The following is a 72,089-nucleotide window of genomic DNA, read 5'->3' as shown; positions in this document are numbered from 1 at the left end:
GCTTTGACCTACTGAGAAGCGAAATAGCAGCAGCATTTAACCAAAGAAACCATGCACACAATAATGCAGGTAGCGGGCTAAGCATGTGGCAGAGCAGTGAAAGGTATGGACGGACAGCAGCTCGCAAGTTCAACCATGTGTAGAATGGGGAGGGAGATGGAGCGTTAAGGGCATGCAGGCTGACGCATGCACATAAAGTCAATGGGAAAGACAAGGAACTTGTAATGGGGATGAGACTGATAACAAATGAACAAATCGGCAAGCGAGCTGAGGGTCACTAAACCTTGGATGATTCTTGATGTACAACTAAACCTTCTGGAGGTTTCTATCTCCAGTACTAAAAACTCCATATGAGGAGCTCTCTCTCAAGAATGTCTCCAGCACTAAAAACTCCATATGAGGAGCTCTCTCTCAAGAATGTGTCCCGCTCGGAATGCAAGCACAAATGCTCCATGTATATCATTCCCTTTTTTTTTTTTTGCAAAACTCACAATTGTGAGTGGATAGTATTAAGATCATCAGCAATATACAACAATCTCGTGCTTCGAGGGTCCCAGGATTGCACGTTATCTGCTTGGCTTAAAAGCCACTACCAATCCTAGGCTTTCCTTATTACAAGATGTTATGTATTGTTCTAAACCAATCCTGTGAGGCTTGTTTGCCTCCGATCATGTGAATCGTCACTCTGCTCTCTTGTATGATTTCACAAAAGCTTGCCGCAGCCATATCCCCCTCAAACATGCGGCAGTTCCTTGCCTGCCAAATATGGTGCAAGAAGTAATACCTGATTATTTGAGTGCAGACCAGAAGAGCAGGACTTCCCAACCTATTACTACCAAAAAAAAGATCATTCTTGAAGAACTTAATTTGCCATGTCCTTTGAATCCACTTGCATAATTTTCCATCCATGCCTTGGCATCCCATGAAAAGGTGGGCTAGGTCTTCACTAGCTATTCTACACCCTGAGCAACGATCGGACCCGATGCCTCTTTCTTGTACCTTTACTCCCGTCGGCAGAGCACCCCACATCACTTTCCACAAAAATATCTTCATATACTGAGGCCACCTTGGCTTCCAGATGCTCTCCATGACTTCCTCCCAGCGCTTTTCCGTCCATTACCTCTTCCATAATTTTTTGAGGGGGCTACACCATTTAACCTCGTGCATTAATGCATGGTTAATGCCTTTAGAGTGTGGTTTCCAAAAGAGGCTACTCCCGGGTCATCTCCAAGCGTCCCATTCAAAGTTGGATGCACAAATTGGCATCACCATCTTATCAAGCTCTTTCATCACTCTGTGGACTAGTAAGATCTCAAAGCCATTCAGTTGAAATTGGATGGCTATAGAGTTAGCAGTTTTCTTGCACTTCATATTGCCATCCCAGAATTGCTCTAGTTGAGTGAGCCCCTTATTATTCACATTCCTAGCCATTTCTATCCAATAGGGGCTTTGTGGCGGCCCCAATATGTTAGAGAGCCAAGGGGACCATTGCAAAATGGAGTTCTTAAAGTATCTGGTTGCTTCCCCCCATCCCAATCCCTTATCTATGTATATCATTCATATCACCCTATTGTGGTCATGTAATCTTTTGCAATAACATTAATAGTATACTTTTTTGGACATGTATTGATAAGTAAACAACTCGGTTGTTTTGCAGTGCACATAGGCTCTTTTGTATCATGGTGGGCAATGACCATTTTAAAACTTTGAAAATGCTTTGTAGAGAGAGTGTTTTAAATTTTTTGACTATTGATCCAAAACTAACTTGACATGCAATGAAAACATTGAGGATGGATAGTCATGTTTGTTTGCTATTTGAATGTTCCAAACTACATGTGCTTAGCTCTTGATTGCAGATTTAACATTGTGAACTTCATTGAATACCATCCAAGGTTTAGTCGCCCCTCTTTCCACATCTCTATTATGGTAAGTGCTTGCCAAATTTTACGCAATTAATATTTACCGACTTTTAGGTTAACATTTGAAGCATTTAATTTTTCTTCAAGGCAAGCCTTAAATCTAGCCACGATCGTCCAAATGATTTAGCCAAATAAAAATAAGATTTTCATTTGAAGCATTCTAAAATTTATCTTATGACCAATCTATCAATTTTGAGCAGGCCTCGTGATTTTATCACTTGTTTTATTCCATTAATTTCAGAATTACAACATATAGTACAGATTTTCAACATGTTAATAAGAAATTCTAAAAAATCCTCTCAAGATTAGGATTTGAACTCTCTTAGTACTTGTATCTTTCAAGAATCACTAGGGTCATACTGAAAGGAAATGAAAGGAAAAGAGTGGAGAGGGGCAATTGTCACGTGGGTAGGGAGGCATGCGTTTGCAAGGCAGTCTTACAAAGTAGAGGAGGCCAGCCCACCAGAGCAAGTGCGTGTGCAATGCTAGAGAGCCAGAGGCCAAGAAAGAGCAATGATGTGCATCAACGCGAGAAGAGAGAGAGGGAGAGATAGATCATGCCTGCTATGCTAACTTGCAAATTGGGCTTCTCATGACATAGTTGCGGGGCTGAGACTCGCCAAGCTGCCGATGAGAGACGTGCAGCTCTCGACAAACGCTAGCTAACAGACAACCTCATTGTGTTCCAGCTTGGTCGAGGGCAGAGAGATTCAATGGCAATGGTGCGGTGGTGCCAAGTGAGGGTGCGGCTGTGATGCAGAGGGCGTCTGCATGCACAAAGTTTGTGACGTCCTCTGCCCTAGCTGCATAACTGATGGACAAGCCAACAGCTCCCTGGACGCAACACGAAGATCCCGAGCCAACAAGAAACTTCTGTCGATCCAAGCCGAGTAGAGTGTGGTTTGTTGCAGGGGATTGTCATCGTGCGAGTAGCATAGACTGTGGTTCGTTGCAGGAGATTGTCATCGCGAGCAGCGAGCCCTTTCTTGCTTGTCATCGCGACCTGCAGGCCAAGGGGGGAGACGAGGTCTGGACGTGAGAACGAGAGCCAAGCTCTAAGGCAGACTTTTGCCTATCTGAGTGAAGAGAATCTGCGCGTTTAATTAATGAAAACTAGTGAAATGGACCCAAGCATGCATGTTGGAAGTTTCTAATAGCATAAAAGCACTTGTTGATGGTCCACATGCATTTGTGAAAGTTCCAGATGCTCTAAAATTGTTTCATAACAATATAGGGTAAAGGAGCCAGTTTAGAGACACTCAAGAAAAAAGTGTAATTTTGGGTGGGATTTTGCAAATTTGGTCAGATTTGAATTTTGAAATTTGCATGAGATTCCTCATGCAAAGGCGGATTAGGTAATACCAAGTTTGATATTTTTTTGATTTAATTTGGGCAGTCAATTTGAGAAAGTTTAAATTTTGAGGTCTTTTAGGGGTTAGAAACACCCAAGGCCCAGTAATGGTACATTTTTCAGCAAATCACAAGTTGACACATAAGCAAGAATCCTAGCATATTCCAAATTTTTGTCTCTAAATTGGGGCGTGCATGACTTTTAAAAGACACATGTGTTACAACTGGCTCCTTTACCCTAGATGGGGTCCTCTCTCTAGATATACTGATAGTTGTTTGTGATTGAAAACCTTTAATATTTACGTAAAGATCTTTTTAAACGTTGATAATAAAAAAATTATTGAGAAGAAGAAGTTTTTTAATTGGGTTTCTTTAAAATGTTGAAAAAATTTACATAGAGTTTTTAAAATGACCCCATGTTTGCACGTGATATACCTTACTTTCTCTAAGTGGCCGTCTTAGGCGTCTACCAGCTCTCTCCCATGTTGCTCGTCTCTCTTGTCCGTGATAAAACGCACATACATGTGCTCACGCTGACACACTTACACACACACACACACTCCTCCCCTGGTCCGTGATCACACAGAAGCACACACATATACACTCACCCACATACACACACACACACATCGAAATATTAAATTTATAATAATAATAATAATTATTATTATTTAAAAACTTAAAATAAAAGATATATATATATATCAAGAAAAAAAGAAAAAAGCTTGGTAAGCTTTAAGAAGCCCTCCCCCTCTCTTGTTCTTCGCCCCCTTATCCTGCACCCCCATCGCTCAAGAAAGACCTCGTACCCCCTCCACGGGCTTGCTCGTGTCCGCAAATGAGGTACTCTCTCTCTCTCTCTCTCTCTCTCTCTCTCTCTCTCTCTCTCTCTCTCTCGTTCCATGCACACGAAGCAAGCTCATTCACATACATACACCCACACACTCACACATTCACACATAGGCATAAAACAAGAAGGACACACATACCAACAAAGGCCTAGGTAAGTAAGTGTAAGCATCAACACATGCGTGTGCATAACAACGAGCAGTACAAGGTCGAGAGCATCACTCAAGAAGGCAAGCGTGCACTCTTACACGAGCTTGCCGAACCAAAAACACAAAGGACGGTCGGAAGGAAGCTAAATATTTGCACCCGTGTGAACCCACCCAAAAATTGTCGAGTTGACACAAAAATTCATAGGCTTGCGCGACACACCAGTAGCACACTTGCAAATCATCACTAGCTGAAAATCATAAATTAGGAGTTGTTCAGGCATAGTGTTGAGATTTTTGCCAAGACGGGATTGGGTTTTGATTCTCTCCTAGTACAACAAACCTAGCCCATCTCATACCCCGATCCTGCACCCCCTCGCTCGAGAAAGAACCACGTACCCCCTCCGCGGGCTCACTCGTGTGTGCACACCAGGTACTCTCTCTCTCTCTCTCTCTCTCTCTCTCTCTCTCTCTCTCTCTCTCTCTCTCTCTCTCTCTCTCTCTCTCTCTCTCTCTCTCTCTCTCTCTCTCTCTCTCTCGTTTTCATGCACATGAAGCAAGCACATTCACGTACGTACACCCACGCACTCACACATTCACACACTGGCATAAAACAACAAGAAGGACGCACACACCAACAACGACCTAGGTGAGTGTAAGTGTAAGCATCAACACATGCACCTGCACAATGACAAGCAGCACAAGGTCAGGACCATCACTCAAGAAGGCAAGCGTGCACTCTCACACGGGCTTGTGAAACCAAAAAAGCAAAGGACGGTCGAAAGGAAGCTAAATATTTGCACGCGCATGAACCCACCCAAAAAGTGTTGGATTGACACAAAAATTCATAGGCCTGCCCGGCACACTAGTAGCACACTTGCAAATCATCACTTTGCTGAAAACCATAAACTAGGAGTTGTTCACGTGCAGTGCCAAGATTTTTTACTAAAACCACTCGTGACCGCATGAACCCGCGACAAAAGTGTATCAGAATTGAATCAAATTTGAAACGAAAGGTTAGCACATTGCCCCCCGCATGCTAAGCCAAGATTGGTCAATTCTCAACACTTGTCACGTTCACCGTGCAAAGGTATCTTTTTAATCTTGTGGCTTAAATAGCCAGTCTACCCTTGCCGGAATTAGCCAAGACGGGATTACGTTTTGATTCTCACCTACTACAAAAAACCTAGCCCATCTCATACCCTACCACCCAAAGTTAGATTGCGTTCACATGCAAAAAGAGTTCTCTGACACAAGGCCCCTGAAGGAAAGCCAAAGTGACTAGAACGATCCCAAACTTTGTGAGCCCTTTGAACTAACTTAGTACTACACATCCATATCAGTGGTCCCCAATTCTGAGTATATTAGGCCATGTTCACGTCTAGAAAGCTCTTTTAGACACAAAGCCTCCGAGGGATAGCCCAACAAGACTAGAATGAGTACTAACTAAGGAGCCTTGTTGTCTTATCTGGTTCTACAGCTTGATAATAAATTTTGTGGGATTGAGTCAAGTATTGATGCATTCATGTGCAACATAAGATTTTTGGCTATAAGCTCGGAATGCCCAATCAAACGGACTCAGTTTTTGAACCTATATTCCTACAAATTGTTATCACACAGTACTCCATATGCACTTTTTCGGGTGTATGAGAGAAGCGGCCGGGCGTGCCATACCCGACTCCGAAAACAAAACATACGAGGAACAAGGAACAAGATTTGACGGATTTTGAAACTTTAAGATTGTGTTCACATGTAGAATATACTTTTCAATCACAAGGCTTAAACATCTGACATAATGAGGCCAAAATATTGATCAAGATCAAATGCATTATTGATTTTTGATTAGTACAATATCTCCAACTATCCTTGTGTCCAATTGTGCACAGTTAACTCGTGCTCACACACTCAACATATTTTGAGTTGAAACACGCACTTTTCGTGTGAATAGAGTCCTGCATAGTACGGATTTTACCCAATTGAAAGCTTGTAATGTCTGTGCCAATGCTTAGAGCCATGAGGACCCCTTACATGACACTCACAAATTGTGTACCCCTTGGTTTTGAGGATCTAGCACCTATGCTCTAACAAAACTACTATGCAGATAAATGGGGTAGTCAAGGCCATGAGGGCCAAAATTGCCCACCAAATTGGGTCTTTTGACCCACCACTTCCTCTCATTCTTAGCATGCCCCTAGCCATGTGTCATCGATGTGGCATAGATCATTTGTTTTTGCATTGTCCGATCATGAACCTTGTTGTGCCCATAACCAGCTGTAATCGATGTTCTATAGATCACCTATTCACTCAATATCCAAAGAAATCCTCTAAAGTCCAATTCACTATGCCTGTAAACATGCTAAGCTGGCTAGGAACCAGTGAAAAAGCCAAGATTTTCAAATCTCATTCCAAGTAATACTAGGTTACAAAGCAGAAGCTAAACCTATAATTGAGGTTAAGGAGACTAATGATGATGAGAGTACCAAGACGACGCCCCAAGAAAAAGAAATCCAAAAAGAGAAAAAAGAAAGTTATTGGCACCAAGGATGATCTTGTGACCATCCAAGACGTGAATAATGATTCGGAGAATTTTGGACGACTTTTCGGGTCTCAATGCACTAAATCACCACCCAATGTTCTAGGCAAGAAAGTGAGAAAAGGCCTACCTGAGAATGCGAGCAAACAAGTTGCCAAAGAGCCCCCCAAAGTGATAAATGAGCAACTTCCAACAAGGTGGTTGGAGCACAAATTGCTAATAAACCCCCCAAGGCTATCAACATACAAACCCACAAGGATTGCCTTCAAAAGAAGTCCAACCCAAACAAACCTGGTGTTTACCTAATGATGTGATCGATAATCTTAATGAAGTCATGCATGCAACAGAGTTGCCAAAGGAGCCTACCCATAAGCCGAGCCAGACTTCTCGAAAACACTTGCAGATTCCTAGTGTAAACTCAGAGAGATCCCAAGAAGAGCATGATGCACAAATTGAAAAATAGTGCAAGGACATGCTTGTTGAAAACACTAGACCTATGCACAAGTCTATGTTAGAATCAGGGGAACTTGAGCTTGATAGTATGAAAGAAAATATGCTAATGGATCATACATTTGAAAATGATAGGCAAGATCCATGGGATATGCTGATTCCCCCGCAAACACCTTGTACAAGCCCAACTAAATGCCTCGAAGCTCCTAAACTTTTTAGGCATGTCCACTAGCACCACTATGCTAATTAGGCTTAAAGGTGACCCAGAATTGGCAGAAACCTTACGATCATTCTTGAACGATGAGCTAGAAGTTAATTCGCATAACTTGCAAGAGGCTCGGATGATTGAAAATTGGCCACATATGATAGAGCAAACCCCTGAGGTTGTACCTAACACTGAGACCCTAAACTAGGAAGATCCTAAGTACTTATTTAAACTTTGCGTAAACACCCGCAGTGATTATTTTGAAGGAGATGATTCCAATACGGTGATACCAATTGGTTTCAAAGGCAATACCATCATGGCTATCCTTGATGGTGGTGCTGGGGTAAGCATTGTAACAAAATGCTTTTGGGGAAAAAATGGGACGACCAACTGTGTGGAGGTTGCAACCTCATAGTCAAACTAGCCAATGGAAGTTTAGTAAAGGCTTTGGGTCTACTTAAAAACTTCAAGATTGAAGTTTGCGATCATTATATGTACCATACATTTACAGTAATGGACTTTAATGACAAACCATGCTCCTACGAGATGATCCTAGGCCAAACATTCATGCATGAATATAACATGATCCATGATTGGTCCCAAAATCATGTGTATCTTACACTAGAAGATGAAGGTGTACATGTAGATATAAAAACAAGGAAGGTCCATCCTATGGCACGCAGATTATTTCGAGAGAATTCAAATACAACAGTCATCTCTAATTCGGAACCCAACACATCTATCAATTCCTGCAAGGATCTACAAAAAGATTAATGATCTTCTGGATTACACAAGTTACCATGAACATATACTTGATGTGGACTAGATTCATCTATTGGCTACTATGGATGTATGGGGAAAACGAGGAATAACTTGTGTTAAAGCAGATGGAACATCGTTACCACCGTATGCTCCATTAAATATGCTTTCGATTGTTGGCATTAGGAACACATGTGAAATTCAAGAGAATCTAACATAAATTCCTTTTCATACACACACTTAGAAAATGAGGGCAACCTCCCAAAAAATTTGTGGACACAAAACAAAAACAAAAGACAGGCGATGGGAAGATCCACAATGTATTCACGTGTGAAACTCATGAAATTATGGATCCTTTGCCATTGTGTATACAAATGGAACTATAGGGTAAATATGGAACAAGAATTAGACATTAGTGTTAGCATTAGGTATTAGACATTAGTATTTAGGCATTATGCATTAGCATTTAGGCATTAGAGTTTAGCAAATATTTTTTGCATCTAATTCCTTTCCCTTTAGAGTCTAAAGGGAAGGTACTCAGATGCGAATAATGCTTGTGAAGCCATAAATGCTTTAATGTTAGGCATTAGGCATTAGGCATTATGCATTAGCATTAGCATTTAGGGATTAGGCATTAAGCATTAGCATTTTAGGCATTAGGCATTGTATCCATGTTTCAATAATGATCTTTCAAGAGTCTGTCTTCTTGGTTATCATGTTTATTCATGTTTCTTTGTATCTTACTCTAATCCCTCTCTTCGTAGATGTAATGGATTGCGTAGCCATAGACACCTTGAGAGTGGGAGAACGATTATGCTTTTTAGATGTTGAGATGTTTTTATGATATTAAGAAAACGCGTATAGGAGTGGGTTGAAGGGACCTGGGTAGCTCCATCTTGTTATTACCCCCCTCCCATGTGGAGAGGGTGCCTTAGGCTTTAGTAATAAGCGAGTGTTATGAGAACTAGGGCCCTTCCAAGTGGAATGGGACATTGTCCACCCTTGCACGCTTGTTGACATCATCTAAATATCTCCTTTCACTTTTAAATATTGTATATGTTTGTTCATACATAATGCTTACTAGTACGGCCGGCCGCCTTCGGCGGCTTCCCTCTCTCCCTCTTTATCGCGTGCAACTGGGCTTTTTTCGTTTTGGACTTTAGCTTTCAGGTCGTAGATTGCGACACGTGTAAAGGGGAACCTTTCCGCCATATTATGTTAGTAGATGTTATGCCATTTAATTTTTGGTTTTGTATATTTCAAGTACTTAGTGTTTTAACGTTAGACATTAGGCATGCTTGAAGGACTTAATTATGGGTTGATTTTGCATGTTTTGTTTAGGAATGGCTGGTAGTAGAGATCCATGGGATATTCCCACACCCACACAGGGAGCTCCCACTCATTGATGAGGAGTATGCTAGATATCTAGCATACTCTCAGCGCTTTCATGCCTATGGGTCCGCTACTATGGGCCCTTCAAATCTTACATCACCTCTTCCATCAAACCCACCATCTCACTTGCCATCACCCCAGCACGCACTCATGGTTACACCACCACGTCCGCATAGAGCACTTTCGTCTCTTAACATACAAATTTCCCGTCGCTCGAAGAGATCTAGAGGAGGGGGTGATGGGGGTTGTTGTGGGGGGGAAGCTACTGATGCTTCATCCCCGCAACAAGCTCGACCGTCTCTCTTTTGATCACCGGGTTACCGGAGGTCAGAGACTTCTATGCCTCGGTAAGGTGAATCACGTCGCCTTATACAAGACTCAACACAAACCCCCTCAGGGTGTTCATACATATGTAATGCACTTGGGAATATTATAGAGAATGAAGAGGGTAAAGAGGTCGTGCAAAAACTGCATGAATACCTCTACACAGTATTTCAGAGGGATGTCCTCTACAAATGGGATTGAATATCAGTTGAGAGAAAGAACTATCTCATTGAACTCCTACGTAGTAAGTATCCCCAGCCACCACACTTGCAATTCAATGCGAGTTGAATGTTAAAGAATGTGGCAAAAATTATGCACAGTAGGCGCTCGGAGTTGTAGGACAAGGTGAGGGAAGGGAGAGGGAATCCAACTTGGTGCAACGAGGATCTTTAAAAGAAGCTCATCTTAAAGCTCGATATGGTGAGGATTTTGGGCGACATCAAAGACGAGCAAGGGAGGCTCAGAGAACACCATCTCACCTTGGGAGTGGTGGATGGTTGACGATGAAGCACAATTTTGTAAGAGTTCTAGCCTTAAGCTTCTACCTTTTATTTGGCTTAATTAGTATAATTAACTAGATGAGAGGAAGAACTATCTTATCAAAATCTTGCATAGTGAGTATCCCCAACCGCCACACTTGCAATTCAATGCGAGTTGAATGTTAAAGAATGTGGAAAATTTTATGCACAGCAGGCCTCAGAGTTATATGATAGGGTGAGGGAAGGGAGAGGGAATCCAACTTGGTGCAACAAGGATCTTTGGGAGAAGCTCATCTTAAAGCTCGGTGATAATGAGGATTTGGAGAGCGACAGTAGCAAAGACAAGCAAGGGAGGCTCAAAGAACACCATCGCACCTCAGGAGTGGTGGATGGTTGACAATAAAGTGCAATTTTGTAAGAGTTCTAGCCTTAAGCTCATAACTTTAATTTAAATAAATATGTATTTGCAAGCTTAATAAACAGAATTAACTATTAACTACAATTGATTAATAGAAAGCTACATATGGTAGAAACCCTACGAGAAAGGAACATGAGTATGCATTAACAAAAGGGTTTGGCATGCTTATGCAAACGATGGAGGCCAAGAATGTCAACAATTTGGTAAGCTAGCATATTGACGTAATTAATATTATAGTTAGCTAGCATATTTTGGAATACATGTTTAATAACTTGAATTATTTTTTCCTTTTTGATGTACAGGATGCAAAGGGGCTACCATCTCCACTATGAGATTCGGAGATATCGAATGTAGACTAGATTTTGCACTGTACTAGCTTTAGGCTTATTTTGTTGCTCCATAACTTTATGTTTTGGTTTAATTTAAGGATAAAATGTTGATATGTATTGTTCACTTATTTAGTTTCAATTTAAAGCTTGATGTTTTGTAATCTTGTCTTACTTCGCGTTCAATTTAAAGTTCGATTTTAATTATAATTTTTATTCTTTGTTAGTTTTTACATTAATTAAAACTTATGCCTAAATGATTATGCATAATAAGTGCTTATACATTAGCATTAGCGCTTATTCATAAGCATTTATACATACACGCTTATGCATAAGCACTTAACTTATGCATTAGTGATTATGTATAGGTGCTAATGCATAAGGGATTATGTATTAGGGCTTATGTTATACACGTAAAAATGGCTAATTAAGTCCATTACATGTACGAAGGATAAATGATTATGCATAAATATTGTGCTAATGCATAAGCGCTTATGCATATATTCCGATGCATTAGTGATTATGTATAAGTGCTAATGCATAAGCCCGCATAAGGGCTTATGGATAAGCGTATATGTATGTAATACCTAGTGATAATATATGAGCTAATTATGCACATGTATATGCGTTAATTAATGCGTATACATAATGTTTATGCATAAGACACAGTTGCACATTATGCATAAGCCTTATGCAATTGCATAGACATACTTGCATAGGCGCAAAAACATAGTACTTATGCAAAGGCACTTATGTATGGATTTGAGCATGAATACATATTATATATATTTACTCACACTTAGCTTATTATTACTTAATTAATAAATATTTTAGCAGGGTGAGCACAAAATTACATATTGTAGGTAGCAAGGGGGCTTGGACCCCTCTTCAAGCCTCCTCTCTCCCCCCATTTCTTGTTTTTTAAATTTAATTTTCGGCGCAAATACTAGTGCTAATACCGACGCATATATCGGTGTAAATACCGACACTTTCATACCGCTGTGATTATCGACAATGGAAAATTCACTTATAAATCGTTTTAGCGCTGGTATTGACACCAGTAAGGCCCGATTCAGTTGTAGTGAGATATATATGTATGTATGTATGTATATGTGTGTGTGTGTGTGTGTGTTTCTATACCAATATACGATAAACACCAATTTAAACAAATTACAAAAGACACTAGAGACTATGTCAGTGAAGGGTTTTGTATAAATTCATTCAAAGATAAGAATGAGCTTATACAGAGTACAAGAGGTCTAAGAGCCTCTTAGTAAGACTGAAGAGATACACGTCCGCATCCTTCAAGCCACCAAACTTTCAAACTTTGCAGCTAGAGTTGAGAAGGTAACCCTCACCTGCACCCATAGAAACAACACAACATTTCGTTAGCATTGGCTCTGTATGCACGTGATGCATGGGTATCCCACATGTTATAGATGTCACTCAACTAACTAGCAGTAAAAGATAGTGAAAAGATGCTAAGTAAAAACCACTTTAAATTGAAACATACTTATTCATTAGAAGAGCTAGATGAGAGTATATCATATACAAATGGTGTTTTACAAGCCCTCAAAAGATAGAGACGAAGCCGATGACTGGAAGGTATGCCCTTCATTTTCTTCACTTTGCAAAGTTTGTTATTAATAGCCGCCAACTTTCCAGGGTCAGAAATAGTGCTCATGCGAGCAGTCAACCTAAACCTTGAAGCCTCCTGTAACATATATCGACTGCCATAATTATTTAATCATATATATCATAAGTGTTGCTATACGGCAATCCAACCAAGCAAATACCTATGTCTACCCACATAATGAGAGTTAAACCAAGTATACTATGCAAAGATACTATGTAAGTACCATATCATAAAATTTATACCAGTCATTTATCTTTTTTCATAATCCAATGGGTATGTACATCAAAAAACTCGGCCAGAGCTGTCCCATACCATACTTAGACTAAATCAGTCAAGGGACAACTCAAGACCTGATGTCAGTTTTGGATCAGTAACCGAGCCGAGCCATGCCGAGACTCCAATACACATTTTCCCATAAATCCCCTTCTTAACACATTTGCTTATAATTTTCACCAAAAAATAACCAAAAACAGTTCCGAGACAATTGTCCCCAATCCATAGTTAACACACGGTATACTGGATATGAGACCAGAGAACCAACGTGAGATTCTAAATCTATTTATAAACAATGATAATTCATTATGTACATCAACCAGGGGGGCGCCGAGGCAGATGTCCCCACAAGCGGGTCCGCCATTATCCTCAAGCCGAGGTAATGAACCCGAGCCGAGTAACCTCTAATACTGGTTACTTTCCAATGTATTTTTAGAGGGTCTTCCTGCTATAGACAACATTGAGTAAGTAATAATAGTCCATTTAAGGGACCAGCTAACCTCCTCAACTTAAACAGGTTAGCTCCTCAACTTAAACAGATCATACTATATAACAGAACCAATGTCTACCAAATATGAAGTATATCTTATGACTAGCTGATTAGAGGTAATTTTTTATGATTAACTGAGCAGCCAACATCCCATAGACAGGTCAGTAGATATTTTCATCCCCCAGCAACAGCAAGCTTTTCCCCATCCAATTATCCTCTCAAATACGGCACATGAGCCAGCATATACCACAACACTGAAACCCGTACCGAGGAAGTTTACTCATTCCAAAATCATGAGTTAAATGAATAGTTCAGAGTTTTTAAGCAATAATCTGCTGCTCACTACACTACCTTTACAGACGTGATCAAAAACCTACAAGAGTGCTAGTATCAGCAAAGTCATATCAATGTTCATCCATTGCAGAGGTAAGGCTTTAACTAATATACCCCATAATCATATAATTTTATGGTATATTATTCCAAATATAGAGAGCTGAAACATGAGGCAGTTAAATCATTCCAAATGAACAATTCAGAGATTATATGCAACAATCGGCTGCTTACAAACCTACCCTTACAAAAATGTTCAAAACCTGCAAGAGAACAAGTAACAGCAAGGCTGTATGTATTTTACATATAGCCCTATCAATGTGCAATGTCTTGCAGATGTACGGCCATAATCGATATACCTTATAATGCCATGGTATATTATTACCAATATAGAGAGCTGAAAACATGAGGCAAGACATAGCCAGTCATCTACTACAGAGAGCCCGCCATTTTCGGCAGCTACATTAGGTTTATACATTCCCAGCAATCACTTTTATAAGCCATTAGTCATCATATTGTTGTAGAACTCACCAGCTATTACTAGAAGAATACTAGTATGCTACGATGCAACAGAATTTGTTTCAAACTCCATTCACATCCCATCCTCTTATATGTTTCTCATATAAATACTCATGCCAAGCACAGATAGACTCCCAGCCTTCTTCTTTTAATACCAAACGGGGATTCTCATCCCAATGTACAGACTCTACATGCCAATACATGCCAAAGACAATCATCCTAGAATAAAAACTCAGTCAAGCACCTGAGTATGAGTCGACGTAGCTAGCTCGACTATTTGCTTATCCTTCCCCTTTGCCATGACACCAAATACAATACACACCAGGAAGTGTACAGTACACACCGGGCAGGACACAAGCAAACCACAACAGAACCAATGCTAAGTGAGCAAAACTGCTCACCTTTATAAAGGAGGAAGTTTGGGGCAGAACCATCCACCGACTGCAGAGGTTAGGTGAGGGCAGCACATGGAGAGAGCCCCATATCAACAGTGTCCAGCGGCTCGCTAGTGTCAGAGTTTAGCTAGCAGTCACAGAGAGGTGAGAATGTCTTGCAGCCCGCCATGGTCAGGTTATTGTAGCTGATGTCAAGACCAGAAGAGGGAAGAGGGAAGAGAGGAGGTATGCAGGTGGCGGTAGCCATCAAACCTCACACAAAGCTTCCCTCATCGGTCCCTGAGAGGAATAACTCCGGTAGGTGAGCCAGCAAGGCCAATCTTGCTATATTACTTTAAGCCATAAGAGGCCAGATTCCCACGGGCATTAGTACTCCCAGAAGCAGGATTGGTTGATAGTCCTAAAAATCCTTACAAAGACCAGATTCCCACAATTATGTGTTATATTTATGCCATGTGAAAGCAACTTGAAAAAACACCCAATTTTTATGAAGGTATTTCCACCAAGTTTAGCTAATTAGGGTGCTACCTATGGTCCCTAAGTTCATTGCCATATGGAACCAATGTAGGAGTAGCAGAGGTGTGAGTTAGAGTCCCGAAATCATAGTATGAGAGAGCGTTGAGTGCGTGTGTGTGTGTGTGTGTGTGTGTGTGTGTGTGTGTGTGTGTGTGTGTGTGTGTGTGTGTGTGTGTGTGTGTGTGTGTGTGTGTGTGTGTGTGTGTGTGCCCACCCTTTCCCAGGCACCATAACTAATGAGTCAGTAGGCCCATTAGATATGGGCCTACTTCCTCAGTAATAGAATGAGAAGAGGTATGTCAAACCTAGCCCCAAGCCATTCTCTCTTGTCGAGGGCAGATATCATGGTAGAAAGTAAAGCTTTTTTACTAAAACTGTTTGCCTGAAATTTCTTAATTAAAATCTCTACTTCTTCAAAGGCAAAAAACGCATTAGACGAAGAGTAAATGATCAAATTTAGGATACTTAGACAGGTATTAATAGCCATCTTAAATGGTATGTTACACTTTTTTTTAAACAAATTCAGTCGTTGTGAGTTTAAGGTGATCGCGTTTCCAAAAGAATCTCATCGAGAAGTGTCCATTAGAGGCGTTTAATAATGATATGTCAGTAGAGAGGAAATTAGTGCGTCTAGTGAACGTAATATCATTGAAGGTGTTTTGTTCTAAAAAAGTTGACTCAATATCTAAGCAAGGTGGGTAAATTTGAGCAACTTGATTGACAAAGTCAGGGTTGTTGATGCTTAAAATATCATCCATAAACCTGAATGTATGGTTGAATCTTTTGATCATAGGAATGTCCTCAACCAGACTTATATGCTTAGTGATCCATTTGAATTCAAAATACAACAAGTAAAGGTTACACATAGTAGGTGAACAACAGAATCCCATTGGGATTCCACTCTTTTGGCGGAAGCACTTTGTTCCCAAATGTATATAGCAGTAGCTAAGTACCCACTGGACAGCACTATGGAATTGTACACAAGACATGTGAAGGGGAATTTCTTTGGTGGTTTTCTTAATCCACTTGGTTGTTTTGACAAATGAAAGAGCAGAAAAGCCACTTTTGGCTTTATTGGAGAAGGCCATGTTGATTAAACGTTCTAAAATATCTATGAGACCAAAGTCTCCTATCAGTGGAATGCTCTCATAACAATGTGTTATGTCAGCCGTGAATATAGAGTATACTGCAGGGGGAATATTCAAAAGTACTTCTGTGGAGTTGTTAATTAGCCAAATTGGTTGAATGTCAATGTTAGAGAATCGCTTCAGATTCTCTTTTTCGTGCACAAATAAGTTTGAATTCTTCGCAAATTAGATTCAGTCCTTCCGTCACATCTTTAGTGATATCAGAAAATATGCATCTCGAGGCATCAGAGATCCATCGAAACTTTCCTTTATGACTTTTAATGGTTGGAAATAAAATAGGCAGCTTTGTATTGATAGCTTGATATCCAAATTCAATCAAGTCATCACATACTTTTTGTATTATTACATTAGGTTGGTTGCCTATGTACTGAAATTCCTTACTATTCAGTCGGGCTTCTGCTGCATCAAAGGCAAGTTTCTTGCAAATTATAGATGCAGTGTTAGAGGCTTTGTCTAACCCGACAATAAACCAATTACTTCTAAGTCTATGAAAGGCTGAAGCAAGGTCGGGAGTAAGCCAAGTGACCTCTTCATGCAACCACTTGTGTGGAAGCTGTGAGATAAGAGTAGTAAAAACGGAAGATAAAATCTCACTCAATTCTAGGTGAATTGATGACTCCATTTGGAGCTTTCTGACCAAGTCGGCCAAGCAATCCTTGAGTGCATTTAGAGCACTATGAGCATTAAGTGGATATTGTGGTATATGATTTAGTCCTTTAGAGACGAGCTCCCTTAAGGACACATCTTCAATGATAGATAAATTCGTAGTACAAACATGCTTTCCAAGATTATCAAAGTTAATCGAAAATCTTTCCCACCTGTTACATTCACATGTCAAAGGCTTCTCATTCCTAAGAAAGTCATTTGAGTATACAAATTGAAAAACAGACTCAGTAAACCTCCATCCAAACAAAACATGTTTAAGTAAGTCAGTATTGCCAAATTTGGTCATAAAATATTTTTTGAAGATAGAACGAGGGGAGAAGAACTCCAAAAGTTTGTTAGCATAGAAACAATGAACATAAATACCACGCAGGTCACCATCATCAGAGATAAGCTGTAACCGACCAACTTCATTACAAAGCACCTGCAAATTACAAATCCAACAGATGTTTAATAGGGTAACCCCTACCACGTCCTCTAACAGCACTCCTAGCTTTACCTCTCCCTCCAAAAGTTTCAGACGAGAAAGAAGTAGGGGTCAAAAAGGACGTGTATGTAGAAGTAGGGGAGATAAGGGAGTTGGGTCTCTTGAAAGACGGTATTTCTTCAGTGTCAGTGCTGGGTTGAAGAAGGCTAAGTAGTGTTTTGATGCCAAGGTAGAGCAATGTGAGCCAGCACAAGCTCTTTGGTCTGTCCTCCGAGCAAGGAACAGAAGAGGGAAAGGTAATGAGTTGAAGGAGTGTTGGGAAACATAAGCTCTAAGTTGTTGAAAACAAACCAGACCGCATGGTCAAACCAGATGATGCTAGATTCACAAGATGCCTTGGGATCAAGGAAACAGCAAGCACATTTGACATAAGGACTGTAGATGTTCCAGATTGACTCAGCATAATATTCTAAGTTGCTTTTGGAGAATTCCATAAGTCCCTTTGTACGAATATATAGACTAGTATTAGAGCCACACTTCTTGGGATCAAGGAACTTCATGGTGAAGGGAGCTTTGATAAGGTCACCTTTGTCTAGTGCCTAAGAACCTTTGAGTATTTTAAGACGGGCCTCTTCCATAGAAGAAGCAGGGAGATTTTCCAGGAAGACCCATGTCTCAAGAGAGATGGGTGCCAAAAAACCTTTGTTGGGGAGCATCCGCAGGCGATGGTCCACACCTAAGGACTCGATTTCCACCTACTTGGACGGGAGGAAGGGAAACACACGAGAGACCTTCGGCACCACATCCATGAGAGATGTCTCGCTGAGAGAACACATCTCTTTTTGAAAGGCCTTAACCACATCCATAGCTAAAGAATCCTTGCAAAAAAGGCTATTGGATATATTTTGAACAGGGTTAGCTGGGGCAGAGACAAACCCTGGTGTAAGCCCACAAAGTTTGCGTAGACAGTTAACCAATTCGGCTCCTTCCGAAGAGAATTTAGCTAAATCAGCTTTGTGAGCTACAGACATAGCTGGAATATTGTTAATAAATTCAGAAATACCAGCAACCCCATCCTTTGAGAGTTGAGCCAAGGTATGGACACATTTATCAAAACACATGGTTTGTACCAGTGAGACTGGGCCAAATCTGTTGAGGTTCCGACAATTAGCTCGGACGCAGTTGGGAATACATAGATACCTACATATATATATATATATATATATATATATATACATACACACACACAAACACACACACACACAAATACATACATACACACACATACACACACACACACATACATACATATATACATTTGTGTGTGTGTGTGTGTGTGTGTACACACGCACACATATATATACGCGCGCACATGTGTGTGCGCGTGCGCGTGCCGTAAAGTGCATTCATGATTGTCCTTTAGCGTGCCGTTGCATGAGTTTTTCTTCTAAATTTGATTAGGTTCTTTTTTTCTTTCTCTAACGCAGTCATGTCCAATTTTTTTGCGTAGTTACCTTCCTCTTTCAAAGTGCCCTTTGCTCAAGGAGACAGAGGTTGATAAAATCCATCCTTATGATGGAATTATTCTTAAATCAGTGCTTGATGATGCATTTACAAAAAGACCCTTCTGTTAAAGGGGAAAGAGTAGTTCAAATTGTGCCTCAGGTAGCATGGAATCATATGAACATGTTTCGTTGAAGAGGGCTTGTTCTCTACTATACTAGAAGATTACCAACAATTAAAGATATAGCTCAAGCCATTGATGCAGGGTTTCAGTATCATGCCATAGATAAGATTTTTTATGCAAGAAAAGGGCTCTTTGAAGTTTTATTTCAACTTGCACAAGATCATGCGATATTCTTTTTAAAAAATTGTATCCTTTTTTGTTGATAAAAACAGGTTTCATCTTGGTTTGGCTTACAAGATTCCTTGGCATTTGTTATGCACTCTCATCTCTAAACTTAAAGTCCCTCTTATAGAAAATTTGGTTGATCGTTTCAAAGATCAGGCACTTCCTCATGCAGCAGTAAATTGGTGGATTGCAGTATTTTATGTCCACCTTCGAGATAGAACGGAAATCATGTTAAAATGTAATTTGAGATGCGGTATGCAGAAAGAGAATCAATGGTGGTGTCATGTCCTTACATGCATGTGGGCAAATCCTCTTGATCTTAAAGCAAAAGTTTTCCTATTGTGTGGCGAGTACACTGAAAGAAAGAGGGTTTTCAAATGGGAAATGTTGTAGATGTAAAAAAAGACAAGAATCATGCATTTTGGTACTGTGAGATAATTAATGAGCGGTGGCACTAGCTTATACAAGTTCTACTGTCCGTTGACAACCATTTGAACACGTTCAATATTACATTTGGCACTTGCTCTTTAATGGCGAGAACCACATTTGGCTAGTGGGTCAGATATGATTTTGGATGCAATGGACAATTTGGATTACAAGGAATGTTGTAGTATTTCAAAACACCATTGTGTTCTCTCCTGGGCTTCCTTTGGATATAATAAGAAAGCTCTATGAGGATAGTCTCTTGCTACCTCAGCACTCGCTCAGCGAGATAGTCAGAAAGTTTTTAGGTACTATGTGATTCGTTTAGTGAGAGAGTAAGGGGTTTCTAGATATCATGTACTCCAGAGTGTGTGTGTATAGCACAGTTATCTCTTACAGTTAATACATAAACACAAGTTTTTTAAAAATAAAATTACACACAAAACACATACACACACATACATACATGCATACGGAGCGTTCTTTGTTGGTGCAAAGAAAACGCGCACGCACACACACACACATACATACATACATGCATGCAGCAGGCATGGCGCATGCGGCGCATTCTTTGTTGGTGCAGATTTCTTTGTAAGCAGGCAACGTTGGGCAAGCGCTTTCTGGGCATATACGGCTCTGGCTCATCTCCTATATGCTTCTGGATGGCTACATCTAGCTTGTTTGTCGAGATGCTGCCTCCTGCTTTCAAAGTATTATGGCATGAGGTAGCCAATCGTCTTCTCAAGGGTGCAGAAGCCCTGAAGATACAACATGAAAACATACTCAAGACAGTCCTGGTGAGAGAGTAGTTCGGCTGCAACCCCAAATTTACATAGGCAGATTGCCGGCCATCAAGGACATAGCGCAAGCCAATACAACGCAATTGATAAAATATTCTATGCAGGATTCCAATACAACGCAATTGATAAAATATTTAAGGTGCTATTTCATGCTACGGAAGATCTATGCATTGACAGATTGAATAGATTTAACATTAAATTTGGTTCCTATTCCTTGCTAATAGAGAAACTAATTTGGATTGTCAGACACGTACGCTACTAGATGCTGTAAAATATTTGGATAACAAGAAATGCTGCATTCTTCCGACTTCGCATTCTATTATTGACACGACCTCCATGGAATGTGGTCAAGGAAAAGTTGTATGAGGACAGCCAATCCATTCCTAATCACTCTCTTGGCAGGAGAGAGACGGATTCTAGATAGAATGTAAAAGGAGAGACCATTAGTCAAGTGTAATACATCAAAAGGTATTTACCCTCTCTACTCATCCTTTGTTCCATGAAACCCGTGGAAAGTTAACTATAAAAGAAAGTGACGCTGACAATCATGTCATACATCTGTTCCAAGAACTTGAAGCGTTTCGGGCAAAGGCATGTCATACATCTCTTCCAAGAACTTGAAGCACTTCGGGCAAAGGCTCTATACACACGCGCACACACACACACACACACACATGTACATATATATGTATATATATATACATATACATGTACATGTGTGTGTGTGTGTGTGTGTGTGTGTGTGTGTGTGTGTATGTGTGTGTGTTGTGTGTATGTGTGTGTACACACACACATACACACACACACATATGTACATATATATGTACATATATATGTATATATATATATATAGCTTAGATGAGCTCCTCCATGGCTGTCTGTGCAGGAGCTTGCTATAACACAGTGGATGAGAAGTTGATTGATGGGGGTGACCAGGGAGGTGTAGAACTGTTTGAGGGGGAAGGTAGGGGTAATGGGGCTAGTGGACTTCTGCTTGGCACGAAGGGTTGACGCTTCCTATGGTAGTACTTCAATGGACTTAGTAGTGGGCTTTGTCGCTCTTTTGACTGCCTTGTATGTGTCATGCAGTAACCACAAGCCCACCCAAGCCTTTAGCACGGAGATCTTCACTTACTGCACCAGACTCCACTAGACCAGGGCGAGTGATTAGACCACCTCCTAGTTAGACCTAGACGAGAGAGGACTAGACCCAGCCTACTCTCGCTAGACCTGGACGAGAGGGGACTAGACCAGACAAGTGACTAGACTAGCTAGTCTAGCATTGAGCTTGACACACCAAGCTGGACTAAGCTAGTCCAGACCAACACAGGCGAGAGCTTAAACGAACTAGCTCCTCGACCTGTAGGCTACAGGCACAGTGGAGTAAAAGTTCAGTTGAGGTCCCACCGGGCGTGCCGAAAATGAGAGACCTGTAGCGGAGATAGTGTGTCGTGCCCTCTGTAGTGGGTGATCCTCAGTGCAATGTTCGTGGTATCTCACTCCACAGAATGCAAACACAGAAGACAAAGAACAATAGAGCAAGAATAACAGAGCAACAACAACAGTATGACTCAGCAGATCATGAACAGCACGAACATCGACAAACTCAATGAAACCAATAGAGACTCTAGCATGACAACACACTCAGCTCCAGCCCAGATCTCATAGGTACAGTGGGGGTGTCGAGGCTCAACTGTGCAGGGATGGTGCAGACGTGTTGTGTACAACTCTAATGATAGACTCCAGATGACTGACCACACAAAAGTAGATCCTCTATAAACCCAAACAGCTATGGATATATACAACATAAAGAGCCACCAACGACTCACCAATATGTAATCCAGCTAAGCATATCTCTGAACTGTGGTGGTGGTGCGCTAGCCACAGTGTCAACTGGACCACCACTCGTATCCCTGCCACGTGTCACCGACCCGGTAAGAGAGTCCGTTTAGTGTGGAACCTGGCCAACTGTGACTAACTGTCTGTATGTGCCAGTGACACTGTAGCCCTGCTACATTCTATAAAAAAAACACAGGAGGCTAGCGCTACAGCTATGTGGGGGCATACAGGTGATGCTGGTGAATATTCATGAGGCTATTCGAGCGGATGTGCCTCTTCGAATTCAACTTGCACCCCTTCACGCGAAAAGGCCACATCTTGGCAGCCAGTCCCCCCCTTTTCTCCTGTGCTCGCATCCCTTCCCAAGAGGCATGACCTTTGGCACTCCTTTTCTACACTGCTGGCTGTATTGAAGCATCACCTGCTGATGAAACGTCGCCTATTGTACCTGTTGGCTGAAGCATCAACTAATTCCAGCTTGAAGCATCACAAAAAAGCACCCCTGCTGAAGCGTCAGATGAAACGTCAACTTCTTTCGCTGGTTTTTACGTGAGTAGCAAGCAGCATACTTAATTAAAATCCAGCCCCTATTTTCACATTAAAATCTGGCCGCCTAGCACCATATTATCAAACCCAATGTGAAGCACCTCTTGAGTACACCTCTTGGCCAATTTACACTTACGTAAAAAAACCCACCAGCTCAAAATGAATTCCAGCATCTTTGTCGTGTCGTCAACCACTCGTTGATGTTCCATCTCTTCAATCTCAGCCTGAGCAGGCCGAGGTGGGCCGTACTCTTCATGCGAATCTTCTTCGTGATCTCCTCCCGCACTCCCAGATGTAGAAGAAGTCAATTGTTCTCTGTTGGAATCCATAAGTGTCGCAAGAAAAGGATCAGATTTCCCCGTAGAAGAGAAATCGGCCGCGCTCTGATACCACTGTAACAAACTTGGACACCCCAAGTCAAGATTCTACCACGACACAACAGAGATTCACTTCAAAACACTTCACAATTCGCACTTGAGGTCGACACGGTCCGGCGTAGTTCCGTACCTAGAAATATTGGCCCCAAAGACTGGCGCCCCTTTCGGTATTTCTTTTTGTATTAATCTGTGTTCAAAAACAAGAGAGTGGCTAGGTGCTCACCCTCAAACTCTGCGTCCAGATGCTCTGAAAAGTGAGGCCCTGCCCACTTATTTATTGGTTACAAGGGGCCCAAAAGCAGAGCCCCAAAAGCATTCAATTTTTTAAAGCTTTCAAAATAAAGCAACTGGCTCAAAAGCCTTGCTAAAATCAGCTAGTGAACTTCCACCAGCGTAAAAGCAAGAAATCTGTACGGCAGTCAGCGTGAAAAGTGGAAATCCGTACAGCTGCTCGTACGGCCTGCCACGTCAGCATGTCAACGCGTTTTGCGCCATAAAATGCGGAGATCCATACTGTGGCCACGTCAGCCTGCCTGTGTGTGTCCCGGGACCGGGGTCTGTTGCCATGCTACGTCACCCATTTGTGACACCCAAGGACTACAGTTCGCTACTTGGGCTGTCAGGTTAGCCTAGACTTGTCTCCTGAGCAACAAATTGCTCCCCTCTTCCTGTCCATCAGGAGGAAGTTGCTACATTGGAGTTCGGCACGACTCTCTTTGGGAGACAGAGTTATAGAGGCCAACTGTCACGTGACACATCCAACCCTATGTGTCCGTGGACAAGCTACAGCATGACCAGGGTTCAGTCAGTCAAGTCAGTCTAGAATAGGAAGTGATCTGGCACTTTTGTGAGTCTGTTCGCAGACCGTGCATGACCAGTCACTTAGATTAGATGCATATCCTCCGATTGCACACAGCATGATCATCAGCATTCCCATCAGAATCCATCAGGGGAATTTTACAGTGCATTAAACCTAATTCCCTATTTTTGATATTTTTCACTTATTTATTAAGTGACTTTTGCTGGGAACTAGGTAGGGCAATTTTGCTAAGATAATATATAAGCAACCTAAGGCTAGCACTATTTGGCAAAAGAAGAGGAAAGTGCACAGGCAAGGCCCCCTTGCAGCAGGCGTCTCGCTCTCCCTCTCAGCAAGAATAGACCCTCATCAGTCTGGCGTTTTTCATCACCTGGACTCCAGCGTTTTCACCAAGGACATTCAGCAAGCAAAGCCCTGCAATTAGCGATTCTGCAACAGAAATCACAGCCTCAGCCAGCGTTTTTAACAACAGCTTATCAGCGTTTCTTGGGCAGCCTATTAGCGTTTTTGGACAGTGTTTTTCAGCAATATCGCAGCCAACATACCAGCGTTTTTAGCACTGCAGAAAATCAGCGTTTGTGGCAGCCCGAACCAGCATTTTGCAGTAGCATATTCAGCCGAAGGACCATCGGACTTGGCAGATAAAGGACAGCCCGACAAGAAGCATTCCAGCATTCGTCATCGTCGTCCACACCGTCGACCTCGACATAACCCCATTAGACTTGCATCAGTTAGCTTCCACATACACTTGTACAAGATTGTGCAATCAATAGTAGACCACTCTTGTCATCGAGAGTGGGGCCCTTGGAGGAGGGTTTGACTACATCTCCGGTGTCGTATTCTCTTCTCTCTCTATCTCTCAGTCTCATGCACCTTCACGCACAGTGTCCATTCACTTTGTTGGTGTCCATTGCACTCTCTCATTAAAGAACGGAAGGCTCTCCCTTCCCTAAGAAAAACGAACCTTGAGCACAGTTCGGAGCACTCGTCTTGAGCAAAGTTCAACATTCATTCCGTTGCACCTAACATTGGTATCAGAGCTTTGGCAGTGTTTCTGTATCACTCAAGGAAAGAACCAAAAGTACCACATAATTTTTTTTGCTTCTTGTGATCGCACGTAACCCAAGACCTCTTGGGCGTGTCGATTCCTAAGCGTGTTTTTGAAGAGTGACAGGAAACCCAAGAAAGAAGGGCTTGTCCAACCTCCCCTTGTGCCTCTTTTCACTCATTGAGAGCGGACCGTGCACTTAGCGGCCGGCCAATCGACGTGAGATGGGAAAAAGCAACCTTGGTGTGAGCGCAAGGCCGCCAAGGGGTGCGCCCGTGGAAAAGAGCAGAACTCGGATGAAGAGAAGATCCTTCTCTAACACAGATTGCAAGCGAAAGAAGAACCTCAAGACCCTCAAGAACCCCAAGAACCCAAGACCCACAAGTACCCAAGTTCCTCGTGAACTTAAGAACCAAAGATCACAGTGTATGGTCATCACCCGAAGCGGAATGGATACTTCGCATGGAGGTGATGGGCATGAGAGTAGTGAAGAAGAATTTCCTCACCATGGAGGTTTTCCTGACCCTCCCCCTACACCATCTACGCCCGGGATTGCACCAAATCCTAGGGAGACCTTGGTGAAATCAATGATGGACAAGATGGCACGACAAGAAGCGACTCGTGTTGCCTTGGAACGCGAGCACGATGAACGAAAAGAAAGAAAAGCAGAAAGAAAGGCGGCTATTGAGCGTGAGCGAGAGCAAGCACGCTTGGAAGCCAAAGCAAGATGAGCTGCCTTGGAGGCCGATTGTGAGGTTCAGAGGGACCTCCGCACTGAAGAATTGGTTCGACAGGTTCTTGCCTCGAAGTCCGAGCCAGCCAAAGATGTTGGTAGTTCATCAAGTGGTGTAAGCCGAGATTCGGACTCCAACAACCCAGTCACAGAGAAGATCCAGTTCAGTAAGTATGATGGTAAGATGGATGCTACGGTTATTCGTTCTTGGTTGCATCAATTTAATGCTTATTTTGCGACAACTAAGAAGACAGGAAATAGTAAGGTTTTGACGGAAGCCATGTACCTTGCCAGTGATGCCATAAATTGGTACCACGCATGGCAAGAGACACAGTTGGCCGCGCACCTAGAGGGAGCCGACGAATTCACGCCCCTTTCCTTCAATTGGGCTGATTTCCAAGACATCAAGTGACGCAAGCCGAGATTCGGACTCCAACAACCCAGTCACAAAGAAGATCCAGTTCAGTAAGTATGATGGTAAGATGGATGCTACGGTTATTCATTCTTGGTTGCATCAATTTAATGCTTATTTTGCGACAACTAAGAAGACAGAAAATAGCAAGGTTTTGACAGCAGCCATGTACCTTGCCGGTGATGCCATAAATTGGTACTACGCATGGCAAGAGACACAGTTGGCCGCGCACTTAGAGGAAGCTGACGAATTCACGCCTCTTTCCTTCAATTGGGCTGATTTCCAAGACAAGCTCAAGGCGCGGTTTATGCCACCTTAGTACCTCATACGATTGAAGGACGATTGGTGCAATCTCAGGCAAAATGGTATGCCAGTTATGTCTTTCTCTAATCGTGTTTTGCAGCTCGGCACTCAATTACGCAAATCGGATGCGGAGTGCAAGGAGGCATTCCTTTATGGATTGGACGAGTATATAAAGTATGATGTCGAGGTGCTCGATCCAATCGATCTCAACAAGTCGATAGCGATTGCTCTCACACAGGAGATGAAGCACAACAAGGGAAAGCCTAAGGAAAACAAGACTTCGACAAGTACCTCTCAGAACCCTCAGAATGGTAAGAATGGTAAGAACGGTAACTCTTCTAACCAATCTTCCAATAGTCTCTCACAAAAAGAACTCTTCCAATGAACCTAAGGGTAAAAGCTAACACAATTGCTAAATCTAAGCTCACTCCATATAAAAAGGTAGCACAAGGAATTTTAGGAGGATACATCACGTCGGAAGAGCAAAGCACTTATTCTAAGGAAGGTCGATGTTTTCATTGTCACATTAAGGGTTACATAAAAAGAACATGTCCTAAGCTTGAATCGAATGAATATAAAGAATCCACAGAACCCACTTCCTCTGTCAATGCAATCAATGACACCACAAGTGTCCCCCAAATTTCTCATGACCCTCCCATTGATTAGTCTCTCATTAAATGTTATGGTCATATGACAGGACAGGGTTTTGTCATATTGTTTGACCGAGGCAGTATGCATGATGTGATTAGTCCCTCTTGTTGAGAGAGCCCGCCTAGAGGCTAGTCAAAAATCTCCTCTTGAGGTCTCTAGCTTCGCTCCCGGTATGGATTCTCTCATCACGAAAGAGTGCCTTTGTCACCAGCCAGTGGCAATTCCATTTTTGTTTATTTTCTCTTTCTTTGGGGAATTTCATTTGTTTTACCTTTTGGAAACACCCCTCTGGAACTCTAACTGCCCTGCATTGCATAGCCAGTGTGGAACTTTCAGAGAGAGTCCACGCCTGAGGGCTAAAGAGCACTAAGGTTGGACAAGGACTATGGTTAGCCAAAGTGGGGTCATTGGCCAGCCAAAGCGGAATCCTTTGCTACATAGGCTACATTTCAGTTCTAGGTGTGGCTGCAGTGTACAAAGAGGGTCAGATGACCTAGAAGAATGTAATGGCAGAAACTCCTAAATTTTAGGGCCAGCTATTTTTGGACGGCAAAATGTCTTCGCGTCATTACGTGCAGTTTGACATGGGGATCATTTTGTTACTCTGTGGCCAAGTCAACAGAGGCTGCAGGTGAGATATTTTTAGACCCGAGGGTCTAAAGCGAGAAAATGCACAAATGAGTGACACTTGGCACTCTGAGGCCAGTTTACTACTTAAAGAGAAGGCAAAAACGTGATTTTCAGCTGTGAGCTCGTTTTTGAGTGCTGTCACAGGTGGGAGAGCTTCAATGGAGTGCTGGCTTACCCTCTATGTACAGTGAGGTGCAGGATGTCATGACCTGCACACCTCTCACTGCTCTCTCTCACCCCTATGGCAGTATGTTATGCCCCTCTAGTGGGCTTTTCATTTGACCAATGTACAGTTATGTGGGTTCATGCGCGATTGCCGAGGCAAGAGCCTCTTGCACAGGTACTGGATTAGCTAGCGGCTAATCCCCCGCAGATACACGTGATTCGGAGAGGTTTTACGTGCGAAATCTCGTCCGATTCAAAGGGCAAGTAGCCCTACAGGTGCGGGAGCTCGAGGACTTGCTACGGATGCGACCGGCACGCAAAACGGAGCCCGAAACAGTGAATTACAGCCTGCTGTGTATATTTGCAGGTTTAGGGTTTTGGCCCTAAACGAACCCTAATACCCCCAGGAGGTTCGGGGACGCAAGGGGACCGCTGTACAGGTGATCTAGCGCATTTTCGGGGCAGAAAACTGAGAATTCAGCGTGCTGCAGATTCTCGCCAGGTTTTTCAAAGTGTCCGTATGCGTCGGGAAAGTCATCCAATGCGTGGGAATACTGACTGTGAAGGGTCCTAGTACAGTTATGCTGCCGAAATCGGGCCAGACCAGTTGAAATTCAGCCAAGGTTGTGCGGGGCAGCTTGTAGGGAACCACAGCTTTTATTCCCTCTTTTAAAGAATAAAGAAATACCAAAAGGGGCGCCTATTTAGGGGCCAATATGGTGTCTGACTCGCATACAGATGCATTCTAGCATCTGTATCCCATTCCCCTCTCTTGTGTCATTATAGCACAGGTCGAATAGACGACTAATAATGGGTGAAAGCTAAATCAAGGTTTGAAGTAAAGTCTACCGCCCTTTTTGAAGTTAACATGCCGATTACATGGTTCCATCGACGGGATTAAATCACTTTTTCCTCAAAAAGTGAGCCTTGGTCAGTTTAGGTTAAAGACACAGAGAGAGTCTGGGATGACCTTGAAAACACAGAGAGTTTGAAAGTAGATCGAGTGGATTTACAGGTGAGAAAGGCTACGAGAGTCTTTCTTTGGATACAGGTGAGAAAGGCTACTAGTCTTTCTTTGGATACAGGATGGATGGCAACAAGGAAGAGGGTTCCTCTTCAGAGGATAGACAACCTATTCCAATTGCACATGAAATTGGCGAGAGTTCAAGCCAAGCAGAGAAAGCTTTGCAGGTTGTTACTGTTGTGACCATGTTCAAGCAATTGATGGAGAATCCAAGATTTATGGAGTTCATACAATCTTCATCAATAGCACATCAAGTTCAAGGCAATTTGGCATGCCAGGAACAGTTTTTAGGGGTATGCAAGGCATGGTGTCCAACCCCATGTATGCAAACATTGGTTTACACCCAGGATTTCAAGGCACACAAGGTCAGTTTGGGGTGTCACAAGGCAACTTGGGTATGGCTGGTTTTTCAATCCCATCAGTGAATATGACACCTGGACATCAACATGTTACTGGCCAGGGAGTACAGATGGCTCCCACAGGTATACCCATTATGCAAACTGTCTCTTTTGACAATTTGGAGTCAATGGATAAGCTAAAGCCATACAAAGAAGATGATCAGTGAGTTCATTGACACATGCAATGGCTTTGATGAGAGGACAAAGGTTTTCTCTTTCCTCGAACAGTTTGACAAAGCATTTGTTGGAAGGAGCATTTAAAGTCAGGAAAGGTGCCACTTTTCTCGAAAAAAAATGCAAGTCAGTGGTGGAATACACTGTTGTTACAAGGACAGACACCTTCCACTTGGAATGATTTCATACAGGTACCGAATTAGCTAAAGGCTAATTCAAAACAGGTACAGGATGATTTAACAAGATTTCTTGCGAGAAATCTCGTGTAAATAAAAGGGCAAGTAGTCCTACTCATGCAGAAGATCAAAGGCTACGAATTGGTGCGATTGGCACGCAAAACAGAGCACGACAAAAGAAAATACAGCTTGCTGTATTTTTCTGCAGATTTAGGGTTTTGACCCTATTTGATGCCTTTTTGTCCCAAGAGCTTCGGGGAAGCTAGAGGACAGTAATACAAGTGATCTGGAGCATTTTAGGAGCTAAAAACAGAGAATTCAGCGTGCTGAATTTTCAAGACAGGTTTGCAAAAGTGCTCTATTATGCGTGGGATAATCACTTGGATATGTGGATTTTTGGTTGTGAAGGTTTCTACTACAGTTATGCTGCCAAAATTGGGTCAAAAAGAGAATTCTCAACCCAATAAAAGTGACAGCATAAGGGTAGATCACAGGTTAATCTCCAAAGATCAAGATGAAGAGCAGAGAAAGATTGTTTTCGATGCTCACTATGTAAATCAATGATATTGCATAAAGGCTGAAATTGCCTGACAGTTGGAAGATTCACAATGCGTTTCACGTGAGTCTTCTCAGACCCTATGTGGGTGATGTGCCAGAAGATATGCCAGCTAAAGATCAGCCGGAAATCGAAACTTGACGAGATCTTGGTCCCGGAACAGATTTTGGCACACAAAGAAAGAAAAGAAAAGGCAAGGTTGCAAGGAGCTGTTTGGTAAAGTTCAAAAGCTATTCACCTCTGGATGTCAGGTGGATGGAAAAAAGTGAACTTGCAGAGTCACTAAAAGTATGGGAACTTAAAACCTTGGTTTGCAACCTACCTTGACCCCTTGAGATTCAGAGCTACATGGATTGTCAGTGTGACAATGGCTTCTGAAAGAAATGATGTACATGTTACTTACAGTGAGCTCAAATGAAGTGCATGTTACATGAATGTTAGAGCTGTACAGATTGTCAGTTTGGCAATTGCTCTTATGGAATGTCCAAAAGTTTGGTTAGTGCTATAGAAGTGAGTATTTCTTGTCAGTTTGTCAAGGATACAGTAATTGCTTCTATTAAAGGGTACATGTGTAACTGCATTCTTAAATTGTCGGTTTGGGTATGCTCGAAAGTGTTACTGGATCCAACCTGTACTAAAAGACAGTGGCAAAATGCGTCGCTACCATTTTGTCATTGGAAAGTTAATGACTCAGAGCAATGGCAGAGTGCGAAGCTACCACTATGTCATTGGGACAGGGTTCACACGCAGGCAATACATGTGTCGACGAGGTGTTGAATACACCAGGGTTGACATTGAGCATGTATGTGTCGACAGGTGTTGAATACACCCGAGTGTTGACTGTAAGCATGTACGACATAGATGTAAACGAGGACGTTTGAGATTTCAAGAGGGGGGTATGTCACCAACCAGTGGCAATTCCATTTTTGTTTATTTTCTCTTTATTTGGGGAATTTCATTTGTTTTACCTTTTGGAAACACCCCTCTGGAAATCTAACTGCCCTACATTGCATAGCCAGTGTGGAATTGTTCAGAGAGAGTCCAGGCCTGAGGGCTAAAGAGCACTAAGGTTAGACAAGGACTATGGTTAGCCAAAGTGGGGTCATTGGCCAGCCAAAGCGGAATCCTTTGCTACATAGGCTACATTTCAGTTCTAGGTGTGGCTGCAGTGTACAAAGAGGGTCAGATGACCTAGAAGAATGTAACGGCGGAAAATCCTAAATTTTAGGGACTGCTATTCTTGGACGGAAAAATGTCTTCGCGTCATTACGTGCAGTTTGACATGGGGATCATTTTGTTACTCTGTGGCCAAGTCAACAGAGGCTGCAGGTGAGATATTTTTAGACCCGAGGGTCTAAAGCGGGAAAATGCACAAATGAGTGACACTTGGCACTCTGAGGCCAGTTTACTACTTAAAGAGAAGGCAAAAACGTGATTTTCAGCTGTGAGCTCGTTTTTGAGTGCTGTCACAAGTGGGAGAGCTTCAATGGAGTGCTGGCTTACCCTCTATGTACAGTGAGGTGCAGGATGTCATGACCTGCACACCTCTCACTGCTCTCTCTCACCCCTATGGCAGTATGTTATGCCCCTCTAGTGGGCTTTTCATTTGACCAATGTACAGTTATGTGGGTTCATGCGCGATTGCCGAGGCAAGAGCCTGTTGCACAGGTACTGGATTAGCTAGCGGCTAATCCCCCGCAGATACAAGTGATTCGGAGAGGTTACGTGCGAAATCTCGTCCGATTCAAAGGGCAAGTAGCCCTACAGGTGAGGGAGCTCGAGGACTTGCTACAGATGCGACTGGCACGCAAAACGGAGCCCGAAACAGTGAATTACAGCCTGCTGTGTATATTTGCAGGTTTAGGGTTTTGGCCCTAAACGGACCCTAATACCTCCAGGAGGTTCGGGGACACAAGGGGACCGCTGTACAGCTGATCTGGCGCATTTTCGGGGCAGAAAACTGAGAATTCAGCGTGCTGCAGATTCTCGCCAGGTTTTGCAAAGTATCCGTATGCGTTGGGAAAGTCATCCAATGCGTGGGAATACTGACTGTGAAGGGTCCTAGTACAGTTATGCTGCCGAAATCGGGCCAGACCAGTTGAAATTCAGCCAAGGTTGTGCGGGGCAGCTTGTAGGGAACCACAGCTTTTATTCCCTCTTTTAAAGAATAAAGAAATACCGAAAGGGGCGCCTATTTAGGGGCCAATCTGGTGTCTGACTCGCATACAGATGCATTCTAGCATCTGTATCCCATTCCCCTCTCTTGTGTCATTATAGCACAGGTAGAATAGACGACTAATAATGGGTGAAAGCTAAATCAAGGTTTGAAGTAAAGTCTACTGCCCTTTTTGAAGTTAACAGGCCGGTTATAGCCTTGATGTGTTGTTTACAGTTCAACAAGCTGCTTTCCGTAGAAAATTTTTTGTCTCTCCTCTCTCGAGATGTGATATGATTTTGGGCATTCGATGGTTTTGTGAGCATAACCCTCTCATTGATTGGACAGAAATTACGTTCACTTTCAATGCCAAAAGTGACTCTCCCATTGTCATTCGTGGAGAGCAAGTTGTTCATTCTCCATCTCTCATTTCTAATATGCAGGCAAAGATTGAACGGATTTAGGAGAAGGAGACTCTCTCGGTCTCGTCTTCTCCAAAGCATGATACACAAGATTTGCATGATGATAAGCATGATGAATTGCATGATAATGATGTGTCACGTGACACATCCCAACCCTATGTATCCATGGACAAGCTACACCACAGCAGGGTTCAGTCAGTTCAGTCAAGTCTAGATTAGCAGTGATCTGGCACTTTTGTGAGTCTATTCGTAGACCGTGCATGCCCAGTCACTTAGAAGTTAGCATAGATGCATATCCTCTGGTTGCACACAGCATGATCATCAATATTCCCTTCAGAATCCATCACCATCAGTTAGGGGAATTTTCCAGTGCATTTAGCCTATTTTCCTATTTATTGGTTATTTTCACTTATTATTTTTACGTGACTTTCCAACAAAAGTAGGTAGGGCAATTTTGCTAAGTTAATATATAAGCAAACCCAAGTTATCACTTTCTGGCAGCAGGAGCTTCCCGCTCAACAGGCAACTTCTCAGCAGTACCCCCCAAAGACCCCTAGCGTTTTCTGTTCCCAGCAGTAAAACCCCATCTCTAGCGTTTTCCTCACTGGCAGTCCTCGCCATCACCCTCAATACCCTAGCGTTAGCAGATTGTGGATTCATCACCGGAGTTCATCAGCAGTAGCGTTTGCAAATTCAGCCCATTAGCGTTTTTACCTCCAATAGCCCAGCGTTTTTGGCAATAGGCAGAACCAGCCAGTGTTTTTGTCTTCAGCCCTCAACTACATCAGATCTACAGCGTTTTCAGCCCTATGACACAGTAGCAGAACTCCCTCAGTCAGTTGCAGATGTTCCCCCATTTTCAGCCATAAAAACGCAGCCAAAACAGTCATTTTCAGCCACCGAAACAGTCCCCGAAATCAGCGATTAGAAGACCTCAGATTTCAGCCATCGCGTCGTCGTCGTCATCGGCATAGTCCCATTGCATCAGTCCATTGCATACGCATTGTACACCTTTGTGCAATCAAAGAATAGACCACTCTCGCCGACGAGAGTGGGGCCTTCGGAGGAGGGTTTTACAACCTCTCGGGTGTCGTATCTCTTCTCTCTCCTTCTCTCAGTCTCATTCACTTGCACGCACAACATCCACTCACTTTGTTCGTGATCATAGCACTCTCCATAAAACGGAAAGCTCTCTTTCCCTAAGAACTAAAAGGAACCTTGAGCAATAAAGATCATGATGATAAGCATGATGAATTGCATGATAATGATGTGTCATGTGACACATCCCAACCCTATGTATCCGTGGACAAGCTACACCACAGCAGGGTTCAGTCAGTTCAGTCAAGTCTAGATTAGCAGTGATCTGGCACTTTTGTGAGTCTATTCGTAGACCGTGCATGCCCAGTCACTTAGAAGTTAGCATAGATGCATATCCTCTGGTTGCACACAGTATGATCATCAATATTCCCTTCAGAATCCATCACCATCAGTTAGGGGAATTTTCCAATGCATTTAGCCTATTTTCCTATTTATTGGTTATTTTCACTTATTATTTTTACGTGACTTTCCAACAAAAGTAGGTAGGGCAATTTTGCTAAGTTAATATATAAGCAAACCCAAGTTATCACTTTCTGGCAGCAAGAGCTTCCCGCTCAACAGGCAACTTCTCAGCAGTACCCCCCAAAGACCCCTAGCGTTTTCTGTTCCCAGCAGTAAAACCCCATCTCTAGCGTTTTCCTCACTGGCAGTCCTCGCCATCACCCTCAATACCCTAGCGTTAGCAGATTGTGGATTCATCACCGGCGTTCATCAGCAGTAGCGTTTTGCAAATTCAGCCCATTAGCGTTTTTACCTCCAATAGCCCAGCGTTTTTGGCAATAGGCAGAACCAGCCAGCGTTTTTGTCTTCAGCCCTCAACTACATCAGATCTACAGCGTTTTCAGCCCTATGACACAGTTGCAGAACTCCCTCAGTCAGTTGCAGATGTTCCCCCATTTTCAGCCATAAAAACGCAGCCAAAACAGTCATTTTCAGCCACCGAAACAGTCCCCGAAATCAGCGATTAGAAGACCTCAGATTTCAGCCATCGCGTCGTCGTCATCTCCGTCGTCGTCATCGGCATAGTCCCATTGCATCAGTCCATTGCATACGCATTGTACACCTTTGTGCAATCAAAGAATAGACCACTCTCGCCGACGAGAGTGGGGCCCTCGGAGGAGGGTTTTACAACCTCTCGGGTGTCATATCTCTTCTCTCTCCTTCTCTCAGTCTCATTCACTTGCACGCACAACATCCACTCACTTTGTTCGTGATCATAGCACTCTCCATAAAACGGAAAGCTCTCTCTTTCCCTAAGAACTAAAAGGAACCTTGAGCAATAAAGATCACTAATCTTGAGAAAATACAACATTCATTCCGCTGCACCTAACATTGGTATCAGAGCTTTGGAAGTGTTCTGCATTACTCAAGGAAAGAACCACAAGAATTTTTTTTGCTTGTTGAGGTCGCACGAACCCAAGTTTACTTGGGCGTGGCGATTCCTAATCGTGTTTTGTTGAAGAGTGACAGGAATCCCAAGAAAGAAGGGCTTGCCCAGCCTCCCCTTGTGTCTCTTTTCACTCATTGAGAGCGGACCGTGCACTTAGCGGCCGGCCAATCGACATGAGGTGAGAAAAAGCAACCTTGGTGTGAGCGCAAGGCCGCCAAGGGGTGCACCCGCAGAAAAGGGTAGAACTCGGGTGAAGAGAAGATCCTTCTTCAACGCGATTTGCAAGCGAAAGAAAACCTCAAGAACCCCAAGAACCCAAGACCCTCAAGACTCAAGATCCTCAAGAACCCAAGATTGTCACGAATCAAGGACCTCAAGAACCTCAAGACCCTCAACAACCCAAGTTCCTCGCGAGCTTCAGACCCCAAGATCATAGTGCATGGTCGTCACCCGAAGCGGCATGGATACTTCGCATTCAGGTGATGAGCATGAGAGAGGCGACGAAGGCTTTTCCCCACCAGGAGATTTTTCCAACCCTCCCCCTTCGCCATCTACGCCAGACCCTATGGAGGCAATGATGAAGCAAATGATGGCCATGATGGATAGACAGGAAGAAAAGCGCCTTGCTTTAGAACGCGAGCGCGACGAAAGAAACGCAAGATTGGCCGCACAACAAGAAGAAAATCGACTTGCTCTCGAACGCGAGCGCGCTAAACGAAAAGAACGCAAAGCAGAAAGGGAGATTCGTAATCAAGAATTTATTTCCCATGTCCTAGCCTCGAAGACCGAACCACCCAAAGATCGTGGAAGTTCGTCAAGTGGCGCAAGCCACGATGCGGATTCCAACCATCCAGTTACAGAAAAGTTGATTTTCAGTAAGTATGACGGTAAGATGGATGCTACTGTTATTCATTCTTGGTTGCATCAATTTAATGCTTATTTTGCGACAACTAAGAAGACGAGCAATAGCAAAGTTTTGACGGCAGCTATGTACCTTGCCGGTGATGCCATTAATTGGTACCACGCATGGCAAGAGGCACAGCTAGCCGCGCACCTAGAGGCAACCGACGATTTCATGCCCTTCTCTTTTAGTTGGGCTGATTTCCAAGACAAGCTCAAGGCGCGGTTTATGCCACCTCAGTACCTCGCACGGTTGAAGGACGATTGGCGCGCTCTCAAGCAAAATGGTATGCCGGTCATGTCTTTTTCTAATCGTGTTTTGCAGCTAGGTACCCAATTACGCATGTCGGGTGAAGAGCGAAAAGAGGCTTTTCTCTTTGGATTGGACGAGTATATCAAGTACGATGTCGAGGTACTCAATCCAATCGATCTCAACAAGGCGGTAACGATTGCTCTCGCACAGGAGATGAAGCACAACAAGGGAAAGCCTAAGGAGAACAAGACTTCCACAAGTACCTCGCAAACTCCTCAGAACGGTAAGAACGGTAAGAATGGTAAGAATGATAACTCTTCTAACCAATCTACCAACAGTATCTCATCAAAGAATTCTTCCAATGAATCTAAGGATAAGGCTAACACAATTGCTAAACCTAAGCTTACTCCAGATGAAAAGGTAGCAGAAGGAATTGTAGGAGGTTACATCACTTCGGAAGAACAAAGCACTTATTCTAAGGAAGGTCGTTGTTTTCATTGTCACATTAAGGGTCATATAAAAAGAACATGTCCTAAGCTTGAATCGAATGAATCTAAAGAACCCACAACAACCACTACATCTGTCAATGCAATGAATGATAACACGATTGTGCCCAAAGTTTCTCAAGACCCTCCCATTGATGATTCTCTCATTAAATGTTATGGTCGTACGTCGGGGCACCGTTTTGTCATATTGTTTGACCCAGGTAGTATGCATGATGAGATCAGTCCCTCTCTTGTTGAGAGAGCCCGCCTCGAAGTTAGTCCGAGATCTCCTATCGAGGTCTCTGGCTTTCGTCCTGGTATGGACGCTCTCATCACGAAGAAGTGCCTTGATGTGTTGTTTGCAATTCAACAAACTGCCTTCACTAGAAGATTTGTTGTTTCCCCTCTCTCAGGATGTGATATGATTTTGGGTATTCGATAGTTTCGTGATAATGACGCTCTCATGGATTTTCTGACTAACACTATAACTCTCAATGCCAAAAGTGATTCTCCTATTGTCATTCATGGAGAGGACATTGTTCATTCTCCATCTCTCATTGCTAATATGCAGGACAAGATTGATAGGATTCAGGAGAAGGAGACTCTCTAAGTCTCTTTTTCTCCACAGCATGACACACAGGATTTGCATGATTATGAGAAGCATGATGATTTGAATGATAATGATTTGCATGATGATTTGGATGACAAAGACAAGCATGATGACTTGCCCGAAGACGATGTGATTGATGATGTGTTAGTTGATGCTGTTCCTTGCGAAGCTAACCTCGTTGTAGATTCGATCAATCACCAAGAATCGATCTTGGCTTTCGAGTCGAGGTCAACAGATCCCCCACAAGAAGATTCGATAGATCCCGAAGAAGAGATCTTGGCTCTCGAGCCTTGGTCCAAAGAACCATCACAGGAAGTATTATGTGTTCGCATGATTGATACGCACGCATTGTTCGAGTGTTTCATTCGTGAAGGTTTCCTGTATTTTAGTCAGCATCGTTATGTGATCCCTTTTACTAGGCATGACATATTGTATGTTGAGCACGTTTCTCTCATGGATGAGCATGAATGTATGCAGATTCTTCATGAAAAGTTGACAAGTCTGTATGTCAAGAAGTCACATTCTATGTCTCTTCCTTGGCATGACACAGTTGTAGAAAGAGCACATGATTGTAAGAGCACCAAACATGGGCATTTCCATTGTGATTTGCCACAGTTTATTGATTTTGATCAAACAGAAAAGATTCAATCTCATTGTTTACATGTGTTTGATGAACGGGTTGTCACTCCGTCTCTATGTTCACCAACATTGCATACACAGCCTTTAGAAAAGACAGGATTTTTTTCCTTCACTTTATATGGAATGGGTATGTTCATGGTTTTGTGTTGGAGATGGTTTCGGGAATTTTCAGCCATGGAGATTCTTGAAGACGAAAGAAGCAGGATACTCGACGAAGTTGAAGCATCAAAGGAGCCACAGAAGACTTTGAGTCGCTTTCGGCGCGGCCCAAAGAAGCAAGCGTTGCAGACCTTTATGAAGTTCAAGTACCGCTCGACCCACACAGCAGAGTGGGCCGACGAAGAGTCCCTTCCAGGATTCCGGATGTTGTTGGCGATCTCCCTCGACGCCATACAATTCGGTACCAGTACCTCACTTTGAAAAGGAGGGGATGTCACGTGACACATCCCAACCCTATGTGTCCGTGGACAAGCTACACCACAGCAAGGTTCAATCAGTTCAGTCAAGTCTAGATTAGCAGTGATCTGGCACTTTTGTGAGTCGATTCGTAGACCGTGCATGCCCAGTCACTTAGAAGTTAGCATAGATGCATATCCTCTGGTGCACACAGCATGATCATCAGTATTCTCTTCAGAATCCATCAGCATCAGTTAGGGAAATTTTCCAGTGCATTTAGCCTATTTTCCTATTTATTGGTTATTTTCACTTATTATTTTTATGTGACTTTCCAACAAAAGTAGGTAGGGCAATTTTGCTAAGTTAATATATAAGCAAACCCAAGTTATCACTTTCTGGCAGAAGAGGCAGTAGGAGCTTCCCGCTCAACAGGCAACTTCTCAGCATACCCCCCAAAGACCCCTAGCGTTTTCTGTTCCTAGTAGTAAAACCCCATCTTTGGCGTTTTCCTCACTGGCAGTCCTCGCCATCACCCTCAATACCCTAGCGTTAGCAGATTGTGGATCCATCGCCGGAATTCATCAGCAGTAGCGTTTTGCAAATTCAGCCCATTAGCATTTTTACCTCCAACAGCCCAGCATTTTTGGCAATAGGCAAAACCATCAGCGTTTTTGTCTTCAGCCCTCAACTACATCAGATCTACAGCGTTTTCAGCCCTATGACACAGTTGCAGAACTCCCTCAGTCGGTTGCAGATGTTCCCCCATTTTCAGCCATAAAAACGCAGCCAAAACAGTTATTTTCAGCCACCGAAACAGTCCCCGAAATCAGCGATTAGAAGACCTCAGATTTCAGCCATCGCGTCGTCGTCGTCATTGGCATAGTCCCATTGCATCAGTCCATTGCATACGCATTGTACACCTTTGTGCAATCAAAGAATAGACCACTCTCGCCGACGAGAGTGGGGCCTTCGGAGGAGGGTTTTACAACCTCTCGGGTGTCATATCTCTTCTCTCTCCTTCTCTCAGTCGCATTCACTTGCACGCACAATATCCACTCACTTTGTTCGTGATCATAGCACTCTCCATAAGACAGAAAGCTCTCTCTTTCCCTAAGAACTAAAAGGAACCTTGAGCAATAAAGATCACTAATCTTGAGAAAATACAACATTCATTCCATTGCACCTAACATGATGAGCATGATGATTTGGATGATAAGGACAAGCATGAGGATTTGCATGATGAAGATGTGTTTTCTCACAAGCATGATGATTTGTATGATCAAGACGTGATTGTTCACAAGGATGATGGTTTAGTTGATGCTTTTTCTAGTGAACCTAACCTCGTTGCAGATTCGATCAATCACGAAGAATCGATCTTGGCTTTTGAGTCGAGGTCTACAGCACCCCCACAGGCAGATTCGATCGATCCCGAAGAATAGATCTTGGCTCTCGAGCCTAGGTCCAAAGAACCCTTACAGGAAGTACTATGTGTTCGCATGATTAGTCAGCACGCATTGTTCCAGTGTTTCATTCGTGATCGTTTCTTGTATTTTAGTCAACGTCTTTATGTGATCCCTTTTCCTAGACATGACATATTGTACGTTGAGCACGTTTCACTCATGGATGAGCACGGATGTATGCGGATTTCTCATGAAAAGCTGAAAAGTATGCATTCAAGGAACTCACATTCTATGTCTCTTCCTTGGCACGAGACAGTTGTAGAAAGAGCACATGAAAGTATGAGCACCAAGCATGGGCACTTCCGTTGTGATTTGCCACAATTGATTGATTTAGTGTCACGTGACACATCCCAACCCTATGTGTCCGTGGACAAGCTACACCAGTCAGTTCAGTCATTCTAGATTAGCAGTGATCTCGCACTTTTGTGAGTCTATTCGTAGACCGTGCATGCCCAGTCACTTAGCATAGATGCATATCAGTCTATTCAGTCAGTTCAGTCAGTTCAGTCATTCTAGATTAGCAGTGATCTCGCACTTTTGTGAGTCTATTCGTAGACCGTGCATGCCCAGTCACTTAGCATAGATGCATATCCTCCGGTTGCACAAAGCATGATCATCGGATTCCCATCAGAATCCATTAGCATCAGTTAGGGGAATTTTCCAGTGCATTTAGCCTATTTTCCTATTTTGGGTTCTTTTCACTTATTATTTTAAAGTGACTTTCCAACAAAAGTAGGTAGGGTAATTTTGCTAAGTTAATATATAAGCAAACCCAAGTTAGCACTCTCTGGCAGAAGAGGCAGCAAGAGCTTCCCGCTCAACAGGCAACTTCTCAGCAATACCCCCCTCGCCATACCTCCCATCTCATTGGCATTTTTCCACAGCATTAGCACCGCCTTGAAGCTTCCACCTTCTGGCGCATTGTTCCCCCTTGCATGATCGCCCTACAGTGCCACTTCAGCCAGCGTTTTCATTTGCAGAAAAGCTCCACTTTCAGCCAACGTTTTTCATGCCAAAACGCCAGCAAGTCCCCAGCCTTCCCAGCGTTTTTCAGCCCCATCACTAACGCCAACAGATCCACAGTTTCAGCATTGAAGAAAACGCACATTTCAGCCCTTTACAAACGCAGATCCTTAGCCGAGGAACAGTAGCAGATCAGCCCCCATTCAGTTGCAGATGATCCCCCAAGTTTAGCCCAAGAAAACGCAACCAAAACAGTCATTTTCAGCCACCGAAACAGTCCCCCAATTCAACGATTAGAAGCCTACAGATTTCAGCCATCGAGTCGTCATCGTCGTCATCGGCATAGTCCAACTTGCATCTGTCCATTGCATATGCATTGTACACCTTTGTGCAATCAAAGAATAGACTACTCTCGCCGACGAGAGTGGGGCCTTCGGAGGAGGGTTTTACAACCTCTCGGGTGTCGTATCTCCTCTCTCTCCTTCTCTCAGTCTCATTCACTTGCACGCACAATATCCACTCACTTTGTTCGTGATCATAGCACTCTCCATAAGACGGAAAGCTCTCTTTCCCTAAAGAACTAAAAGGAACCTTGAGCAATAAAGATCACTAATCTTGAGAAAATACAACATTCATTCCGCTGCACCTTACATTGGTATCAGAGCTTTGGAAGTGTTCTGCATTACTCAAGGAAAGAACCACAAGAACCACAAGAATTTTTTTGCTTGTTGCGATCGCACGAACCCAAGTTTACTTGGGCGTGGCAATTCCTAATTGTGTTTTGTTGAAGAGTGACACGAATCCCAAGAAAGAAGGGCTTGTCCAGCCTCCCCTTGTGTCTCTTTTCACTCATTGAGAGCGGACCAGGTACTTAGCGGCCGGCCAATCGACGTGAGGTGGGAAAAAGCAACCTTGGTGTAAGCGCAAGGCCACCAAGGGGTGCGCCCGCAGAAAAAGGTAGAACTCGGGTGAAGAGAAGATCCTTCTCCAACGCGATTTGCAAGCAAAAGAAAACCTCAAGAATCCCAAGAACCCACGACTCTCAAGAACCTCAAGATCCTCAAGAACCCAAGATTCTCACGAGTCAAAGGACCTCAAGAACCTCAAGACCCCCAAGAACCCAAGTTCCTCGTGAACTTAAGAACCCAAGACCCGCAAGAACCCAAGTTCCTCGTGGACTTAAGAAACCAAGACCCCAAGAACCTACAAGAACCCACGACTTCAAAATGATCATCACTCGAAGCGGAATGGATACTTTGCTTGGAGGTGATGAGCATGAGAGAGACGAAGAAGAATTTTCCTCACCAGGAGGTTTTTCCGACCCTTCCCCATCTACGACAAAGATTGCACGAACTCCTATGGAGGAGTTAGACCAAGAAAGAGAAGTAGAAAGAAAAGCCTACGAAGAAGACATGGCAGCCATAGAGCGCGAGTACCAAGAAAGAATGGCAACCATAGCGCGTGAGAGCGAGTAAGCACGCTTGGAAGCCAAAGCAAGAGAAGCAGAATTTGATCGAGAGAACAAAGAAATGCAAGCCAAGTTTGATCGCGAGAACAAAGCAATAAGGCAAGAGATGTTGCGACTCTTTTCTCGAATGCAGGCACAGATGCAACAAGATCGGGAAAAGGAGACTCTCTCAGTCTCTTCTTCTCCCAAGCATGAGACACAGGATTTGCATGATTGTGTGAAGCATGATGATGATTTGATTGACAATGAGTTGCATAATGATTTGGATGACAATGACAAGCATAATGATTTGCATGATCAAGATGTGATTTCTCACGAGCATGATGATTTGCATGATCAAGATGTGATTTCTCACAAGCATGATGAGTTGCATGAACCAGATGTGATTGTTTACAACGATGATGTGTTAGTTGATGCTTTTTCTAGCGAAGCTAACCTCGTTGTAGATTCGATCAATCACGAAGATCCGATCTTGGCTCTCGAGCCTTGGTCCAAGGCACCCTCACAGGAAGTATTGTGTGTTCGCATGATTGATACGCACACATTGTTCGAGTGTTTCATTCCTGAAGGTTTCCTGTATTTTAGTCAGCATCGTTATGTGATCCTCTCTCTCTCTATTGTTTAATAAATAAAGCACAAGGCTTTTCTCCCTTCCAATTACGTAGAACAAAGAGCACAAATTGCCGCTGATTTCCGACCCCAAAAACTGCACCGTAAATCACGCCGCAAATCGCGGGGGCGTTTGTACAGCTTTCCACGTGGCAGCCAGCAAATTAGGGTTTGCCCGCAAGCACCACTTAGGGTTTTGATTTCTTTGCAATTAGGGTTAAGGTTAGGGCAGGCAGCCACGTCATCACTTTGTGACAGTCTCAGTAGAGGCTCCACAAGTTGCAGAGTGTTGTTTTCAGAGGATCCGAGTAGTGGGCATCAGTGGGAAGACTTGTGTCATCGATCCTTACCTAGTAGCTCTTGAGACAAGCCATTGGAGGCTTTTGGGTTTGGAAGAGCTGTCCACTAGCACGAGTGCAGTGGGATCCTGAAGAGTGGTTTTGAAGGGACCCTTTCTCCTTGGCCGACCATCCAAGGGTCCCTTTCTTTCAGCACACTCTTCGACTGGGACGTCACATACTGGCAAAACGGAGAGAGGCTCGTCCTACTGCAGCACCTCATTGGTAGGAGGAGGGTCTCACAGCTGAACGCCAGCAAGGGGGGTGATCTATGGCGATGATTTCTTGGAGGGAAAACTCTAGGGGCTAAGATTGTCTGGCGATGAAGCTAGGATGAAAAACGCCAATGCTTGGGACTGTATGGCGATGGGTACTGCTGAAAACGCCAGCCAATGGGAGGGCTATGATGATGCTGATGAAAAACGCTAGGGAAGGTGAGGTTTCTGCTTGGAGGGAAAACGCCACCAAGGGGATCTTGCTGAGAAGTTGCCTGTTGAGCAAGGTGCTCCTGCTCCCTCTTCTGCCAATTAGTGCTAGCCAAGGTTTGTTTATATACAAACTTACTCAATTTGCCCTACCTACTTTCCAAATCTCTTATGATCTAAAGCAATCAACTGTGGCAATTCACAATGGAAATGCCCACGCTTGGTGCTCATACTTTCATGTGCTCCTTCTACAACTGTGTCGTGCCAAGGAAGAGACATGGAATGTGACTTCCTTGAATGCATACTTTTCATGAACAATCCGCATACATTCTTGCTCATCCATGAGCGAAACGTGCTCAACGTACAATATGTCATGCCTAGGAAAAGGAGTCACATAAAGACACTGACGAAAATACAGAAAACGATCACGAATGAAATACTCGAACAATGCGTGCGTATGAATCATGCTAACACATAATACTTCCTGTGAGGGTTCTCTGGACCGAGGCTCGAGAGCCAAGATCAGTTCTTCCTGAAGGGGTGCTTTGGACCTAGGCTCGAGAGCCAAGATCAATCCTTTGTGATTCATCGAATCTGCAACGAGGTTAGCTTCGCTAGAAAAAGCATCAACTAACACATCATCCTTGTGAACATGCATGCACTCTTGTACTTTGAACTCAAATTAATACAAAAAGAAATACCGAAAGAGGCACCAGTCTTTGGGGCCAATATCTCTACGCGCGGAACTCTACTGGTCCAGTGTCGAATCAATTGTGAACTGTTTTGAAGTATTTTTTCTTGTGGTGTCGTGGTAGAATCTCGACTTGAAGTGTCCAAGTCTGTTACACCAACTCCTTAACAAGAGAGCCGAAAGGAGAAGCCAATTGCTTAACAAAAAAAGAACAAAGTGATTGTCTCTTGGAAATTTTTTAGCTAACTTGAGTTGTTTTGCAAATATGCTGTAATCGCAAACGATTACTTTCTTTCAAGAAGGGGGGATGTCACAAACTACTGACGTGTCAAGCCACTAAAGAATGGAGTCAACTTGCAGATCCCGACCGAGGGTCCTAAACCCTAGAAGGAGCAGAAGAAGTTGAAGTTCTCACCAACTTACAGATCCTCGCCGAGTGGGTCTATTGTTAAAGAAGTTCCCACCAACTTATGGAACCCCGTCCAATGGGGCCCAAGTGACCTAAAGAGAATAAATAAAGCAGGACCCACACACACAGGACTTGCACGTTTCACGTTGACTGTGCTGACGTGGCAGTATGTACGGATATCCGTGATTTACGCTAGCTGATTTTCAACGCCAGCTTTTGGGCTAGTTGCTTTTGAGTTTCAAGCTTTTCATGTAAACTGCTTTTCAAGGGCCTTTAAATAAGTGCAGAGGGCTCAGTCTCTGGTACGCTTCAGTGAGAAGGTACAGAGCGCGAGTATCAGCATTGTACTGAGTTCAAGTAATACAAAGAAATACCGAAAGGGGCGCCAACGTTATGGGGCCATTACTCTCCGGGGTGGAATTCCGCCACTCGTGTCGTGAGTGCTCTCTTTCAGTTTCAGTTGTTATTGAAGTGCTAAAAGTCTGTTCAATCTGTTCTTTTATATTGGCACGTGGTGCCCGTCTTGTGATACAGCACACAACGGAGCCTTATTCAACTTCAAGATTCTACTCTCAAGATCGGCAATATCAAAGCAGATCTCCTTCAAATGCTCCACTTGATCGTGGTAAAGAACGTGCTTTTTCTCAAGATCGGCGGTCGTTCCCAAATCTCATCAATATCCTCCATGGTCAATACTCTGATTGGTCGTCTTGAATGTCGAGCTAGGATGATCTGGTTTCTCCGCTGCCACCTCCGTCAATGTGAGGCCCCACGTGATCGTGGACGCTTGGATTTGCCTAGCTCAATGGCTCGATCAATCAGCATACCTTTGGTGTGGGTGGATCTGAGATCTGCTGTGATGACTGCTTCCCTTGCTGTCCCCTGGCTGGTGTAAAGAAGCCTGTGATCTGTCCCTGAGAGTGGCTCTCTCGTGATGTCCTCAGCAAGCTGTCTCTATGTCTGCGCAACTCTAGAAAAAAAAATCCAAGACGTATCTCATGACTCTAGAAAGTGGTCCAAAACCCTCTCTAAACAGACAGTCGAAGCGGCCTCATATGTCATAGTACACCGGGCAGTGACATGTGTAGTGCAACTCTGTCTCTAGCTCTAGGTGACATAAATGACATATCCTAGCCTTTGCTCGTACCCCTCAAAATCGGCTAGTCTCAATCTGAAGTTGATGTGAGGATGTGCCCGTTTCCCATGAGATAAGTGTGTATCCATGTATGCAGGCCTAGTCACAAAACCGTCCTCCGTAAGTTGGAGAAGATGCTCTATGTAGAAAGCCATCTTCGTGTCCAACTCTTGTGCCGTCTGTATCCATGTGCTCCTGGTATCTATCTGAATAAAATCTTGACTTATGAGTTTGGTGATCTTTCTCCGTGTGAGAGATAGGGAAGGTGCATCCAAGGAGTACTAGAACGGAGGCAATCTATCCATGCTGAAACCATGTGACTGGAAACCATGATGTCATCTGCCCATACCAACATGCAGTATCACCGTGCAATGCTAGCTGTCGAGATGACTCCAAGGCTAGTCAAGCATATCTGTCTCTAGGGAGATTCAATACACTGTGTATAAAGGATACTGATCTAGTTAATGCCTCGACCACGAGGGGTGGATGGCTAGCTCGGCTCGAATAATCTCATGTGGCACTGAGACCTTAGCCTGAATCATCCGAGAAATCACAACTCCATCCACCATGGTGATCTACTGAGGGTCCCCATATCTGAACTCGGTAAAGTATAGCTAAGGCCACTAGTGTCTCAAAAAGCCAGAGCTTTGTTCGCGGTTCCTAAAACTGAATCTGCAAATGCATCCTCTCCAATCCTCCCAAGGCTGCATAGGCTCTCGTCAGTCTAGTCTCTGCTGCTCTCCTCACTGAAAACACCGGTCCATTGAAGTCTATCCGCGCGCGCGCGAGAGAGAGAGAGAGAGAGAGAGAGAGAGAGAGAGAGAGTGTTGAACCAACTGACAATGAATTAATGATAATACAATGGGGGACTAGATGTTTCTTATACACTAGCCTAAGGGCCCTTAAGTACCCCACTCAGCAAATTGCCCTACCCAAAACTTTGACAAATCCTGGGTATGTAATTTTAGTGCATCAAGACACCCATGGAAGATCAGTGGGGTCTGGGTGTGATGGCTAATTTTACTACGCTAGAATATCAAGAGTTTTGATCTGGACGAAAGGAGAAGCCAACTTCTAGATCAAAAGAGCCGAAAGGAGAAGCCAACTCCTTGATCAAAAGAGCCAAAAGGAGAAGCTAACTCCTGAATGACCCTCGCAAATTTTTGAGCTAACTTGTGTTGTTTTGCAGATATGTTGTAATCACGGACGATTACTCTCTTTCAAGAAGGGGAGATGTCACAAATTGCTGACGTGTCAAAGCCCTGAAGAATGGAGCCAACTTGCAGATGCCGGCCGAGGGGCCTAACCCTAAGAAGAACAAGTAGCAGAAGAAGAAGTCCTACCAACTTATGGGGACCCCATCCGATGGGGCCCCAGTGACATAAAGAGATTAAAATAAAGCAAGACACACACACGCAAAACTGATGACGTGGCAGTTGTACGGACGCTCCGTGTTTTGCGCTGACTAATGACGTGACAGTTGTACGGAATTACGCAAAACGCGCGCTTTTGGACCAGAATCTTTTGAGTTTTGAAGGCTTTTCACTGTAACTGCTTTTCAGACCAAGGACCTTTAAATATGAGGTTACAGCTCATTCTCTGCCATGCTTCCAGGAAAAGGTGCAGAGTCGGAGTACCGGCTTATACTGTGTTGATGCAATATAAAGAAATACCGAAAGGGGCACCACAGTTTGGGGCCAATACTCTCTGGAGTGGAATTCCGCCACTCCGTGTCGCGTGTCGTCTCTTTCTCTTTCAGTTCAGTTGTTATTGAAGTGCTAAAAGTATGTTTAGTCTGTTCTTTTCTATTGGCACGTAGTGCCCCGTCTTGTGACAGAAGTCATGGAGCCGAAGCAAGTGTTGTTGGATCGGTTTCACCATGGCTCAAAGAAACAAGTCAAACAGTACTTTTTAAAGTTCAAGGATCGAGGAACCCACAAAGCAGTGTGGATCGATGAAGAGTTTTTCAAAGATTACCAAGAGTTGTTAGCAGACTACAAGGAAGCCATGCACCTCGGTACCAGTACCTCACTTTAAAAAGGAGGGATGTCACGTGCACATCTAACCCTATGTGCATGTGAACAAGCTACTTCCAAGTCTAGGGTTAGAATAATGCAAGTGGGAAGTGTGGGCACTCTCATCCCGCCCGAGAAGTTTGGGACATGCAGTAACTGTCTATTTACGGTGTCTGATCTGCGGTGATGCGTGCACTGCCCTAGAAGTGGTCAAAAATGGAATGTGGGGATGTGGAAAAGGGCTTTGGGTATGAAGGATCAAGTGTACAAAATTTGGTGAATTTTGGAGTCCGTTTGGGGTTTTTCCCGTGAAAAATGCCCGCCAGGGTACAAAACTGGGGCAAAAAAGGTCAAAAAATGGTCAAAAAGGTGTGAAAAGGCTTCAAAATGCCACATCACTCACGGTGTCGTGAGCGTTCCAGCTGAGGGAGAATTTTTGAAGCCAAGTCTTGGCACTTTCACCTCTCTGTGTGTAGGAGTCTCTGTGTGTGGGAGGAAGCAAGGTTCCTACAGGTGGTCTAGTGCAGTCCCGTCGTGTTCGTGTCCTATTTTCGAGTGTGTGGAGGAGTGAATGAGACCTTTCTCTCTTCAATTTTGCACTTGGGAAAGTCTATGGAAGTTCTGAGGTTTCCATGGATGTGTGTGTGCGAGGAATTGAGGGAAGAAGGTGCGGCTTTCTGCAAGACTATGTGACCTTGTATCGGTGCCATTAGGGTTGGCACTACTCCAAAGAGTCTAACAGAGTGGAGTTTGGTGAAGGCTTTGCAATGGTTTGAGAGAGGTCTTTTGTTGCTGGAGTTTTTGAGTTTTTTATGGTTTTTCTTGTATATTTGGGTCACCATCGAGTGTGATTTCAAGTGTTGATCAACTCGACTCACCTTTAGGTCAGCTTAGGAAGTGTTCTGGCACCTTTGTGAGCTTGTGCGCAGGCCATGCATGTCCAGGCACTTAGAGTAGTTGCATATCCTCTGGTTGCACACACCATGATCATCAGCATTATAGTCAATAATTTTACAATGCACAAAACCCATTTTCCCTATTTCAACCATTTTTCACTTATTATCACTAAGTGACTTTGTTGAGAAACTGGGTAGGGCAAACTTGCTAAGTTAATATAAAAGAAACATGGCAATCACTCAGTAGAGCAGAAGAAACCAAGAGAGCACAGACAGAATCTACAACACGCCCTCTAGTGTTTCTCCTCAACAAGACCCCAGCAAAACCAACGTTTGCAGATCAGCCAACATCAACGTTTTGATCAGCCTGCATCAGCGTTTTTACACAGCTTGTACCAGCGTTTTTCAGTAGACAAATCAGCCAACCAACAGACTATTCCAGCCTATAGCAACGTTTTCACAAGACTGTTCCAACCTGCAGCAGCGTTTTCAATTAGCAATCATCAGCATGGTCGTCGCCGTCTTCTCCGACTTAGATCATCAGTGCATCATAGCATCAAGAACTTGCATCAGCACCTTTGTACCAGATTTGTGCAATCAATAGCATAGACTTCTCTCGCCATCGAGAGAGGGGCCCTTGGAGGAGGGTTTGACAACAATCTGGTGTCGTATTCTTCTCTCTATTTCTCTCTCAATCTCAGCACCTTCATTCACAATGTATTCACTTTGTTTGTGATCATTTACACTCTCTCACTAAAAGAACGGAAGGCTCTCCCTTCCGTAAGTAAAAGGAACCCTTGAGCACAGTTCGGAGCACTCATCTTGCGCAAAGTTCAACATTCACTTCCGCTACACCTTACAAAAAGCACTCTTGACTCTCTCAAAAACCAGCTGAATTCAGCTTTTGCCATGAAAGATTTAGGTTCAACCGAACATATTTTGGACATGCGCATAAGGAGAGATAGGCAACAAAAACTGTTGTTTTGTCTAAGAAAAATACAATGAAAAAGTACTTGACAAGTGGGTGTATTTACACCCTGGCACGTGATGCTATTTCATGGTGCTCTAGACTTCCGAGGATAGTTACACACTCTACTGCTGAAGCTGAATATATTTCAGTCACTAAGACTTCCAAAGAAGCCATATAGTTAGCCAGTCTAGTGAATGAGCTTGGATTGCCTGATGACACACCTATCCTTGAAAGTGATAGTCAGAGTGCGGTCTTTGGCAAAAAATGTCATGTTTCATGCGCGTACCAAACATATTGATGTGTAGTACCATTTTATTGCACAGATGCATGATGATGGTTTGGTCTTGATGATCAAAATTAGTACACATGAAAACCCTGCAAATGCTCTTACCAAATGTCTTCGTATGGCACAACATCAATATTGCCTACATAAAGTTAGTTACATAGCTTGAAGGCAACTCTCTAGAACTTTACGAGGAAGGTTGTTAGGGGTAAATGCCCAGACGTCACCTCCGGACTGACTCCACCATGTAGTTCTAATCGAGAGCTTCACAGATATATTTTCTGTATATTTTTAGCCCACTGTTTTGAGCCTATACAGGCATTATACTCCATTTATTGGCCTCTGAGACACTCGGACTATTTTTAAAGCTTTCACATTGTCCAAGTGGCCAAATGGCCCATTTTAATAAAAAGTTTCCAAAACCTCATCACTTTTGAGGTTTTAAGGACTTCATAAAAATTGTTTGCTCTCTTCTACAACCTGCATTGACAACCCCGTTGTCTCTCTCTGTCTCCCTACCTCGACTTGCACGCTTACATACCCCTGCCGAATCTCGCCCAACCTGGGTTCGCGAACCTTCTCTTTAAATAAATCGTAGACGAGGGTCCATAGCCTCCACATACCCAAATCAGCTCCAACTGGAGTAAAAGCAAAAACAAACAATACAATTCTTCTCTATCAATTAAGTTAAATACAATGTTCATCTTTAAGGTCTAAGTACAACTAAATTAAACCTCTTTAATTAAGGATAGAATTTTCACCTATATCCATATAAACAAAACAACAGATTTTATTAGCTTTGAATACATATTACAGGTATCAATAAACCTATCGATTGTTATCTATGTCAAACTTAAAAATTATTAGATTAACTTTCGTTCTATCCTAATATGAAATATAAAGTAGTTTAGAATCATTGCTTCTCACAATTCTATTTCTTTATTTACATCAAAAAGCCATCATCCCTTCAAATACACATCTTATGAGACACCACAAGCCACTTAATTTCTATCAAAAAGATCATCACCTCTTCAGTTACACATCTAATGATGAACACCACAGCTTGGCAATCAAAATACACATTATTATCAATATAAATAGAAGTTTTGAGCTTGCAAAACTGCCAAGGAGGATATTATTCCATATCATCAAAAGACGATAAACTTGCTCGTACCATATGATCCGTTAAGTGTCAAGGTAATGTCTCAAGTGGGCTTGCTCTCATTGCTCTCATTGAGAACTCTGCCATCTGTTGGAATCAAGAAAGGCACACCATCTATGACCTACAACATCCAATTGTCAGTATACAGATTTACCATTAAAAGAAACTAGTGCTTCAGCTAACCTTATACGCAACACCAAGAGAATCATTAATAAGTTCCCCAGATTTGCTGCAAAATCTGCTTATCAAAAACGACAATTAGCATGTGTGCGCCAGGTGCACGTATGTGTGTGTGTGTGTGTGTGTGTAGATTTACTTTAAAAAAAAGTGTGTGTGTGTGTGTGAGAGAGAGAGAGAGAGAGGGAGGGGACCTAAGAGGTCTTTTAGAGAGTGGGCAAACTAAGAGCTCCAAGAGACCCTCATTGATGCGTGCCGCTGCTCTTCGCCACGGCCAAAACCCCATGTCGTCACACACGGCGACTCTGCTTACTCAACCTTCGTAACGACTGGACTATACAGATATCGTCTCCTAGCACTCACTCATGCATGAAGTAGTGTTGAGGAGGTTTGCGGCAAGAGTGTATGGATTCCACCCATCCTGCCTGCCTACTAAGGTAAGGGAGCTAATACCTCCCAACCGTGGTGCATATCACTACACATTCCACAATCATATCGTGCGGCTACAGGAGGCGGATTGGTGAGTAACACATTTGGTTTTAGTGCGATCGAAAGATAACTCTTACGTTTAATTAGCGGACTTGATTGGAATAAATTTACAATAATTACAACCGTCCATATTGAGTCATGACCTCGGATAGTGGTTAGTAGACCCACAATAAAATCCATAGACATACTTTCCCATATACCATTGGGAATCTTCAAAGGATGTAAGAGACCTCCTACCTTCAAGTGCTCTGCTTTATTAACTAGATATTTCAAGAAATAGTTTTGAACATACCTGGTCAGTAAAACTGTTGTCATATGAGTGCATAAGTTTTATATATACTTGGGTGCTTTACACTATGACTGATGACATTTATATAGAATTTGGCACCTAATGTCTGCTTTCGTTGTACACAAACTCTCCCCTTGTGGAGTAGATACCCATCATCTATGGAAAAATTCTTCCACCTTTGCAGCTCATCACTCAAAAGAGGAGAATTGAGTGTAGAGGAAGTATAGCCAAAAAAAGGAGACCGAGTGCAGGTATTTGATCTAATGGGTTTTGTACTTGCAACCACGTATATGCCATGCTGCACAGAACGTGTCGATGGTAACTTATGAGGTAAATCTTCAGGGAATACATCTTTCTATTCCATTGAAAGTTCCTTCAATTGATTACCAATATTTGTTTGTTTTGGTGATAGAGACATAGCAAAAGAAGGAGAAGAAAAAGAATGCGGTATTAAGAATTATATACTAGAAGTATTATCAATTTTAGATAAAAAATGACACAAGGAGCAACACAAAAAGAGTTCTTTTATCTCATCTACTAGAGGAATCATCTACTACATTGGAAGTATTATCAACGTTACATAAAAAAAGACACAAGGAGTAACACAAAAAGTGTTCTTCTATTTCATTATCTTAAGAGAGTCTCATAAGCTTGGAAGTACAAATAAGTGGTGAGGGAGGCACATCCTTTTTCCCTAACAGCACATGCACACAATTGAATTCAAACATTAGACTATTATGATCATAGCTTCGATATAATGAGGACCCCAATCCATGCAACCACTCCCGACTCAAAACCACATTTTCCTTATTCAATATTCATATCGGATACCCCTGAATCTCAAGTAGGATCCCCTTGACTCATGTATCCCACACCTAAGCATCATGGGTCATTCATTATCTCTACCTTGTAGCAGTGGATACTAGCGGTTTGCGGTAGATTGAGGCATTTTACCAACTTATAGTTATTGAAATTCATTGTCATCTATGAGAATTCTCACCTTGTGACCCTTGATAGACCCTTGCATTTGCACAAGCTCGTGTGGACCAAAAGTCGATTCTCACATAGAGGTCGTAATACAACCCTCATGCACTGCTTTGATGTGTGTTACTTCCACCTTGAAATAGTGAAAAGAGGACTCTAGAAGAAGTGATTGCACCATGTGCAAATCTTTCTCTTTGCCTTGAGCAGCAGATTTCTCCTTGGGACAATTCCTTTTGGCCATGCCCACTTTCCAAGCAATTAAAACACAACTTATATTTTTTAAGATTTTCAAAATCCTCAGTTGACAGATGGCCACGAGGTCCCTGGGGCTTTTTGGACACATTAGATGAGGCTACCACAAATGTTCTCTTATTATGATTGTAAGATGCACGTTCATTTGTAGTGTCATGCTTGTGCATGCTATGCAAAATTATTTTCATCTAAAAACTCTCACCCATGGCCTTTAAACCCTCCAGCTTGATAATAACATCTCTGTAGTGCACAATGTAGTCAAGCAATGTTTTATGCTAACGCATAGAACACTTATCCCATGTAGTCCAGCTTATGTCCTTCTCATCAGTGGACATAAATTCTTTTCTAAACACATCTAGGAAGGCAACCCATGAATACGACATGATGCCCTTCTCCTTGAGCGACATCCACCAATTATAAGATTTACCTTCTAGCGTCAAACTAGTTTGCAGTGCCTTCACTACATTGAGAGTTCGAAGATAATCACTACATCCTTGTTTTATTCTTTTTCCTCCTCCCAAAAGGTTAGTGGTTTTGTGTTTTTCAACAGCTCATCGGTAAGAACAGATAATGAATTCAAGTTGGAGCCTTATTGCGGCATGTCAGGGGTAGGGGTTACAGGCACAATGCCTGATGGACCCCCAGAATGGTTACTTGCAGAGCCCTTGGCCTAATGATGTAGATATTTTACTACCAAATCAGACAGCTTTGTGAAATTTCCATTCAAGCGAGCAAAATTTGTTTCCATGATGGACATACATGATTGTAATGCTTTAACCTCTTGCAAATCAAGAAACTCTATGTAATGCGTGATTTGTTTCCATGATAGGTGTGAGGTCCCCACCCCGCCATCTCAACGACGGATCTGATGGTAAACCTGGTGGCCACTAGATCTATAGCGGAAGCAAACAAAGTGGTTCAGGATTCATCTAGCGGACGATCTCTCATCACAAAGTGAGTCGAGTTCAAGCCTAGGAGTTCAAGCCTACTAGCAACGAGATTTAGCTCCACCTCGCAGGGGAAGCGTGATTTACCTATCTAGCGATCCTAAGACCCACCTTCCAAGAGGAGAGAAATCCCGAGTGCCTTTTTCCCCATGTTTCAGAGGCACGTACACTTGAGACCTCACCGCTCTTGGGGCAATGAGTGTTACTAAAGTCGATTTATAACACTATGGGGACGGAGAGTTCCCGACCAATCGGGACCACCCTTCTCATAGGCATTGGCAACCTGAGCCAAGCCCCCACTTTCCACCCCCACACTCACACTTCTTTGTGTGTCCTAATTACTACCACAATGGTTGTTCAACATATGAATTCCTTGATTAGGTTCCGATTCACAAGGTTCATTAAGACAACCCTTCAACCAGTATTGCAAAGCGGCACCAAGACAGTAACTCTAGTAAAAATTTTACTCAAAACTTATTCATTAAAATTCCAATGTTCTGGAGGTACAACATCCCCCCTCCAGCGTGGGTTTACTCCTCCCGTTATCGCCTAGCTACCCATACAACTAGGTATGTCCACCGCATAGAACGCATGACATGGACATTCCCACCGCATAGAACGCAAGACGTGGGTATCCACCGCAAAGAATGCAAGTCGCGGATAGAGGCCCTAAGCTAGTAACTCTAGCTACTGCAAAATCATCACGAGCTGCCCCCTGTGATCAGTAGGGGGATCAGGACTAGTTTCAACATTGGAAATAGAAATGAACATGCCGAGCTAAATTTTCCCTAGCAGACATTCTTTCCTATCTCAAACAGTATATCCAACAACCATTCTTTCCTACTTAGAAATTAATATACATGTCAATTCAAATGCCTAGGTTTCCGTCGGATTTCTCCAACATGTTTAGGGGTATGTTCTTTCCTAACTTATCGTATGCAATGTTAATTTAAACAAACTTGAATTAAAATGTGACCTACCTCCTCCATTTCCTCGTCATTGACCCGTGAGATGGCCGGTACTTTGGGTCATCCATGGGAGCTTTTCCTTTCCCATTCACGTTGCTTGTTACCGCCTCATGGTCGTGGGCACCACCGAAGCGAGTTCTCTTTACCGGGGCCATTTTATACTTACTACTTAATTGACAAACTTGGAGAAAAATAACTAATGTCCGAGAGTATCATAACAACCAAGATGATAGATTAGAATCACTGAACAATTCCTTTTTTACGAGAGGGTTAGATTTTCTTCAAAACATAGTAATTTATGGGTAGTACCTTACTTGTTCCTGCGGAAATTGGCTCTAAAGTTAAATACTTGGTTTAGGTAATTAGAAATTTCAGATTTTACTTAATCAAATTACTAGAGGGGTGAATTAGACATGCTCAATCTCCTTCCTAATATAAGTAGAGAGATGCAGAATTACCATATGCATAGGTGAGAGGATTTTTCCTTCCTAGTGGATTAATGACGGATTAATTTCCCTTAATTACATCCTAATCCATGAATAGATTAAATCTAACTTAGCTACTCAAACATTGTGTGGTAATAGGGTGAAATTGACCAATTCCACATCTTTGTCGGCTTGACATTTATTTACTATGATGACTAGCGAGAGATTTCTTCTTACTAATCATGCATTAATCTATGATTAAGAGAGGTTAATGGATTGCATAATTAACTATTAGATTAAGAATTATGTAGTAGACTAAGGATATGGAGAATCAGAGAGCATCTATTGAGTAATTTAGCTATGATTAAGCATAATAGTTGTGGATTTAAGAGAATGATAGAGAGATTTGCAGCAAAGCATAAAATAAGGTTGATTTTACCATGATTAGGGCTGAGATCTACTCGAAATTCTGATCCAATGGAGTTCTCGAGATGAGAATCGGGCAGCACTTCGCTCCTTTGCTTCTTCTCCAAAGACTATGTGTGCCTGCAGCACCTCCCCAAGGTGTGTGTGTGTACTGAGTGGGTGTGTGAGCATATGTGTGTGTGTGTGTGTGTGTGTGTGTGTGTGTGTGTGTGTGTGTGTGTGTGTGTGTGCACACTCTTATATAGGCTCTTCCATGTTGAAAATCGACCCAAGCTGCTATAAGCATCTGAAGAGCACTCACTTCATGCATGGTAAGTCCAGTTACATGCCTACCAAGTGTCCAATTACCTAGTCTAACTGACTCTCACACACTCTCTCAAGCATGGCAACTCTCCCACACCTCCCTAGAGATGAGAGGGCGCCCACTAGCTGCTAAAGCAAGCTCTGAGTGGCGTGGGACCTGTTCCCACACAGCCTCGAGCCCTCGGTGCTCCCCGCACAACCTTAGGAAAAATTGACTTTAGGCTAAAACGGGCGATACGAGTCGGAATTTAATGCCGTAAATTGCTATACTAAACTCTAACTAAGGTGTACCTATCCGAGTACCTACCATATTTAGCAGCCCTCGGGGTCCGAAAATGCATTTTTTTCAAATTCGGGATACGAGTGCAGTTTTTCAAGACAGTCAAAACTAGACGGGTCGGGTGACCAAAAACTTACTATTTTTAGAATTTTTCCACAAAAATTATTTTAATTCACTTTGGAAGCTTTATAACATTCTAAACATAATGGCACTGACAGAATTTGAAAAACTGCTAAAAATAGTAACTTTTTTCATTATGTTTATTCCATGGTACAATGGTGCTCTTTTTGGTCGGAGTTAGAGACCTTACAATAGACATGCACGATTGTCATGCTCTAACATCTTGCAAATCAAGAAACTCTATGCTATCATCTATACTTGTCGTACGGGGATCCTTTGTGAGAGTAGCCAATGGTGAAGCAGCAGCAGTAGATGCATCACATGGAGGACTCTTGAACTCAAACTGATGATGCATATCTATGTCGAATCCATGGTGCAATAGTACTGTGTGAGCAAGAATGAGAAATGAATACCTTGTGCAATGTTGGAATTAGGATTACAGGGAAACACACACAGCTTGGAGAAGACGAAGGAAGCTTAAGGCACACAACAGAGAATGTATTACTTAGTGTGCAATGGAAAGATAAGATAGCCCTAGAGTGATAGGCGTATATACAATGCACCGGGGGGGGGAGGGGGAACCTCCTAGTGAGGGAAATAATGCCCCGGCGGTCCTAATTGTGTTCACACACATCACTATATGGTAACAAATCCCCCCCGGGAGTATGCGATGAACGAGAGCTGGTACGTAGAGTAGGGAAGTTCCATGTCCTGAGGACATGATCAATCCACAAAGGTGATTCAGCCCAAAGCTTTGTGAAAAGCTTTGAACTTCTCACGTGATAATGCCTTTGTGAAAAGATATGCAAGGTTGTCCTGTGTTGGCAAATAAGCCAAGTTGATCTCTCCTGTTGAGAGCCTCTCCTTGACATAGTGGTGGTAATGCACCAAATGTGCTTTGTGGGGGCATGAAAAACTGGGTTCCTCGCAACTGCTAGTGTGCTCTGACTGTCAGTGTAGATGGTGTTGGCAGTGTCCTGTCCAACACCCAAATCAGCCATAAGGCGTCTGAGCCAACACACGCAACTATAGTTGTGAAGACTGCCCTATACTTAGGCTCACAATTGGAAGTGGTCACAGTAGGTTTCTTCTTGCTCAACCATGATATGCATGAACTATCAAGCATAAAACAAAAACCACTCGTAGACACTCGCGTGTCAAAATAACCAACCAATATGAGTCTCAAAAAGCATGTAAATGTGGCGGCAATGATCCCCCCTCGGGATAAAACAACCCAAGGTGTAAAGTGTCACTCAAGTATCATAAAATTTGCTTGACAGCCTACCAATGCTTAGACGGTGGGCTATGCATAAATTTGCTGACCTGTGAGACTGCAAACTGAATATCCTGCCTTGTGTTGCATAGATAAATGAGGCATCCAACAACAGTTTGTTAAAGAGTGACATCTGTAGGATCACCAGCATCATGAAGACTCAATTTCCTCAAGTCCAAACTTACATAGCAATGTCTCTATGTAACTTGCTAACACAAGGCAACACCACCATCACAATGCTTAAACTGTATGCCCAAGTGTTAGTGGATGATCGAAAGACAGCCACCTAGCCGGACACGTAGTTGGACACCACATTTGTACTCTATTTTTTTTCAAGCTAGTGTAGTGATACTCTGTGTAAATCCTGATTCCAGAGTAGCAGGTCAATTCCCTGAGTTATTAATCATGTCATGATAATTGTAAAGGTCCATGTGAGCCGGTCATTGGCAATTTAGAAAGCCCTAGGTATAAAGGTCAAAAACTTTAATGTGAAAGGGGGCTTATCCTCAGAAGAAGAGAGAGCTCTATTGTACGTACGCTCAAGCAACGAAACTGCTCAAACTTGTAATCAACATTTCTAATGATTGGGTATTCCGTTTTTTATTCCAAAACTTGCATTGTGTTCCTCTCTCTTTGCTCTTTCATTCAAGTGTAAGCATTGTCAGTTTTGTTGAGATTCGCTACTACATGTTAGTGAGCTTAATCTTTAGATTTGAGTGCTTGAATCACTATTTTTTTACGTTTTGACCATAGGAGAGTGTTCCTAGACCATAGGGCAACCTTTCTGGACCGATCTGTTGCAGTTTTAAGACCTTTTTCATGATGGATCATGATTTGGTACCTTGTCGGATTGCGACCAGAATTGGTAGGATATTGTCCCTAGGTGTCCTAGACCTCCTCCTAAAGTCGTTGCATTTTGAGTCCGTTTGAGTGTCGAAATGGCATGATGATCGAGAGCGATGAGAAATAGACAGATTTCCCTGATCATTGAGTGATTGATTTGCTGGTTGAGTTGTTGTGTTAGCTTGTTAGGTTCACTTCTTGAGATTGACAACCTCAAAAAGTCTCTGTGTGCCATCCGAGTCACTTCCCTAAGTAATGACATTTTGTTAGTGCAAGATAGCTATGCTACAGACATCTGTCACGACGACCCGCTAACATTGGCATCATTGCCGGGGATCATGGATCGCAATCCATGACCCCCAGAGACCAATTTTGCTGAGAAGTGACCAGTGAGATTGTGTATTAGTGGGATATTGCTCTGATCAAGTTTGCCATAAAGAAAAACTCAAAAATCACATTAGAGTTGGCTGGTAGGGCAAAAACAACAAAACGGGCATTTCAGACACAAAATTTGTGGTTTTCAACTTTTTGGGATCCAAATTCAAAAGGAAGTGAAAATCTGACATCCACAAAGTGCAGACATACTATTAACCAAATTTCATGTTTACAAGTGGTGGAACATGGATCACAATCCATGTACCTTTTCAAGATGTTTGGTTGAGATTTGAGTAGTAGGTACCTAGCTGAGACATATGCAAACACTTTTCCCAAACAAAGCATATGCCAAAAAGTTGAAAAAGTGGTCAAAAGAGCCAAGAACAAAACATTCTCAAAATCGCTACAATAGACTATAGAAGTCACTTTTGGATGGGTAGAACTTATCCAAATTCAAAAATTTGTGGATGAGCAAGCTACGAAGATCATAAGCTATCAACATACCAAAATTCAAATCCAAAAGTGTTCCCTTGAGGAATTTTTGGACAAAAACTTTTCTAGCCTGTAGTAGAGACCATTGTGAACAAAAGTCCCCAAAGAAGCATTGTCAAAAAAGTTCAGAAAGTGGGTCAAAAGGGCAAAAACATAATTTAAGGTGAAAACCCTAAAACAGACCTAGGGACTGACTTTTGCCTGATTTAAACAAGTCCAAATCACACAAAAACCATATAGCAGAGATCAGTCGACCCAAGGCAAGTTGTGTGCCAAGTTTCATTACCATCTGACACAAGGGTACATAGATCACGATCCATGTTCCCCTGTCACAAACTGAGACCAAACTTGCACCATAGCTAGAGCACATCATAGGGAGTCTATTGGTCTTTTCAAAACTAAAATTGAATATCAGAAACTGGGTCAAAAGCCTAGAGCTGTAAAACATTCTGACAAAGTGCTAGAATTGACCTAATTTTCAATCCAGAGGTCCATTAAAAAAAAATAAAAATGCCATAGGACCTACTAGTCGTGCTGATTCTCATGGTACCAAGAAATGTTAATCTACAAACATGAATTGCGATCCATGTTCCCATAGTGACAGCTTGACCTAAAATTTTCCAGATGAGTAGTGCATACATAAGGGAACATATCCCCAAGTCCAATTTTGGAAAAAAAAAAAGCAAAGTTGGGTCAAAAGGGAGCAAAATAGGTGATAGACTGAAAACCGCAGTGCAGATCAAGTATTGAGCATTTGACTTATCAAAAAAAGTCCAAATCCAAAAAGACTTGAGATTTAGCTTGTGGACATAGAGTGCAACAAGCTGCCAAGAGATCAAGTCCAGATGTGGTTGAACATGGATCGCGATCCATGTACCTCAACCTCATAATTTGATGAAAATTGGTACAGAGGCTGCATATGACCTTGTCTACATACTGTCAAAATTTGAAAAAATTTGGAGAAAAAAATTTGACAGGGGTCATGGATCCCTGTACCTTTTCATAGTGGGGGTATCTAACTTGATGATGTTGTAGACATACTTGATGTAAGGCTTCCGTAGGGCAGATAATTATTAGTCAGAAAGAGGGTCAAAAGGGCAAAAATATAGTTTAAGGTGAAAAGGCAGAAGATAGTTTAAGGTGAAAACCCTAAAACAGACCTAGGGATTGACTTTTGCCTGACCTAAACAAGTCCAAATCACACAAAAACCATATAGCAGAGATCAATGGACCCAAGGCAAGCTGTGTGCCAAGTTTCATTACCATCTAACACAAGGTACATGGATCACGATCCATGTTCCCATGTCACAGACTGAGACCAACTTGCACCATAGCTAGAGCACATTATAGGGAGTCTAGGGGTCTTTTCAAAACTGAAATTGAATATTGGAAACCATTTCAAAAGCCTAGAACTGCAAAGCATTGTGACAAAGTGCTAGAATTGACCTAATTTTCAATCCAAAGGTCCATTTTAAAAAAAAATAATGCCATAGGACCTACTAGTCATGATGATTCTCATGGTACCAAGAAAAGTCAATTTGGCCTACAAACATGGATTGCGATCCATGTTCCCATAGTGACAGCTTGACCTAAAGTTTTCTAGATTAGTAGTGCATACATAAGGGAACATATCCCCAAGTCCAATTTTGGAAAAAAATAAGCAAAATTGGTTCAAAAGGGAGCAAAACAGGTGATAGACTGAAAACCGCAGTACAGATCAAGTATTGAGCATTTGACCTATCAAAAAAAGTCTAAATCCAAAAAGATTTGAGATTTAGCTTGTGGACATAGAGTGCAACAAGCTGCCAAAAGATCAAGTCCAGATGTGGTTGAACATGGATCGTGATCCATGTACCTGAACCTCATAATTTGATGAAAATTGGTACAGAGGCTGCATATGACCTTGTCTACATACTGTCAAAATTTGGAAAAAATTGGAGAAAAAAATTTGACAGGGGTCATGGATCGCGATCCATGTACCTTTTCATAGTGGGGGTATCTGACTTGGTGATGTTGTAGACATACTTGATGTAAGGCTCGCTTAGGGGGGATAATGATTAGTTCAGAAAGTGGGTCAAAAGGGCAAAAACATAGTTTAAGGTGAAAACCCTAAATCAAACCTAGGGAGTGACTTTTGCCTGACCTAAACAAGTCCAAATCACACAAAAACCATATAGCAGAGATCAGTGGACCCAAGGCAAGCTGTGTGCCAAGTTTCATTACCATCTGACACAATGGTACATGGATCACGATCCATGTTCCCCTGTCTCACAGACTGAGACCAAACTTGTACCATAGCTAGAGCACATCATAGGGAGTCTAGGGGCCTTTTCAAAACTGAAATTGAATATCATAAATCATTTCAAAAGCCTAGAACTGCAAAGCATTCTGACAAAGTGCTAGAATTGACTTGATTTTCAATCCAGAGGTCCATTTAAAAAAAAAAAATGCCATAGGACCTACTAGTCACGCTGATTCGCATGGTACCAAGAAAAGTCAATTTGGCCTACAAACATGGATTGCGATCCATGTTTCCATAGTGACAGCTTGACATAAAATTTTCCAGATCAGTAGTGCATACATAAGGGAACATATCCCCAAGTCCAATTTTGAAAAAAAATAAGCAAAATTGGGTCAAAAGGGAGCAAAACAGGTGATAGACTGAAAACCATAGTGCAGATCAAGTATTGAGCATTTGACCTATCAAAAAAAGTCCAAATCCAAAAAGGTTTGAGATTTAGCTTGTGGACATAGAGTGCAACAAGCCGCCAAGAGATCAAGTCCAAATGTGGTTGAACATGGATCATGATCCATGTACCTCAACCTCATAATTTGATGAAAATTGGTAAAGAGCCTGCATATGACCTTGTCTACATACTGTCAAAATTTGGAGAAAAAAATTTGACAGGGGGTCATGGATCGCGATCCATGTACCTTTTCATAGTGGGGGTATCTGACTTGATGATGTTGTAGACATACTTGATGTAAGGCTTGCTTAGGGTGGATAATAATTAGTCACATTCATAATTAAAGTGACGTGCTAATAAAAAATGACGTAAGCAAGCAAAGCACAAAAATTAACACAAAGTAGGTAGATTGATAATATATATGTTAATTTGTACAATGCTTCTCCATTTATAGATGGAGCAATACATGCAAGCAGTGGAGGTGGCAAATGCTAAAGCATCCACATAGGTAGCTAGGTGTAATGTGCACGAGGAGTTATGACAATTGTATGCCCCATGTGGCATGCTAGGTGTAGGCATGTTTCTCACTAAAGTGTGTGACAGTAGCACCATTAGGGGTTGTTCACATAGGCATATGATGGAAGTAGGTTTAGACCCTAACAATCGCCCCCTTAAACTTGTTTCTCACTAAAGTGTGTGAGAGTAGCACCATTAGGGGTTGTTTACATAGGCATAGGATGGAAGTAGGTTTAGACCCTAACAATCACCCCCTTAAACTTGATTTCATCCTAGGATTGTTATATGCATGGGTTCACATTGGGATGAATAAACATGGTTCTCAAATTGGATACATCATGTTTTCTCCACATTCGGATACATCATACAAGTGGCATGGGGTAGTTTTAGTGTAGGGATTCATGGTTCATCCTGAGCGTAATGTGATCCTTGTTCACCATGTTGTAGTCATCGTTTATTATTGTCGCGATATTGGCTTCGTAGGTTGCCGTCATTTTTCGTGTCGTTGGTATCCTCTTGAGAGGATGAAGCCGTCTCGACTAATGGTGCAATACACATGTACATAGCAAATGTGGTTCTCATATGGTGTGTGCTCATGTTGACAGGCGGTCTTACCGTATACTCAATGCATAGGCAGTGTCTAAACATGTTTACAAAAGTGTGCATATATGCCAAAACATGGTTACATACATACATTATAATAAGGGATGTGTCGTGCTTTGTGTCACTGTTGTAAAGCCTCCTCATGAGATAAACATGTGCTCGTATTTATTCCATCATATGGAAGGCTAATCCATAGAAAAAAGCCTCTTGTGGAGGGCAGTGTTAATCTTTGTGGGAATGAGGCTTTGTGTGGTAAGGAGGCATTCAGTGGTGCAGGAATGGGGTCTTATAAACAAAAAAGAGCCAAGTGGTTTTGGCTGCACGGGCCAATGAAAGCAAGCATGAGCCAGGTAGGTGATGATGAGGTGGGTGAGATAAGGCACTGCAAAGCTACTGGTAATTGCACTAAGTTGGAGCGCGAGATGCCAGATGATGACGGGCCAACATAAAGCTGTTGAGCACACACCGCAAAGTGGAGCAGCACGTTGAGTAGGGCCCCTAGTGTGCGTGTGTGCGCATGCGGGCTAGGCAGCAATTGAAGCAGTTCAGCGTAGGCTTGCAGTTGATTTCGGGGTTGATGCATAGCCTTTCGAGAGCAGAACAGCAATCACTGGTGCAAATGGCAGTAGGCAGTCTCTAGTAGCTGGCGGCACCGTCTTGATGACTAAAGAGTAGGGCTCAGGAGGTGCGTGTGTAGGAGCCTATGGCACTGTTTTAGGACTTCGTTGGTGAGCTAGCTAATGTGGGACACGAGCTGGGTTTGGAATTGATTGTTGATAGATGATGGCGCAAGCAGTAAAAACTCACACGATTTGTTGGCAGTGACCGCATATAGTGCAATGCTTGTAAGGCTTGTGGTCAATGCTCCTGAGGGGAGGCGAGCAAGGCACCAAGTGCTTGATGATGGTGTTCAAGGAAGAGACCGCGAGCTTGCAAGAGAGAAGAAAAAAAAAAAAAAAGATTCTAGTACTGACAAATGACTTTTAGGCTTATTAAAATGTCATGGTTACATGTCAAGCATATGAGGCATAGCCTTTACACTCAACATGCATGCAAAAAGACACCTAACTTATCTCTAGAATGGACACCTCAAATGAAAGATATTTACAATGAACGATAATACTAATAATTACAATGAACCTCACAACAATAAAGCTCTGATACCACTTGTAAGGCTCGCTTAGGGCGGATAATAATTAATCGCATTCATAATTAAATTGACGTGCTAATAAAAAATGGCGTAAGCAAGCAAAGCACAAAAAATAACACAAAGTAGGTAGATTGATAATATATATGTTATTTTGTACAATGCTTCTCCATTTATAGATGGAATAATACATGCAAGCAGTGGAGGTGGCAGATGCTAATGCATCCTTATAGGTAGCTAGGTGTAATGTGCATGAGGAGCTTTAGGACAAGTGTATGCTCCATGTGGCATGCTAGGTGTAGGCATGTTTCCCACTAAAGTGTTTGAGAGTAGCACCATTAGGGGTTGTTCACATAGGCATAGGATGGAAGTAGGTTTAGACCCTAACACTTGAGGACATCCCAAATCTCAAGTTTGAGCTAAAAATACCTGTTGGAGGCCAAGATACAAGACAAATTTCACGTGTCCTAGTCCTGAAACTATTTTGAGTGTTGTTTCAAGTGCAGTTCACCAAAGAATTACGAAGACTTAACTTTTGAGAGACCTGATCAGGGGTAAAAAGGGATAAGTTGCACTAAGCCAAAGTGGGCCTGTCAAGGACTAAATTGAGAGTTTTGAGTGAGCCTTAACTATGACAAATTATCCACCACCAAGGTTTTCTACTCCACTAAGAGACATGAAAAATGCAAGAAACGCTGCAATGTCGACAACAGTGGGATTGGGAGAATACCTAGAGGAGAGGCATCCTCTGATCAACAAACCAAACATGAGATTCATCAAAACCAATGAAGCCATGAGATTTCTAACGGATTACGCTCATGAGGTCTTATATAGGTTCACAAACCGGGATCCATGTATCTTCTACAAGTGTGTAGAACCCAATGCTAGAGAGTTGACCATCCATAAGAACCTCTACGCATTCATGTATACCGATGCCCACGAAGTGCAAGTTTTGATGGTAGATAAGTGTGGAAGAGAGTACAAACTTGTCAAACCAATTGACATAGAATGATGCACATACAAGGGTACTCCAATCACTACCTACTTTCAGCCAAAGATGATGCCAAAGCACATATTGGGATTCTACCAAGATTTTCTCCAAGACGAGACGAGAGAGTGAGAGACGTCTTTTCATGAGACCACGAACTGGTTAGATTAGTGACTGAACCACAACGATTAATACCATATCAAGTGGCCCAATGTGTCAAAACAAAGTACTATGGGTCAACGGATCCATATGCTCATGTCTCACTCTTCAAACAAGTTTTGAGAGCTGAACGAATTGCAGATTTCTATACTTAGTATGAGGGATTTGAGTTGACATTGGAAGGAACAGCCTTTACTTGGTTCCAACCACTAAATAGAGATGGTTTTCCAAACATAGCACAAATCCTGCACGAATTCATAGAGGAGTTCTTAAAAAGGGGAATCAAGGATAACACGGTGTCACAGATCTACGCTTTCAAACAAAAAAAGGACAAAAAAGTTAAGGAAGCTTTGCTTCGCTTGAAACAGATGTCTTTTGAGAGAGCTACCACAAAGATGAGAGATCATCAGTTCTCTTGATAGAGGACTTGAGGAATGAAACACTCAAAAAAGACCTACATTTGAAAGGATGCACGGTGTTCAAGCAAGTCACTAGAGAAGCTCTACATCTAGTTGACAATTGCAAAGCCTACGGAGAGGTGTCTGAAGAGATAAACAACGCGACTAGTAGCGCTCATCTCCAAAGAGCGAACCCACAACAAAGCAAGATGTTCAACCGCCTATGGTGCAGAGCTTTGACCAAGTGATCGAAGAGGTGGTAAGAAGGATAAATGAAGTCTACATACAAAACCTGAATATATGACTGCCACAATTGAGGAGATGTAATACTTGTGGAAGCGATTACCCTACTCCATGGTGTAGCACTCAACCAAAGCCGCAACAAATGTTAGGGCAACAACCACCTCTTCTATATGATGGTAGAGTAGTAGCCAACTACACTCAGCTAATGCATGTGCCACAACCCCTGAAAAACCAGTACTCCATGGATGCGAATACACTCATGTTCATAGCCAATTAGGAGTATGGTTAAAAGAACATTCTTACCAGACAAGAAAACCATTGGCTGGATCACCAGCTATGAAACAAGAAGGTCCATGCTATGAATGTGGAGGTGACCATTGGGCACGAGGTTGTTCAAACCATGGTCCACAAATATAAATATTTGTATTCTGTGACGGTTGTGGGAGAGACCATCTACTCCAACACTGTGCTAAGAATCTAGACAACAAGGGAAAAGCAACAATGAATGTGGTAGGCATGATGCCTTCTTCAAGTGGATTTGAGGTAGAACCCACGATTCCTTTAAAGGTATCGACTCAAGCTCAAGCTCAAGCACCTGCAGAAAACGTAACCGTTGAGGAGGAACCAACATTGCCACCTCAAACCGAAATAAAGAATGTGGTGAGAACTAGAAGAAAATCATGGAAATCTAAATGAGACAAAATAAAAGCGAAGAGGCTAAAGGAGAAAATAGCTTTGGAAACTGAATTGAACCAAACAAAAGAACTGCTTAGACACGAGCAAGATAGCAAGAAAAACGCAAAGGGATCTGAAGGGTCAAAGACTAACTCAGGTGGTTCAGTCTTGGTGGACAAAGTCTTTGAACCTTTAGATGCAATTTTGAAGGCCTACGAAGCTAGGTTAAAACCCAATCAAACCCAAGAGCATAGATGGTTGACGTATCCTCATCCAGGGTATGAAAAAGAGAGGTTGCAAATGTGCAAGGAGCTCATCCAAGCTGTCCAAGATCTCATGGAACCACGTGTTCTAGATGCTCCAAAAACGGAGGTGCTAATCTACTAAAGAATCCAAGAAATGGAGAACCAAGGTGTTGTAAACAGAGCCGAAAGTTGAGGCACCTTTAGATACAAGGGAAGTAGCCAATACCACAGATGGGGTGGGCTCACAAGCAGTGATATTCCGGAGAAGAACCGTGGCCACAATCCTTATGGGAATCAATTAGAAACCAAAAACATGGTAGTGCTACTTTACAGTCAATACCTATCCGTGAGATAAACATGGATCACGAATTTTTCCCAGGGGATATACGATCTCTATATAGGGATATCGGGTATGTCGCATCTAAAGAGAGAAAACTACACTCTCTACAAACTTTGCCATCTTTCATAGGAGAACTCGAAACAAAATCTGAGGTTAGAGTGGTACCTTTTAAGTGGAAAGCCACACCAAAAATGATGGATACCAAGAGCTTGCATGAATTGATGTCTTCTCCTATACAATGCACACTTTCTCTCTCAGAGTTGCTAAAAATTAGAACGCATCTATGGGGCCAAATATACAAATACCTAGAGAAGATGGGGTTGAAAATCCCTTCACATGACCAACTTGCAGATGAAAACAGGGATGAAACTTCGCCTACAAAACTACAAGAAAAACCAGTACCAGTAAATAAGGTGGGTGATTACTGTGAAGGCGAGGAAGGAAACACGACCTTACCTGTGGAGTGTCGGGATTAAAGCCCAAGTGGCCTCTTATACGGATATGACCGGCCGCCCGCCTAAATCGCTTATCACTAACTCTTTGTATATACTCACTTATACTTGTGTGAATAATAAGATGTGGGAGATAACCCTTCAACGAATTCTCTGCGTACTGTGTAAGCTCTCTGTCTGTGTATCTGTGTGTGTGTGTGTGTGACTCGACCTAAGCTCCGCTCCACGACTTCAATTGGTATCAAAGCAATGTTCAATGCATTTTAGCATAATCACGCTCGCGCACTTTTCAGGTAGATTCTGGATCCGAAGCTTGGAAATTCACACTGATAGTTCTTGAGGAGAGGTGTTCAGCTTGTTGTTTACAGCTTGTTTACTATGTACAGAGGCCAGTTTACACGGGAAAACTCTGCCGGATTTTCCCCAGGAGTAAACAGTTTGGCAGACATGGCATCTTCTCAAAGTGAGACTCTTTACAACATAAAGAAGCTGGATGGCACAAACTTTCCATTCTGGAAGAAGCAGATTTGGCAGGTTTTGGTGCAGAAAAACAAGTGAAGCCACTGAAGCTCAAATGGGAGAGACCAAAAGGTATGGCTGAAGATGAGTGGGAAGAGCTTGACGAGCTAGCTTGTTCCACAATCATGTTGACACTTGTAGAAAATGTTTACTTCAACGTAGCAAAAGAGACTACAACAGTGTATGGCGTATGGCAAAATCTATGTGGTATGTACGAGAAACAAAGTGCTGCTTCTCAGATTTATTGGCTCAAGAAATTGGTGGATTTGAAGATGAAGGAAGGGACAGCCATGTCAAATCATCTCAATGAATTTCACACAATTTTCAGTCAATTAACATTACAGGAGATAGTCTTTCCAGATTTAGTGAAGGCTATGTTTCTCTTAATCACTTTGCCAGACAGTTGGGATACTTTTTGCACGGCATTAAGTAATTCTGTCATGCCAGAGGGTCTTACAAGTGTCAATGTAGAAGGTAGCTTTCTTACAGAGGAAGTGAACAGGAAGAACATCGACAAAGGCAAAGGCAGTAGTGCTTTGCTTGTTTGAGGGAGACAGCAGTTCAAAGAGAAGAAGGGTAAGAAGGCACAAAACAGAAGTAAGTCTCGTGACTCTAAGTCAAATGATGACATAGAGTGCTATCATTGTGGCAAGAAGGGTCACATGAGAAAGGACTGTACAAAATGGAAATAAGAAAAAGGCAAAGCTAAGAGTTCTGAGCAAGATGATAAGAAGAAGAGTTCAGTGAAGATTGAAGAAGTGAATGTCACAGGATCTGGTTCAGACAGTGATTCCGGAATTGCAGCTGGTGACATCTTTCTCACAAGTAGCTATGATTTTTCTTTCTTGACTGCAGAGGATGGTTATGCCATGAGTGATTGGATTATCGACTCTGGGGCATCTCTACATGTCTCTCCTTACAAAGAGTGGTTTACATCATATGTGGCTACTAAGGATTATGTCAGACTTGGCAATGACCAGGTTTGCGACATACTTGGAGTGGGAGATGTGCAATTAAAATTTCAAAACGGTTCTTCTTTATTGCTCAAGAATGTCAGACATGTTCCAACAATTTGAAAGAGCTTGATCAGTACAGGGAAGTTGGATGATGTGGGTTATGTGATAGTCTTTGGAAACAGCGCTTGGAAGATCTCCAAAGGTTCAATGATTGTAGCACATGGCAGCAAGTCAAGAAATCTGTACACTTTACATGTTTCAGAGGTCAAAAACCATGTAATTAATGTGATTGAGCAGCCAAGTATGTCACTGTGGCATCATAGGCTGGGACATATGTCAAAAAGAGGATTGGAACTACTTTCTCGTTATGGTTATTTTCCTGGCTTTTCATTTCAAGATTTTGAGTTTTGTGAGCATTGTGTTTATGGTAAGCAAACATAGGAACTGCACAGATCAAAGAGGACTCGTAGGGACGAACGGTTAGCTCTTGTGCACAGTGAGTTATGCGGACCAATGCCTAGTTTGTCGCTAGGGGGAGCAGTGTACTTTTGTACCTCTATAGACGACTATTCTCGCAGAGTATGGGTTTAATTATTGAAGCAAAAGGATGAGGTGCTCAAGGTCTTTAAGACATTCTTGCAACTTGTGGAGAATCAGAGTGGTCAGAAGTTGAGATGCTTAAGGACAAACAATGGTGGAGAGTACGTTTCCAAGGCTTTCAAAGACTTTTGTGAAGCAAAAGAGACACTTGCTGCACCATACAATCCTTCACAAAATGGAGTTGCAGAACGTATGAATAGGACCTACAAGAGAAGGTCAGAAGCATGTTGTCAAATGCTGAGTTGCCTGATGGATTTTGGGCAGAAGCAGTGGCTACAATAGTCCATTTGATCAACAGGTCTCCTAGTAGGGTTCTGGATAAGAGTGAAGTGGCCGAGATGCTATGGACAGGCAAGGCACCTTCGTATAATCATCTTAGAATCTTTGGTTGTGAAGCTTATAGTCATATTCCTAAGGAGTTCAAGAATAAGTTAGAACCAAAGAGCAAGAAGTGTATATTTCTTGGCTACGGAGAATCGGGTGAGATGGGTTACCGGCTTTGGGATCTTGAGTCCAGAAAAGTTATTTGTAGCAATGATGTGCATTTCAATGAAGCCAAGTTTCACGCTAAGCCAGAGAAGACAGAGGAAATCAGAAGAGTTGTCTTCAGGGAAGATGGACCTAGTGCTAGCACATCAAGACAGCATGGTCATGCTCAGGAAAAGCCTATAGTGGCTAGAGAGGCATAATCAGTTGTGGTGAGACCTTTTGAGCGTGTCTCCAAAACACCTGATTGTTATTTGCCACCTCTAAATTATGTCATGCTCACGGATTGCGGAGAACCATCTTGTTACAAGAAGGCATTACAAGTGGTTGACTCAAAAAAATGGCAGCTAGCCATGCAATAAGAGATGACGGCGCTGCATAAGAATCAAACGTGGGATTTGGTTCAATTGCCAGAGGGCAAGAAAGCTCTATCTTGTAAGTGGGTTTACAGGTATAAGCTTACTCCTCATGATGGACAACCAAAATACAAAGCACGGTTGGTTGCTAAGGGTTTTAAGCAAGAACACGGAATAGATTTTGATGAAGCCTTTTCACCAGTTGTCAAGATGACAACATTGAGAAGTGTACTTGCTTTGGTTGCCAAACATGATCTGCATTTACATCAGATGGATGTGAAAATTGTATTTCTTCATGGAGGTTTGCATGAGGAGGTTTATATGCAGCAGCTAGAAGGGTATGTTGAGAAAGGCAAAGAGAAATTGGTATGTCGTTTGAGAAAGAGTCTCTATGGCAAGTTTCACCAATTTATGCTTTCTCAAGGATACA

General features: G+C 42.6%; 1 protein-coding gene across 3 annotated transcripts; it reads right to left on the bottom strand.

The window, feature by feature from the left end:
* Window positions 1-19,801: 19,801 nt before the first annotated feature.
* On the bottom strand, window positions 19,802-52,291 carry LOC147455201 (Trm112p-like protein). Of its 3 annotated transcripts, none has more exons than XM_086515219.1 (4): window positions 52,018-52,290; window positions 51,830-51,884; window positions 51,659-51,767; window positions 19,802-20,580 (listed from the first exon to the last, which is right to left on the bottom strand). In XM_086515219.1, exons 1-3 carry the CDS (start codon window positions 52,107-52,109, stop codon window positions 51,690-51,692), a joined length of 225 nt encoding a protein of 74 aa, XP_086371345.1. In that variant the 5' UTR covers window positions 52,110-52,290; the 3' UTR covers window positions 19,802-20,580; window positions 51,659-51,689. The 3 variants fall into 3 exon arrangements, with proteins under 3 accessions (XP_086371345.1, XP_086371346.1, XP_086371344.1); XM_086515220.1 differs by lacking the exon at window positions 19,802-20,580 and adding an exon at window positions 50,625-51,122 and having other exon boundaries at window positions 52,018-52,291; XM_086515218.1 differs by lacking the exon at window positions 19,802-20,580 and having other exon boundaries at window positions 51,470-51,767; window positions 52,018-52,288.
* Between the last annotated feature and the right edge of the window lie 19,798 nt (window positions 52,292-72,089).

Source organism: Adiantum capillus-veneris, chromosome 6, assembly GCF_014529385.1.
Source record: "Adiantum capillus-veneris isolate H3 chromosome 6, ASM1452938v2, whole genome shotgun sequence".
NCBI classification, from domain to species: domain Eukaryota; kingdom Viridiplantae; phylum Streptophyta; class Polypodiopsida; order Polypodiales; family Pteridaceae; genus Adiantum; species Adiantum capillus-veneris.
This window is presented reverse-complemented; position numbering and strand designations above follow the sequence as displayed.

Bases quoted from the DNA above. Each gene is read 5' to 3' on its own strand.
- LOC147455201 (XM_086515220.1), bottom strand. From the start codon at position 52,109: ATGGGGTTTTGGCCGTGGCGAAGAGCAGCGGCACGCATCAATGAGGGT. The intron at 51,885-52,017 runs GTCCCCTCCCTC...TTTGATAAGCAG, and splicing joins CTCTCTAAAAGACCTCTTAG to ATTTTGCAGCAAATCTGGGG. The intron at 51,768-51,829 runs GTTAGCTGAAGC...TGGATGTTGTAG, and splicing joins CTCTTGGTGTTGCGTATAAG to GTCATAGATGGTGTGCCTTT.